Genomic DNA, 60,948 nt, shown 5'->3' with positions numbered 1-60,948 from the left:
ATAGTCCTATTTTGGGTATCCCCTCCTTTATATCCTTATCATGTTCACCCCACCTGACGCACATGCTTCTCCCAGTCTGTCCCACGTATTCCTTCCCCCATTCCCATCCAATCTTATAAACTCCCTTTTGCCCTTCTGGGTTATCATGCCTATCCCCTCCCCCTTTTTTATATCCTGTGAAATGCTTTTTGATGTTCCGAGGCACTTTCATCCCACGTTTTACACCATATCCTCTGTTTCTTTCAATTCTTTCGGCGACACCTTTCCGATAGGGGATTCAGACAAAATGAGTCTCTCTTTTCCTCTTTAATGCTGTGGGAGCGTTCCCTCCTAATTCTTTTCTTAGCTTTCTTGGCCACCTTTACCATATCGAGTATTGTATACCCATTTTTTATACCTACCTTCTTTATCCATGCTTCCTCTTTCTTTTTGTCATTGCATAATCTTTCCGTGGTTTTAGACACCCAGAAGTGTCCATGACTGTACCAAGGCTTTCTTTATGCATGCAATTTTTGTTTCATGTTGTAGCGAGACACTTTGCCGAAGTTCTACATTAGTTGGAAGGCAATATCCAACAAAAATCATATGCATCAAGGGAGCCTAAAATGTTCATTCTATAAATGCTGTACCACGACATTTAACAAGTTGCCGGGTTGCATAGCACCTATATTTGTTTCCCTGTTCCTTCAGAATGTCAGACAAAATGCTGCACCATGATGTCCAACAACCATCGGACGATGCCACCCCCCCACCCTCTCTATCTGTTCAGTTTTGTCCCTTTACTACTTCAATATAGACAAGAAAACATTTTCCATGTAGATGCTTATCAAATTTTTCTGCCCCCTCTGGAAATTTCTCTTTCCCTTCCCTCCTGCCATCACTGGTTTCTGGAACAGTTGTGGTGGTGTGCATAAAAAGAGCCTCCCATGCAGCACTTTATAATGACATCTTTCAGAGCAAACACCTGGCACATTCATTGCACCACCAAAAAAAAAAAAAACAACAGTTTTCCAGGTTTGTCGCCACCCTTTAAAACAGATCCAACTGAAAAAGTCTACAATTTCTGCCAAGTAAAGAGTTGAAACTATAAAATTAAAGCTAATGACAAAAGAAGTACTTTCAGAAATGAGGAGGCAGGTAGAAGGCAATCCCAAATGTTTTTATTTCTTCAACGTTTTTAAAGTTCAATTTTCCTATTATAATTGCCATTGGTTGTATATGAAGCTTTCATCATTTTATCCTCATATCCCAGTTAAAGGCAACCAATATAGAGTAGAACCCAGTTTTAAGTTCCAGAGACCTACATTCATTCGTGATGGTTCCAACATACCAAAATGTTGTAAAATTTCCATAATTTTACATTTTCCTGCATTTTAATTTCTCACCTGGGTTCCCTAAAACAACAAAATTGAAGTTTCACTGAACATTCATTTCTGGTGGTTGAGTTTGAAACCAGGGGTCCCTGATTAGTCAAATGGTTAGTGTTCTTGCTTTTGGTGAGTCAATCCCCAGCAAAAGCTCCCAACATTTTTGGCATTGATCCAGCATCGTGATGACTAGTAGAAGGCTCCTTGGAAAAAAGTGGGCTCTGGTCTCAAAAGACAATAAACAGCAGTGCTGGAACTGTTTTTATGTGCTGACCACACACCACACAAAGAAAAAGCCACTCTCGCAGGACCTGGTCATGTCTTTTTTTATATAGTTTGAAACAAGCCATTCACTATGTCACACATTACATACACTGAAAATGGAAATTGATTATTTTCGCACTGAAAGTCTACAAATATGATCATGATGAAGAAATTTAGGACTGCTTCCTGGTTTTGCCTCTGGTTTTCAATATTAGACTCGGGCTTGGTTGTTTGTGAATGTCCATTCATCAATTTCATCACTCATCCCCATCTTTGCAAATTAGTCAAGAGGCACAAAATGCAAAGTAAAATAAACTAAATCAATTAACACACATATTAAATATTCAAATACCTTTTTATTTCAGGTTTCAATATTCACAAACCCTTTTTCCCAGACATTTCATGTCATTACAGGAAATATGTTCTTGGTCTCTTCATACTGAATGCAGGCCATGTTCTCTTTTGTTGGTTCCTTGCTGGTAAGGGGAAGCGGATCTTCGAATCATGGAACTGCTTCACATATGGTCTTCTGCACTTAGATGCTGAAACTATCTCCACTCGTATGATCTATATGTGTAAAAAAACAAACCCATTATGCAAGTATTCTTTAATACAAAGACAGAAAATAGATTGATTGATTGAGTTGGTGTTTTAAGTCCATTTTATGCACAGTCAGGCTAATCGGGACTGGACCTACAGTTCAAAGTGGGATCCGAACCCCTATGTGCCTCCACCGGGTTTCGAACCTCGGACCCCTTGATTACAAGGTGACGATGCTACCACTGCGCCATCAGGGAGGCGTACAGAAAATAGAGTCCAACTCCATAAGTTTAAACATCCTCATGCAGATGTAGTGCAATAGCAGCTCAGTCACAGTAACTTAGATGGCTTGATCCCAAAGCCATTTCTATTAGTTTTTTCGCATATAATGGCCATATTATGCATTTTGCATTGGATTCATTGAATGCTTCTGAAATTGGTAAACAACACAAAAACAATTTATTTACAATATAGCTTCTAATAACCCTTTTTCTTAATAAACTTAATAATGATCAAAATGTCACATATCATGTTTTACTCCTGAGCCCTTGTGAGCATAAAAGACTAATCCAGGTGCGATCGGATGCCAGAGCAACACGTGACGGATTTGTTTGAACTCAATGTGACGCCACACTAATATAGTCCATTGCGTTATGAACAATGTACAGTAACTCTTCGACAAGGGAGTTTTTGAACATGGCCCACGAGAGAACAACAGCATTATGATTATTTCCTGCAATACAGTTTCTACAAACGCGGTGTGACATTCCAGTATAAACGTCCTCACGGACATTTTTAGAAGGCAACTTTTAATCGGTCAATCCTGGTCTACGAATTGTAAATAAATTCAATCCCTGACTGGAAGAGAAAAATAGTAAATGTAAATGAGTTCTAGACAGTATAAAAAAAGGTAAAAAGATAAAGTGCTCCCCTGTGCTTGGTCACGCCATGAAGGCATATAGGGGGTGTGGGGGTAACGCCCCACACTTTCTTGATCCAGTCGCGAGTGGGGGTGATGTGATCAGCATCACACCCCTGACCACCTTTACCCCCCAGGGTTTCCCCCAGGTACGCATGGCATTTGATGCTGGGTGGGCACTGGGGCCGCTTCCAACATTAGAAAAGTTCACATATTTGAACCGGGTGGGGATCGAACCCGGGACCTTGAGCATGGTAGTCAGACGCATTACCGACTGAGCCACCGCCGCCATTAACATTTTCATTTTTAAAGCATTTCAGTTCCGTCCAGGAACCTTTTTCCGGATCAATTTAAATACAGTTCAGGAACCTTTTTTCAGGAACAATTAAAATACAGTCTACGTACCTTTTTACAATGAAACAATACACAACTCTGACCGAATTTAAATTGTGCGAGAAAAAAGGGTCCGGTCCTGCAGTGGAACCCAATAGAACCCATTACAATTTATGGGTTCCTGGACCTTTAACAAGCCTGCCTAAAAGTGGTCCATATTACAAAAATATATTTTCAGTAACCAACAAAGCATCAACAATGAATTGTTTGATTGCTAATAATCCATATAGACTAATAAAAGTAGGGTTTTTAAAAAATGACTTGACTCAATACAACCATTAATTTTGAAACTCTCTATATAGATGCTCTGCAAAAAAAGGACCACTCTTAATTAGAGTCAATATATAGATTGCTGCAGGTAATGGGTTAACAGCAAATACCTTACCTGAATAGAATGAGCCCTTGCTCTGTGCCTGGCGCCCATGTCTCTGTAGCACTGGGTTACAGCACCAGACACACTCATGTCACGATATTCACGGTACATATTGTGAGTTCCAGATCGTGAGTCGTATCTCAGCCATACACCAAAGTTCTTTATTTTGAGGGGGCTCTTCTCTGCCACCTGGAAAAAAGATGGAAGTGTAGAATAATGCTGTAAAAATATTGCATTATATGAAGTCAAGCATGTTTTTATGCAGGCACATCAAACACTCGGCATGCAGCATACCTTAATGTGGCCCACCTTGGCCCTACATAACCTTACATATGTAATTATCCAGTTATTCCTTTTCTCATGAAACATGTCTAGACTCATCCAAACTTCACCCCATTGACCAATTGCCCTTACACAGGTTCATTCTTGCATTCCATTAAGTGGTAAGTGTGGTGTTGACTAAGTAAGCTGATTGACATGTTACTTCTGAAGTACAAAAATATCTTGCTGGCTGGGGAGAAGGAAACTTTTCGCCACAAATGCATCAGTTTCTTGATTATGAATCAAAGGAAAGCCAGTTTCTGGCAAAATCTCAGACAACCATGTCACTGCCCAAGGCTTGTGGAAGTAACAAAGGACTATAGAAGAAAAATGTGAAATTTTTCAAGTGAAATGGGAGATCCTCTATTTTTGTTGTCAAATGCATGGAGAGAGGAAAAGTTTAATTTGTGGCCAAAAAATATAAGTACCAAAGGAACTGGACCAATCTTTCGAGAAGTAATAATAATTTGCCAATAATATTGTTCTCAGTCTCATGCATAACTAATCCCACTCACCAAGAGTTTAAAAAAAAAGACCACCACCACCACTATGTGAGCTTGTCTAATACATCCTTCCATGCCATCCATTGGCACTTAAGTAACTACAAGCGTTTTGATAATTTTTTGGTGAGCTGATAGGCCTACAAAAACTAACTCACTGTAACACAAAATTTATTGTTATCAACCTGTCTAATCATGAGACAACACTAGTAGGTAATATGTTCTGTTCTGGATCAGGGGGACCCACTAATTCTCATTTGGGTCAATCCATATGAAGTCTTACAACATTGTTGCTTGACCATTTTTTAAAAAAAGTTTATTTTTTGTGTGTGAGAGCCTCATATGTTGACAGTTCAGAACCACTGTTATTTTATTTTTACTATCACCAATTTGAAGATGGCGGGCATTTTTTTTATCATGGTGCGAGTCATTTTCTCCATTCACAAGCATCAGCGGCAACTTTTTTTCTCAGCTCTGGTAAGTCCTACGACAATGAGACATTATAGGCTAATTATATTTCTGTATAATTTTCTAAATATTATTCCTTCATAATAAATTTTAAGGTCAAAATTGTGTATTTTAATCGCTCAAAATGACATTAATGACATTTTTTTTAGGGGGAAGGCAGTTTGTTTGACACGATTTTTTTTTGTGCAAGTACCTGTGTACCAATAGTATATATTTTGAGTAACCATACATTGCACTTATAAGACTTTCCCGCATCTAATGTAATAAAAGCAATTACATTATTTTTAAAAAAACATTGTTAATTTGCTGAGAACATCTGAGAACGGATTTTCAACAATAAATACAAACTCAAACAATTTGTGGGATCATTTGTTGGTGTTTGACTGGTTGTAAAACGTAAAACAGTTGCTTTGTGAGGTACTGCAGAAGCAGGGCATTTTTATTGGAAAACCCCTTGCACGTGAGTGTAAGAATGAGTACTAGAATACTCTTCAACAATGCACACACACTGCTCCAATGAATATGCCATTCTGAATCAATAAAAAAACAGGCACAGTGAGCAAAGAGAATTCAATGTAACCAGGGGTAGCCTAGGATTCTCTCGAGAGTCCTATTTCAGCACAAAATCTTGATTTACGATTTTTCACGTAAATATATAGCCAATACTTACACACATGTTGCATGCAACTGTTGGCAATATTTCAAGCTGCTAGTGTTGCCATATACGGAGATATGTCCCAAAAATGGCACTTTCCACTCAACCGATAACATCACCAGTCAAAAATTCATCAAATGTTGCACATGACCAATATTTGTCGCAAATGACAGACTGACATGGCATCAGTCAACAAATGTCTAATTATGACCCTTCAATCATCTTACATATTTTTCTTACTCAAAAGTTCATTTTTGGGAACAAAAATTGAATGCTGCTATCAGTCTGTTTTTAATTTATAGAATTTTTTGTATGGAGTGAACTGAATTTTTTAAACATTGAAAAATCTCAATGGATGAGGCTTTACAATGCAGAAAACCTGGTTACGGTTTTCATGATATACATTTCCAAAGTTTGTGTTGCGAGACTTTTGACTCTACTGTACAAGATGCTGAGCATCACAGTATTACACATCGTTAAATTATTTGAGATAGCAGGAAATGAGGTGTTGGGGGACAAAGGGGAAGAAATTGTTACTGACACTATTGAATGTTCACAACGTTGATAAAAGAAAAAAATCATTTGCTAACTTACGCTCTACTGCAATTTGAACTTAGAATCATCAAAATTTCGTACATATTACAAGAGATCAGTCGCTAGGTAGAAATTTTTAGTCGCCATGGTGACCGCGATTTTTCGAGCTCTGTTTATCAACATGCCGCAGCAACTTCAGATTTCGAAACGATGAAACCAATATTGCACACACACAGAAGCAATTCAAAATTAAATTGATACTTATTAAGGGGGGAGGGGGGGAAATTATATATGCTTAAAGTGTGGAGCTTCGTTGCTGGTTCAGAGCATCATTCACAACTAAATGAAGAGTGTGCGCAACTTACAGATTGGAGACTATAATCTTTACTTGTCAATTCCATTTCAATATCTTCACGATAGTATGTAGTTCTTGGGAAGTATGAGGACTAGCTACTGTAGTCTTTAGTGTGGTCAAGAAGATTTGATACTTTCTACATCGCTAGCCTCTGATAATGCCAACACTGCTGCTTTTAATTGTGCTAAATCATCTTGGGATGGGACAGATGATTGCAAAGTCTCAAGATCAGGTTGTATATTATCTAAAAATGATGAAAATGAGAGATTTGTTTCCACACTCAAATTTTCTAAATAAACTATCTTTTCTGAACAGTACTTAATGTTTCTTGAATACTCGTCAACAGAGATTGACTGATCTTGGATGATTTCGATCAAAGCGTGAATATTTTCATCATTCGTTGACTCCAAAGCTGATTGAAGTCATTGCTTGGACTAGTCAGAAATCCTCGAACTTCTCCAATCGCAGTTTTACATTTGCAACACACTTACTGATTATTTTCAATTCTTCAGAGGAGGGTAAGTTGGTAATGGTGTCTTCTAAAATTTGTAATTTATTTTTAATTTCTGCGAGAGTACTATGAAAGCTTTTCATTTGAAGTTTTTCCTTGATTATTTTGTAACGTCAGAGTGCTCTTTTGGTAAGATTCAAGTTCCTTTGCAAATTAGCGATAGCATTATTCATCTGTTCGACATTAAAATCATTTTTAATATATTGCATCAAATTTTGGAGTTCTGTCAAGTTAATCTATATGATAGAAGTTTGCTCTTGAAATGAAGTTGCAATTGTTCGATATCTTGAAGTTACTGCAGTTTCAGTACTTTGCTCTGTAGCGAGCCTACACTCAATTGACTATCTTCCATGCTTTCTATAGAAGCTAAATTAACAATTCTGTAATAAAGATTTAAGTTCGGCATCAATTTTCAATATAGGGGCAATCAATTGAAATTGAAGGTTGGTAATCTCATTCTGTATACTCGAATTTAATGTATTCTGCAAAGTTGACAAATCCATGCGAAGTTTCCTCACATGTTCGTCCAATCTGATGAGTTCGCCACTGTTGTCTGACATCTCTTGATGCCATGTATTTCCGAAGATGTCATGAAGCATTGTGATAGTTGGGTATTTCTATGTACTTATGCGAGAATCACAAGAGAATAAACAATTTGCAATTCGATGAAAAGAGGAAGGGGTTTGTTATATTCACCAATCATTTAAGCAAACAAGAATTCACCTTCTTCCACGTTGTATGTGGTGTTAGAATTATGTCAGAATGTTTGTTTCTGTACGAACTTCAGCCCACGTGGATGATCGCTGCATCCGAAGAAGACACACTGATTTGCAGCTTTCCTCAGACAGGAAATTTGTAGTAATTTTCATTGTTATTAAATACATACAATTTCATACCTGTATTGTCACCTACTTGCTGCCAGATGCTGTTCAAATGCACAATGATCAAACCATTCAGTTGACGCATTTCTCCTATCACATCCATGTTCACTGAAGTTTCCACTGGCTGAAGAATGTTATGCTTCTTAAATACGTTCATAGGCATATTGTATATTTTAACAAAAAACAACTTTTTTTAGAAAATTAGTTTTGTCGCTTGCCTCAACTTCGGGATGGTCGCAACAAAAAAGTCACAAAATGCCAAAATAGGAGAGAGGGTCAGGTCACAGCTAGGAAAATGCTTGTTTTCGAACATGATCATGAAAAATGCCTAAAAAACTTACTTTTTTAAAACATGAAATGTTCTTTGCAGCTTTAAAAAATCAGTTTCGAGATGTTAGGGTCTCAAAAACCATGGGAATATCACATTTTCGAAAGGAAAGGAAAAATAGGGGATTCCTCTGATCCAGAACGGAACATATTACCTACTAACACTCAATTAACACTAACACTACTAATACTCAACTAGTAAGAGAAATTCTAAAATTTTCTGAAATTACAGATCTTGCATAAACTTAAGAATCCATTACACATCAGTTTACCCAACCCAAGGAAAAACCACAACCACAAATCTTGGGGTGTAGTACACACAGATAAAGGAAGATCCGATCAGAGTTGTCAATCACCTTTGCCACTGATCCTCTATTAAACCGTACAGAGGGAGGGTGGCTAAGGTGGTGTTCCTTGCCTGAAAGGTGGTGTAAGATTCACACAACTTTCTCCATTGGTCCACCATTATTAAAAAGAATAATTTCACTACATCACAACACTTTTAATATACCAACAATAGTAGTTTGGCAATCTCTACAATAGGCACCCCCCAATTTTCTCTGCAGCAAACTATCTCCAGTATTTGGTTGTGTAAACACTGGCTGCACATGCTAGATCGATACAATTTTATTTTCCCAATTTATGAAATTCTCTGCAAACTTATGCAAAAGTAGTATTACACACAAAACACGGACTATTACAATTTCTCCGTGTGAATTTTGCAAAAAAAGGCAAGCATAATTCAAATGTACCATAACAACATGTACATTACATGAAATATGGCATTGCACAATTAATTTTAATGGTAATGTTACAATACAAGTTACTAAAATATCAGTTTTCAGTTGACTTTATGCATATATTGGTGGGTTTCATGTGACAACAGGATTCACACCGCCGCCATGTTTGCGGCAAAGTTGCTTGTCGTCTGCAAGGAAATACCCACCACGTAGCAGTCGTTACACCTGCACCAACTGTAAATTCATTAGTACTGTGTAAAATGTTGGTAACATTGCATAAAATTAATTAAAATGTAGTGTCATCTGGGAATATTGGTAATTTTTCATATGTTCACCTAAACCTTTGCTGAACTGTAGTTCACATGTGTTTCTTTTAAGGTTTGTTGAAGCACTGTAATTTAAAATGTTGAGGTGCTTGAAAACAGTCACTCCCTGCCTTAACAATTTGGGATATCCCGGCCTCCATGCCAGAGTGACTAACAGCATGCTACGATACCAGAGGTCCCGGGTTTGAATCGAAGCCTGAGCATGGGTGTTCCTTGCGAGTTTCACTTTTATCGTCAAACTTGTCAGAAGTATCAGCAATTTTGGTATAATTTAACAATACAGAAAATTTCACCAATTTGTTTGAAATTTCGGATACTTACTAATTTGGGTCTCCTAATCACGAATCTGCACTTAAAATTTGGCGCTCACTTATAGAAATTCCTGAATTATGGCTAGCCCCACGAACCATTGGCACGTGGTTAGGTTAGGTAACCTAGTTAAATTTTAGGGTCGTAGTAATATTAGGAATATATATATTTCGTTTTTTAAGTATTCGAAACGGAAAATCTTGCAATAAATAATGAGCAATTGTGCATTGTCAGTTGCGATGACGGACTCTCTGACACGTGAGCACCAAATTTTAACTTCCGATTCGTGATTAGGAGCCCTAATTTAGCGAGTATGCCGAATTTCAAACAAAATGGAGAAATTCCCGTTATTGTAAAATTGCTCCGCAATTTTTATATACCAAAAAACAAGGAAACACTATTGCAAGTATGATTAAGCACACCAGTTCGAACCACTTGTACTAAAAGTTACAGACAAAGGTGGCATACAAAATTACCCAAGAGGAAATGTCCACTGCATTTCATTACTCTGTATGTTGGCTTTGTTAATTAATGTTGGCACGATTTATTTTAACCAACAGGCGACACTGTGGTATCTTCTCATCAATAATTATCGAATCCCATGTACTGAAGCGCACTTTCTCGGAATTTTTTTAGGATAAACGTGAGTTTCTGTTAAACCAAAAACTACACAGTACCATCATAACAAGGTTGAAATATCCAGCCGCCCGCTTGAATTCTGTATGTTTACAAGAACCGGCCTCAATCATGGCTGCTTGATCCCACAATGCATCAGTTTGTGACGTAGGTGAAACACACCTATAGGCTAATCGGGAGTCTGCCTACAGTTGAAAGCAGGATCCAAACCACTGGGAAATTTGTCTCCAATGGAGGTTGAACCCAGGACCCTTAGAATTTAAAATACAATCTATGTATTGAACATATGATACATAGCACAAATAAGGTAGAAATAAATGTAAATCTCAACTTACCTGTTTCAGTGCCACAATTTCACCAGTACTTTTCTTGAACTTTTTCAGCTGACGAAGAAAATACCAAAACCTTGACTTGGCAACTATTGAATCATGGGCAAATATAGTCATCTTGTACAGTGGAGTGGTTGGCTCCTTTGGAGTTGGCAACTTGCGGCCAATAACCTCGTATTCTTTCAACTGAAAGGCAGAATGATATATGTAAGGAAGAAATTCATCCACAATAACAAACACATTTCAAAAATCTTATTCATTCAACTTCCATACAAAATACTATGAGCCCCAAACATGACTCACCACGCACATGACCTAGATGGCAGCAGTAGTCCATAACCAAGATGACAGTAAACAAATGGCTGGTTGCAAGAGAAGTATCGGTAAATTTCTTATCTCCGGAAAACAGCTGAAATTTGCTAGTTCATTTAATTTCAATATTCGTACTTACGTACGCATTGCTGAAGGTGGAATTTCACTTAATTCACGGAAATAAGCCCTATTTGCGACATATTGAGTAAGTTTCTTACTTTATTTTTGCCTTTGGTAACTCAAAATGGCGGTCACAGTTTCCCTACCATACTCGGCACCCCACTGCACCCAAAAATACCGATGTAGCCCAACAAACCATTGACGCATAGCCCCACGAACCATTTCCGGTAAGGTTAGATTACGTAGGGTCACATATAGGTTACAATAGTTAAAAATAGGTTTAGAAAAAAAATATGCATAGCCCCACAAACCATTTGCTGAAATGTACCTTCTTCAGTTACAAAAACACGTGTTTGGAAACTGACTAGGATTACGTCATCACACACTTCCCTGCACTTCCACAAGTATAAAGAAACTGCATTCCTGTAAATTTGAAGAAATCAGTTATCCAGAGATAAGAAATTTACCGAAGTATCATATTCGAGTATATAGAAACGCTCAAGCAGTAAGTAATCGCTAAAACTCTCAAGTATGTGTTAACAGACTTAAATCGATCCATGATGAAATTGGAGGCTCAAGTTTCTTTTGTTTGATTTTGATTTCATCATGCTGTGTGCAATTTTTACATGTTTTGATCTCTATTTACGCCTGCTAGCACATACTGCGGACTTTTAGCGATTTCTTACTGCAAGTTTCCTTGACACTGGTCTATTACTTCCTAATGCGTGTTTTCATAGTTAGGTTAGGTGGGTCAGGTTTAGTACCATTAGCATTTTAATAATAACCCTAAATGCTTTTGTGGGTAGGGTAGGCAGGTCAGGTTTAGTTCTCTTAGCATTATAATAAAGTCCCTACTACTGATCATAGACAAAAGTTTGAATTCTACCTTCTATCAATGGAGAATGCCTTGACCATATTATACCGCATTTGTTACAACCTGTCCCGGTCCCGCGCTAGCTGATCGCTGGCTTTTCTCGGTGCTGGGGAAAGTCAAAGCCAGGCAGCCAATTAAAATACGCAACGTCGCAACAGCGTCAATGTAAGCGCCTCTCTTCTGGCTTCCATTTGCTCCTCGCTGCCCAGCAGACGATTTTTTCCTTGTTTCTCATTGGCACCGAAACTGTCGAGCGATCGCTAGCGCGGGAAATGGGACAGGTTCTAACAAATGCGGTATAGGAGCATGCTTGTGTACGGTAACATAAATAACAATTTCTAGAAATCCAAACAGGGCTCATTACTTAAAGGAAGGTTCAAATTGTGTGACACAGATTGCCAAAATTCTACGATAATTAGTTGTTCTGCCAGAAGAATTTGAAAAATATCCTAACAATTGGAACTGTTGCCAAATTGGAAATACACAATTGGAACTTGGGCATGCTAAGTCCCTTCCTCAGCCTCCTATGGCACTTGTAATACTTATCACACTATAGAAGCTTAATTTTCAATAACCTACCCTATTATCATCATCAGTATAATATGATTTTTTACAGACTACAGGAATCCCAATTATTTACATATTGCATAAATATGCTCTGAAATTGTAAAAAGATGTAAATGCAAAAACAAAAAAAAAACAAAAAACTTCTAGTAATAAAGGAAATATGAAACATGTTGAAACCCAGAATGGTTAATTTTATATCTATCTAGGCTACCACTCCAATCTGTAAAGGTTCAGAATGTTTTCAGATTTTTCTTTCAAGTTATCCTAGCAGAATGATAAATTATCGAAGAATTTAGGAAATCAAAGTCACACGAAGTTAGAACCTTCCATAAAGTATTGGGCATTGCTTGGATTTGAAAAACGAAATGTATTTATGTTGGAAAAAAATTTGCCACCATAGCCCTACCTAAAAGCGTCCTTGATGCCGAAATAAAGTTTACAACTGCACGATTTATTCAGATGAAATATATTATTTAGATTGTTTTATATTTAGTTCATCAGATAGTGGATAAACATTTTGATAATGGTTTGAACGTGGTCTAGAAATACATATACTATGCATTTCGTAATAAAAACCAGTCAAAAAAACAGCGTTAACACGTGCACAATGCATTCGAGTATATTAAAATTAGCTTCTCGGCTAGCAAATAATGTACCAGTTCAACACGCATGGGTAAATGTAACAGTGATATTTTCATTGTAATTTCACAGAAGAGTTTTATTTTTCATAATTATATATAGAAAAACACAATCTCGGGACCTCACAGCCACATGGTACCATCAACTACGATTATTCCAACAAGAATATTACAACTTAGTGACCTTTCATTATTTTACGAAATGCATAGTATATATATTTCTTTTACAATAATGAAACAAAATACTGCATTATAAAATGAAATACTTACTGTTCCCTTCGCCTTCATTTTGGCTCTGTTCTAGAAGAAGTAAAAGCAGCGTGGAAAAAGAACAACAGACTACCTCTTGCTCACAACCTTCTTCTTCTTCTTCTAAAAATGTTGCTTCCACCAGTGTTGCCACAATATGAGGGCACAATTTCCGAGCAAGCTGATGGCGCAAAAGAACTTTGCCAGACACCAAAAACACCGCGGCGTGCAAAAGCGAAAGTTTCCCGAACCGAATTCAAGCCAAACACCTGTCCAAAAGAAAATAAAGATTTCAGAACAAGGGGATGACTTGAAACCGAAGAGAACGGCCTTCAGGAAAATGTTGGCAGACTACAGTCTGCAGCAGGGTTGGCAAAATTTGTGTTTTTTTTAAAAAGAACAAAACAAACTGTTTTTTTTTGTTTAAAACATGTTTTTTTTGTTTTAAACATAGTTTTAAACATGAGTTAAAAAAACATGTTTTAAACATGTTTTAAACAAAACAAATTCAACCTTTTCCCAGTAAATTATACTTAAAGTCGTTAAAGAGAAAAAATACTCATTTTTATGAGTACAATGGAGACAAGGACAGTTTATTACCTTTGGAGATAAGGTATATATATAAGGTATAAGGAGATACTGCAGGGTAGGGGTGTGCGGGACAGAATTTTTTGGGTCGGGACGGGAAATTCTTTAAATCCCGACATTAGGGACGGGGAAAATTCTCAATTTCCCGAAAAAGTCGGAAAATTGTCGGGACGGGATGTGTTCGAAATTTCCCAAAGCTCTTGAAATCTCGAATTCTACCCGTAATTTCCATCTTGTGCTTGTTTTTGCACTTCTGGTACAAAACCACAATGCAGAGAACCTCTAGAATTGACGACGATTTAAAATGACCATTCGGAATTTCCAGACTGCTTGGGATCCCAAAAAGTCGGGAAGTCATTTCCGGAAGTCGGGATCGGGACGGAAATTTTCTTTCCCGATCCCGGTCCCGACTTTTTCGGGATCCCGCACACCTCTACTGCAGGCATAGACGCAGACTCCATGGGGCTTGGGGGGCTCGAGCCCTCCAATATTAACAATGTGGGAGCAGATCCTCCCAAATAATTAAGAGGATCTAATGTATTATTTTGCTTCTCTTGTAAAGTTTACTCTGAATTGTGCCACATGAACTTAACTTTTAATACACATTTAAAATTTTCTAGACCATCAACTTTGGGGGACTGAAACCGCTAGACCATCAACATTGGGGAGGCTATGACCAGAGACAGCAAAACGCATGATTTATTACTAGTATATACTAAGTATGTAATTATGAGTATTGTTAAAATTTTTACTAAAAATGGGTTTCAAACAGGGTTGGCAAAATTTGTGTTTTTTTTAAAAAGAACAAAACAAACTGTTTTTTTTGTTTAAAACATGTTTTTTTGTTTTAAACATAGTTTTAAACATGAGTTAAAAAAACATGTTTTAAACATGTTTTAAACAAAACAAAGTCAACCTTTTCCCAGTAAATTATAGTTAAAGTCGTTAAATAAAGAAAATACTCTTTTTTATGAGTACCGTGGCGACAAGGACAGTTTATTTCCCTTTGGAGATAAGGTTTACCATACTAGAGGGTAGGGGTGTGCGGGACAGAATTTTTTGGGTCGGGACGGGAAATTCTTTAAATCCCGACATTCCGGAAATTTTCGGGACGGGATGTGTTCGAAATTTCCCAAAGCTCTTGAAATCTCGAATTCTACACGTAATTTCCATCTTAAGTGCTTGTTTTTTGCACTTCTGGTACAAAACCTAACAATTTCCGATAAGTTCCAGACATTTACAATGCAGACAACTTCTAGAATTGACGGTTTTAATATGACCATTCTGAATTTCCAGACTGCTTGGGATCCCGAAAAGTCGGGAAGTCATTTTCGGAAGTCGGGATCGGGACGGAAATTTTCTTTCCCGATCCCGGTCCCGACTTTTCGGGATCCCGCACACCTCTACTGCATGGACAAAAGTTGTGGGTAATAGCCCCCCTTTTTCCGCCTCTACTGAAGTAGGTTAGGATTTATATTCATCTAAATTTCAAGAAACTAAATATTATAGAATTACTATCCTCGTCCTGGAAAAATCAGGGTGAAATATTTCCTGCTGCCTGAACAGTTTATATAGCAGAAAACAACCTGCAGTGTCATAATAGATTCTCCAGATCAATTTATCTTTCCAAGTACAAAATTATGTTACCAAAAGTAACCATCTGCGCTTCATTCAGTTATATAAACCAATGAATCGTATCGCAATAGAAATAAAAATCACGTCATGATCAAAATCACGCATTGTGTATTCAGATATTAGTTTCCAGCTTCCACCAGTCTGAAACTTACAGAACGGTAGGAAACAAAGAACTGAGAAGTTTCGATTTCTACAGTTTAGCGCGGGTCTTTCTTGTCGCACAACAGTTTTGCTACCTTGTGCATACATAGCTAGCCTGCCTAACCTAACTACATAGGCATTTAGCCTTAATTTAAAAGCTTTCTCCCGTGACGTCAGAACATAAGGTTGCTCAAGTGTTGTGCGATAAGTGATACCGGTAAAGCACTGATTAATTGACACAGATTCAATGAAAAAAAGGGTTGCCAAACAAAAAAATTATCACAGACTATAAAATATCTACCTCCAAAATGTGTTTTAAACACTTGTAAAAAAAACATGTTTAAAACACATTGTTTTAAACGTTTAAAACATTTGTAAAAAAACAAAGCCTTGTGTTTTAAACGTTTAAAACAAAGTGTTTTAAACACTTTTGTTTTAAACATGCCAACCCTGGTCTGCAGAGTCATTCACCCTGTGGCGCAGGGTTGGCAAAATTTGTGTTTTTTTTTTTAAAAAAAGAACAAGACAAACTGTTTTTTTTTGTTTAAAACATGTTTTTTTGTATTAAACATAGTTTTAAACATGAGTAAAAAAACATGTTTTAAACAAAACAAATTCAACCTTTTCCCAGTAAATTATGGTTAAAGTCGTTAAAGAGAAAAAAACAACAACTCATTTTTATGAGTACAGTGGCGACAAAGATAAGGTTTACCATACTGGAGGTTAGGGGTGTGAGGGACAGAATTTTTTGGGTCGGGACGGGAAATTCTTCAAATCCCGACATTCGGGAGGGGAAAAATTCTCAAAAAGTCGGAAACTTTTCGGGACGCTCGTTTGGGAATAAAAGTCTATCGACAAGTACGCTGATAAGTATCGTGTGAGGCGAAAACTAGCAAATTGGTAGCCAGTCCAGCGCCAACTAGGGCATACCTATTTGATATCCAGTTCCGTGTGATGCAGGCTTACCATAGGCATCCTAAAATTAAAAAGCTTTCTCCCGAGACGTCAGAACATAAGGTAGCTCAAGTGGTGTGCGATAAGTGAGACCTGTAGAGCACGGATTAATTGACACAGATTCAATGAATAACATGGTTGCCTAACAAAAAAATTATCACAGACTATAAAATATCTACCAGCAAAATGTGTTTTAAACACTTGTTAGAAAAACATGTTTAAAACACATTGTTTTAAACGTTTAAAATATTTGTAAAAAAACAAAGCCGTGTGTTTTAAACGTTTAAAACAAAGTGTTCTAAACACTTTTGTTTTAAACATGCCAACCCTGCTGTTGCGTTAATATTTTCCTGAAGAATAAAAAGGAAGAAGTGGTTGGAATTTTGAACTCCACTTCGACGGAGGCCTCTTCAAATTCAACCTGGCCCTGGAACCAACTTCTGCTGGAAAGCTAAAGAGAACAATAGAAGAGCACTACCACAAGTTGGTGGATGAGCTCACCAGGAAACAAGAAGAGTTTCAAGAGAAGGGTTCGGGTTGGAGCGTTTGCAACACTGTGCACACCCTCAACATTTACGTCAGCAAATATAATCCGCTATCTGGCTCTACGTACGTCGACCTCCCTGACGAATTTAAGAAGAAAAATGCTGTTCTGAACATACAAAATAACGACACACAGTGTTTTAAATTGTGCATCCTTGCCCATTTACACCCAAAGGAAAACAATGCAAACCGTGTGGCAACCTACGAGCTATACGAAAATGAATTCAACGAGTATTTCCAAGATGTGAAATTCCCCGTGGAACTGTGCGACATCAAAAAATTTGAGAAAGCTTACAACGAGAAGAACGAAATCCAAATTGCTGTTAATGTATACGCATATCATCTTGAGGGAAAATTGACTTCGCATCAGCGACGTTGATGAAAACTTGTTGCTGATCAAAAATGAGAAAGATTATCATTACTGCCTCATTCAAAATGTTTCGAGGCTGATCAGAAGTGAAGTGACGAAACGCGAAGCTCACATTGAAATCTGTCATCGTTCCTTGATATATTTCGGCGAACAAGGTAAAAAACCAGCCAAGGACAGGTTGAAAGAACACCTCAGAGAATGCAGGCATCATAAACCTTCAAGGTATGTGTTCCCGGTAGGTGTCCACAAGTTCAGGAAGCACAAGGCCCTGCTGGAGGCCCCTGTGGTAATCGCAGCCGACTTCGAGGCCTTCCTGAAGCCGATGGCCATCTGCGATCCCGATCCGTCGAAGTCCTCAACTACCGTTAACCAGGAGCACGAACCCTGCAGTTACGCGTACTAGTACATGCATTGGATCGAAGGAGCCGGTAAGCGATTCCTTCCATCGCTGGCGCAAGAGGTAAAAGAATGGGGGACGGTTCTGTTCAGGGAAAAATATATAATCATCACGAAAGAAGAAGAATTTTATTATTGGCGGGCAAATAACTGTCAAAATGGCAACCAAAAATTTGATCATAGATTCGTGAGAAAAGTAAAGCACCACAATCATATAACTGAACATTATATTGGTGTATTTTGCTGAGACTGCAACTTGCAGATAACAACGGTCACGTTCGTGCCGATATTTCTTCACGGCCTTAGCAATTACGATCTTCACTATTTCGGCAAAGAGCTTGGCTACGAAAGAATGCGTATCCAGGTGATTGCTGTGAACGAGAAGAAGTACATAACGATCAGCAAGTGGGCGGATGTTTCGCTGGGTTATCATGTTTCGGACGACAAGAAGAAGGAAAAAATTCCCTGCGGAGATAGTTGTTCCATGCGCGCTGCAGGTAAGGACCTGAATGAAGAGAAGTCGAGATGCGATTCTTTGACTCTTTCCGCTTTCTGCAGCCGAGCGTGGACAAATGCGTTGCCAAGTTGGACCGACTGGAAGTCACCACAGGTCTTTTTCCCGATGTACATACCATTGGACCTCATCCGTAGAAAAGGTGTGTACCCCTACGAGTATGTCGACGGCGCCGCAAAGTTTGATGAAACGCAACTCCCACCAAGAGAAGCTTTCAGTTTAACGTTGACAGATTCGGATTGCTCTACGAAAGATTATGCGCACGCCGAGAGTATGTGGAAAGAATTCGGATGCCGTACTCTGGGCGATTTCCACGATCGATAACTGGATCTCGATGTGTTGCGTCTCTTCAAGGTGCTCCAAGCATTTCGTCAAACAGCAACCAAAGAGCACAAGAGCGGCCCCGCTCACTTTGTGAGCCTACCAGCCATGACGTGGGATGCCATGTTGAAATCCTCTAACGTTCAATTACCTCTCTTCAGTGAAGAACAATGCGACATGCAGCTTTTCATAGAAAATATCATCAGGGGAGGTATAGTTCAATGCTCCTTGCGCCATGCCAAAGCCAACAATAATTATATGACCGACGAGTACAGTTCGAATTTAGAAACAACCTACATCATGTATCTGGATGCTAACAACTTGTACGGTTACGCCATGACACAGAAGCTGCCACGTGGAAATTTTCGGTGCGAAACCGACATGACAAAGGAAGCTCTGGAAAATCGCCTTAAAAATGATGATTTTGAAGGAAGTGAAGGATTCTTCACAGAGGTGCACCTGGACTACCCAACGAAATTACACACATGGCATTCCGATCTTCCATTGGCACCCGAACGAAATGTCCCCCCAACTTCAATCAAGCTAAATTGCTTCTGACATTGGAGCCAAAGGAACGATACGTGGTACACTGCAAACTTCTGAAATTTTATCTCGAGGAGGGTCTTGTGATCATCAAAGTGCACAGAGTTTTGTCATTCCTCCAAATTGAATGTCTAGAGCCATACATTGACAAGAACACCAAAAGGCGACAGGCAGCGACATCCGACCTTGACAAAGATGTATACAAGCTGATGAGCAACGCCATCTATGGAAAGTCCCTGGAAAACGTTAAAAAATACCAATATATCAAGATAGTCTCCGATGCGAAGAAATGCAAGAAGTGGGTTAGGTTTATGTAATTATTAATTAAATATGTTAAAAATCTATATTTGTTTCCCTCATGTACAAGAAGTAGAAATTAAGTATCTGATAATTTCTCTGAAAATCTAACATTGTTACATCTAAACAAACATAACATTACATTTAACAAACCGACTTACGTTGGTGCCGCCATCTTGGAGTTGTCGAAAATGAAGATGTACCAGTTTCATTACAATGTTATGAAACCAAGATATAATGAAAACATCCAGATAGCGTACATGGACATGGACAGCTTTGTCTATGTAATGAAGGAGGATCCTTACAAAGACATGGAAGAGGCATTGAAAGAACATTTCGACACTTCAGGATATCCGCAGCCAAACGTACACGGCATTCAAGCCAGAAACAAGAAAGTGCCCGGGTTGATGAAGGACGAGATGAACGGTGAAGTCATCAGGGAGTTTGTTGGCCTTCGATCGAAGGTGTATTGCATCAGGACAGATGATACCGTCGTCAAGAAATCTAAGGGTGTTGGAAAAAGCACAGTTCAGCGAAAACTGACGATTGACGACTACGTAGCATGCCTCAAGACTAAACGGTCCGTCATGAAGACCGAAAACAGAATACAGAGCAAGGACCATGATGTGAAGACCGTAAAATTGAACAGAGTAGCATTGGATCTGAAATACAACAAGAGAAACATTTTAAATTTACAACAGATTTGGTGGGTTACTAATATATTAAAGGTCCGTTCCAGGATTCGGCCAGGGAAGCTAGGGGAATTTATGAGCCAAGAGCTCGATCTAACGTTACCTGGTCTTGCTTACCCGTTGCAATTACCAATCATCAGATACTTAATTTCGACTTCTTGTACATGAGAGAAACAAATATAGATTTTTAACATATTTAATTAATAAGGACATAAACCTAACATACTTACACAAGAAAAAGGATACACTTGTTACACATGTAAACAGAAACTTCTCTCTAATTGGCATTTATCGCCACACACGCTTGTACAACTTAAAGGTACCTCACTGTCCGGGGTTCGGACTCTCTCGCACACACTCTACCGTATAAGTTACTGGCGCACTCTCGTGTTCTTAACGCATGCTGTCCGTAACAAATCCTGGCGGTTAACGTCCTTTTTCGAACCTCGTCGCACACTGTGCTCTCTTCAAAACTATTTCCCAAAAACTGTAGCTTTTGGTGAATCACGTGTCCCCCTGGCCCAATGAGATTGTCCGGCGTTGTTTTGACCAAACCGTGGGAACAGCATCTCCTGGTCATTCTCTGGATCCTCCAGTTTCTGCCACATGTTACCTAAATTAGTTCAGTGGCGACGGGCCGTGTCCAGTCGAAGTGATACAGGGCTCATTTGTCACTTCTCGCATTCCTGGTCCCTCCCTGGCTGGGAAGGGAAGAAACGTAGCCCACACAGAAATAAACTTAGTTCCCAACTTTCCGAAGGAAAGTATTTTCAACATGCAGCAACATAGAATTGCGATAAATTGCGGGATATACACCGTTCCCTGGGGCTATTCTCCGATCGAAGGGAACTGCAAGACTTATGATATTTGCCCAAAATAATTCACAATCCTACTTTGTACATAGCACCGAAATATGCACGCAAACACTTCTGTATCATATTACTGCATCCTTTTTGCTTCCTACAGTCCTTTTCACCTTCACTTTTTTTGTTTCCTACGTCCTACGTTCAATGTTGACTTTGGGACAGGGGGGGGGGCGCTTGAAGAAAACCTGAAGAAGCCAGTTCATAGATGGATCTACTGAAGAAGGTAGGCAATTCGTAAATAATAATAGTAGATATTATATTAAATAGCTTTACTTCTTAACCATGCAACCAAAAGGCGTCGTGTATCAAGTTCCCTATTCGGAACTAAAAAACATGCCGGGCATAGATATATACTCACGAAGAAACAACGCGATAAGAAAATGAAATGTTTAAAGAAAGGTCACGGGATGAAACTTTTGTTCAGCCGGCCGCAGCTGAGCAAGTTGGAAAAATCGAAGACTCAAAGAAAGCAGGGAGTTTTCATTTTCAGCATTCCCGCGATACTCGCGGCTCTCGGAGCCGTGGGAAGTCTCGCAGGTGGCAGTGCCGCGAATGCCAAAACCATGATCGAACCGAAGAAAAACGTATAAGAGCTCGAAGAGCAAAGAAGACACAACCTTGCCATGGAAAGCTAGACGAACAACAACAACACTATAGGTTCCGGATTGAAGAGAAAATGAACGAAGAACCAAACTGCCTCGGCGTTGAAGAAATTCAACCTTAAAAAAGTGCCCTTTTCAAACCAAGATATTGACTCTCTACCCGAATTGTTCAACGTGCAGAGGCGAAGATATAGTACAAGCAATGCAAGCACTGCTTGCATAATTCGAATATCATTTAATGTACTTAATGTTCTAACCGTATTTAGTTTCCATCGCACTCAATTTCGGGAAAAAATGCGGCCGCAAACTTCCCCAGCAGCTCTGTAGCAAGCACCAGCCTCAATGCTTGCAGCCGTTCTGCGGGAAAATAAGGCCTCCGAAGGAGTCACATGGCGAAGCGTGAAATTCTGGTGGAACCCGTCCACAAAGTTTCTACAAAAAGCTGTGCTTTCCGAGCTTGCGTGATTCCCGAAAATAGCCGAGTTCAACCGAAAGCAGAAGGATTCATCTATGGGTACGTTGCCAGCAAAAACTAGTAACGAATATTTGTCTTCATGAAGACGTAAACAAGATCGCAAATATAATAATAATAATTGTTAGTCATAAAATAACTAAAAGAAGTTATTATCACTGTTCTAAATTCCATATATATCATATTATATTACAAATTATTTTAGATTTCGCGAAATGTAAAACGGGTAAAAAAAAAGTTGACATTGGGAGTTGGGGCAGTGGAATTTCTGCATTTCTGAAGAGTTTTCTCAGGGAGGGAGGGAAGATTGGACGGACCTTGGTCCTGCACCCTGCTTCCTGGTCGGTCCAGCTCAAATTACGCCAGAAGTGTTGACCGCTACCAGTGTATGCAACTGCCAAATTATTTACGCAGTAATTCAAGTGAGCTCTTTCACAAATTTTACAATCAATAAATTGACTGCTTTTGAATAAAACTTGGGGTGAAAATAAAGCTATCTGAGAAAGAACTATCTACTGATATTTGTACATGGCATAGAAGTAAATCGTATACATTCTGCATATTATGAGCACAAGAATATGTTTTAATGATTGATTGATTGATTTGTTGTTTTAAGTCCACTTTATGCACAGTAAGGCTAATCGGGACTGGACCTACAGTTTAAAATGGGATCTGAAACACTTGTGCCTCCACCGGGTATCGAACCCGGAACCCCTTGATTACAAGGCGATGACACTACCACTGCGCCATCGGGGAGGCCAGAATATGTTTTAAGTTCTATTATTATGACGCAAGTGGTGTTCCCAGGGTCTTTTTACGGTCCCCATTTTGTCATCTTTTCCTTCCTTTGACGTTTTTTCTTAGATATACTGGGCCAAAAGGGGGTTATGTCTACCATCCAACCCCCTTCGCCCCGGGCACGCCATTGAATGACACTTTATTACTTAAATATTAATGTACATACTCGTTCTGCTGAAATGATTCTGATTCCTCCGCGTAATTTTTATCTCCAAACTGATATATCTTTCCTTTGTGACGGATAAAATTAAGGAAATAGGTTGGTATCACTTTCTGTTGTTTCAGAGATTTTCAAAGTGATCTTGTGTGGATGCTTGAATTTGCAGTTGTGGAAAGCGCGTGGGATAGTGTGAGTGTTTGTTGCTTCGTGTTTTGTGCTGTGAATTTATCGGAATGAACGCGTATTTAGGAACGGTTGATGTGAAGTGCGGGTGTATTATTGAGCAATTGAAAATTGCTTCGTTTAGCTCGAGAGAGATAAGTGTTAAAATGAAAATCGTGGAAGGGGGTCGACCAACACCAAGAGTTTGAAATTTATTGTGGTGAGTACATCGTCTATGCATGTGTTTCTTTGCTTTGAAATGAATTTTTTATTGTTTGTGTTTAACTTTTTATTTAGTGTTTGAATTACTCCAATGCGGTTTTTAGGGTGCCCAAAAATACTAAATTACATCATGCAGCGTAAAATAAACAAATGATTCCCATTTTTTTTTTATCTAAATCGGTTTGGTCACCGTTCGACCATATTAAATAATAATGAACAAATAAAGGTACTAATAAGTAAGTAAGAAATTCCGTCTCCCTTTAGTCGTATGCGGAAAGTTCGCATATGCAAAACGTTTAATATCATATGAATAACGTTACCTGGATTTTTTTAAAAAAGTAAATGTGACGTTTGCGGATCATATGGTTTATTTTTAGTACAGTCACTTTTTTACGATATTTTGACAAATCCAGCGACTGGGTAAATGAGGCTATAAACCTTGAATCTTTCCCCTCGGCATGTCGTTGTACTACATGTTTTGTTGTACTGAAACATTGCTTGCCTCCTTCGTAAGACTACGCTTCGCTACTGTCAACGTGATAAACTTTAGAGGCGCGTTCATATCCGATACATTGCTGAAAGACGGACCTCGGAGCGGCGGCGAAAGCGGAGTGCTCAACTTGGATAATTCTCTCAACCCGGGAACCCACTGGGTATGTTATTTTATTGGAGAGGACGGAAACGCTTTCGTCTTTGATTTCTTTGGTGGCGTTCCGCCTCTCGCTCTTGCGGGCTACCTGACGACCGAAATATTTTACAACGACGAAATGATGCAGGGCTTCGACGAAGTGGTCTGTGGTCGTATCTGCGTCGTCATGCTGGTCATTCTCTCGCAACTAACCGACAGCGGCGGCAACTCGACATCGTTGGAAATGTTTCAGAGAGCCACGGATTTGATAAAACAATAGCGATAGAAAAATAAAATGTTAGTCCTGCACTTATCCAGCGAGACTTCCATCCTCAAACTGAAACTGCATTACGATGTAATCAGGAGCACTCTGCAACAAGAGTCCTTGGGGATCGTGGCTTTCTACAACATGTACCTGATTCGCAAAGTTACCGAATGCAACAACACCCTCCACGCGGGAAGCAGGAAAGTAGTTATATCCCACCTAGTCAACATTTTTGTCGACACCGGGGGAAAATAATGAGCTTTCTCCCCACGCTATGACGTCATCGAATATTTTCCCACGCTCCCGAGTACTCGGTGGGACAATAATGAGGTTATTCCCCACGCTATGACGTCATCGATTGATGAAATGTTGTTGGTTGATGTATTAATTGTTAAGAAAGGGAGTGGTCAGGTAATGTTTATTTATTTGTTTATGTGTCGGTTTGGGGCTGATACAGGTAAACAATGTAGTTTCCAACTAGGGTTATTGATCGATTGCTATGAAAGGGAGTAGTCAGGTGTTTCTTCCCATGGGGTACGAAGATCGCATCCGGTTGCCACATGCAGGTGTTCGAAAGGGTGGAATCGCTGACGTGTTAACTTTGCACCTGCAGCTAGGGTCGAAAAGTCGTGGGAATGCGTACGTAGTTTATTTCCCACGCTAAGGCACGTACGACTTGATATTTTTCCCACGGATTCCGTGAACCATATCAAATTCCGAGAACTGTAGGTGTCGGTTGCGCAAGAAGGTAGAGATGAGATACGTTCCACATTCGTTGGTTCCCACGGAAATACGACTCAGCATTTTTGATCTAGATGTTGTGCAATGTCAGAGTGTATGTTTTGAGTTGAGTCACGTTCTTCCCACGGGGTCCGAATATCGCATCTGGTTGCCACATGCAGGTGTTCTAAAAGTGTGAGATCGATGATGTGTCAATTTTGCACCTGCAGCTAGGGTCGAAGAGTCGTGGGAATGCTTACGTAGTTGATATCCCACGCTAAAGCACGGATTCCGAGAATGGTCTGGTTGGTTGGAGAGTATGCCAATAAAATGCGCGAGCGCATGCGCACGTCCGGAATAGAATATAAGGGAGTGTCGATCGCTGTGAGCGGTTGTGTGTCTGTTGCTGCTGTTGGGAAGACTACAAGTGCTAACACTACGGTATTTTTTACATCGAGTGCGACATACTCGTATGGAGCGCCTGCGATACTGCTGGAGCAATATGAAAGGGGAGAAGGTGGAGTAGCGGAGAGGAAGAGAATGATCCTGAATGAGATTATCCGAATGATGGGTCGAGGTGAACCATGTCGACGCCATGATTTGTTGGAACGTTTGAGGTCGGAAGTGTGTATTTTGGATGGAAATAAGGAGGGAGCCGGAACATCGTCTAGCAGAGATGACATGTTTCAAGAAGATCGTCGGGTAGAAGACGAGGAAATGGTGCGTGGTCCGGGAGAGATTCCCCACACGAAATATGTGGACATCAAAGAAATGGACGTTCGTCGATTTGATTTTTGATTTGATTTGATTTAGTTTATTTTACTTCGCGTTTTGTGCCTCTTGGCTAATTTGCGAAGATGTGGATGAGTGATGAAATGATGAAATTGATGAATGGACATTCACAAACAACCAAGCCCGACCTTGATTCGAACCCGGGACCCTTGGCGTCGCATCGCGATGTGCTAACCACTCGGCCACAGGGTCGGGCTGGACGTTCGTCGAGTGAAAAAGTATAACGCTACGTGCACTACGATGACGTTTACATTTAGACCACCGGATGAGAAGACAGACGCTATGACGTGGGTGCACGAGGGTTTGGACGCCGTACTGAATGATATTGTGAATCGACACAAGCCATCGGACAAAGTTGGTGTGGTGTTGGAGAACAGATCTGACGAGTCGGTTCGACCGATCGGCTTGTCCCTACGGAGGATCGACCAATTGAGGTCGGACTTGCTGTGGACTGTGGTGGCCCGGGTGCTACAATCGAACACCACATTATTGTGGACGGACCTGCTGCAGCTGCGTGTGTCCGTGATTGCTATGCCTGTTGGGTATGGAACGCGGAAACTGAACTCTCGCGAACAACACGAACGATATGCAAAGGTGAAAAAAAGTGTGGTGACTGTGAAGAGCGAGTCCAGGGGTGAGAAGATATGTCTGGCCAAAGCTCTAGTGATCGGACGGTTGTATGTCGACAAAGAGACAGACCCTGAGTATTTACGGAAATACTACAGAGCATTGAACAAGGGCAGTAGAGTGTTGACATCGGAGGAGTGGCATTTATGTACCACCCATGATGATCTTCCCTAGGAAGAACATGAATTCTCAACTATTGAGAGGTGTCCTCCCAGGAACCATTGCTGCATGTCACCCATCTGGGGGGATTCAGGCACATATTTTCACGGATTGGTTCAGGCATATACTCCAATACACGAAGCCCTCTGCTCAATCTCCTGTACTGTTAATATTAGATGGCCATTACAGCCATTCTAGAAATCTTGAGGTGAGGTGTTGCTATTGGCAAGAGAGAATCATGTTTGCATTGTATGCCTTCCTCCACATGCGTCGCATAAACTTCAACCTTTAGATAGGAGTTTTATGAGTCCACTGAAAACAAGATATAGTGAAGAAATCCGCCTCTGGATGAGAATCAATTCACGCCCCTAAACAACTTTGATATTGCAGAACTATTTGGGAATGCGTACTTAAAAGTTCAAACAGGGGTAATTGCTGTGAATGGATTTAAGGTAACAGGGATTTATCCTCTCAACCCCAACATTTTTGCCGATGAAGAATTCATAAATGCCGAGATGGAGGCTTCTGCTGAAGATTTGACTACAGACATCAACGTTTAATCCCAGAAAGAAACGGATGAGGTAGGACCTTCAACTACGAGGGTAACACCATGGAACATCTCTCGCATTCCCAAAATTGTGAAAAGTGCTGGACGTCGTGGAAGGAAGGCTGGTTCCTCAGCTGTTCTTACATCTTCCCCATACAAAAACACATTGGAAATTTCACTAAATAAGGAACCTGCTAAGTCAACAAAGAAGAAACTTCAATTGGGGCAAATGATTAGTCCTACGGAAGTAGAGAAATCTGTGCAGACTTCTCTTGCGGCAGCAAAAAAACAAGAAAAAGAAAATGAAGTACGTCGATCAGCAATCAACAGATTCCGAGGAGGAAGATGACGTTATGAGCATTAGGGATGATTGATTCATATAGCTCTAATTTCAGCAGTAATGGCGATCACGAACTACAGGACTCTGATGCCATCTGTATGTTCTGTGATGGGAAATTTTCAAACGATGTTCATGGTGAACAGTGGATTATGTGTATGTTGTGTCGTTTATGGGCCCACGTGGAGTGTGCTGGATCAGAGAAAGAATGCTATGTGTGTGGATTTTGTCAATAGACTAGTAATGAGTTCTATTAGGTTTATGGCAGAGACTATCACAACTTCTAAACACTGACATAGACCGTACTGTTTTCTAATATTATGTAACGCAGTGTGGTTATGTTTATCAGGTTCTAAAACTGATTTGTTCACAGAAGTTACAGGTATGCCATATATTGTGCAGTGTTTGTATTTTTCGTATATCATGCCTAATTGTGTTGTCCGATGTGACTACTACAGGGTGTCCCACGAACGGCGCAACTAGGAATTAAGAGTGGCGTTACTTTGTAACCGAAACCTGTACATACATAAGTCATACACCAAATGTTAGCCCTGTCCAAGTAGATATCTTTAAACATAGAAACAACAAACGGGGTGCAGTGTTGTTCATGCAGTGTTGCCAAATGTAAGTGAAAGTGTAAATTTATTTTTCCACAAAGCATGGAAAATTGCATGTCAAACATTCGTACTGAAATTTGGACGTCAATTTCCACCTTGGGTAGGTGGACTATTTCGCCATCTATAGTTCAGAGAAGAAAACCGATCGTTTTCGCGTATAGCCAATCCTGAAATGCCTCGTAAAGGCGTACCGGTCCAAATGGGTGATTTAAAAAAAAATATGAGGTACAGTGGCAACACTGTTGATGTTTGAAGGCAACAAAAGGTGTGTTTAGTGATGGTCTATGACATGGAAATACTGGAAACAGGAAAAAAGAAAATGAAAATGAAATCTTAAATTCGCTGTTGTTTGTGCTCCTTTTGTATTTGTTTAAAGTGCGTACTACTAGAGTAAATCTGTTGGAGGTTTGTTCATTTTTACGTGTCAGCGCTGTGTTGCTGCTAGCTACGTCAGGTCGTGTATGTGATTATTTGTTAAAGTATTTGCCTGGTAATATGAATTGCTCGTCGCGGCGAAGTGTTGAAGTCCCGCCTGCTAGAGAGCATATGTTTGCGTCGCTCAACGGAGGTTATTGTTATGATTAGAACCACGTGAGGTCAAGTAAAAGGAAAACGTCCGCCCACATGAGCGTAATTGCTGTTGAGACGTCTTTTGTTTATGCTGGACAAATAATGTACTGTCACCGCACCGACCTAATTGTTTTTAAAGGTGAACTTAAGTAAGGGCTGGCTAGTGAGATGAAGTAGCACTGGAGCAAAATTCACAAATGACCTGATTAGACAAAAGTCAAGGTAGATGTAAATGCGAATGCAATAATTAGGGCTTGTGGTCAAAAACCTGTGCATTTTTGTATCATTTTTGTTGATGACCCCGTAGAGAGAGTCTGTGAGAGAATGTGTGTTGAATGCAAGAGTGGGGACCTGTACTAAATTGATTTTGTTGGTTATGAATAGAATATACTTTTTATTTTTCATGTTAATTTTGGGCTATATCATTTCGTACGCATGTCGCTAACCGTGATTTTCAGGTGTGCAGCTAGCCGCTTCTCGGCTACAGGTAAAGAGGTGGTAATTGAAAGTATATGTTTTTTTTTTTGTTCGATATGGCTAATCGCCATGCACTGTTGGTCACCGGTCCCTATACACGAACTCAACCTGGACCGTTACGCTATTTCACTTGCCCGAGGGAGATTTTGCCGCCTCTATCTAGGTAGTGGTAGCTTTTATTTCCCCGGGCAAGGGAGGGCGTTTCGCATTTGTGGGGCCTCGAACACAGGGACCGGTAGGTAAATTGAAAGCACCCTCAGTGCAGGTGTATATGTCATTTTTTGTAAGGGCTACGTCAGGCGTATTTTGGTGTCATGTAACTGTTTCATTGTGAGATTTTTTTTGTTTTATTTTTTACGTGAAGTGGTATATTATTGGACCGCGTTAGTCGATATTAGGCGTTTATTTTGTTAAGGCAGTAGGGCAGCTACTTAAGGCGTTAGGCATTTAAAATTTTTGTTTGGCATATGGCATTAGGCGTTGAGTCGAGTACTGGCAAAGGGGGAACCGACCGCCCTTTTCCTCTTTTCGTTTGTGAATTGTTTATATATATATTGGTATATATTGTGAGCGCTTACGTTTACGCTTGTCAGCGAGCATTGAGAATCGACCGAGAGAACAGTGCCGAGGGTTGAATATTTGATTTCATGAGATTGCGCAACCGCCACATCGAGAACCTAAACATGAGTGACGTAAGGGTGATTTGTGATGTCTGCGGCGAGGAGTTCCAGGAAAATGAAAACATCGGCACAGTTGGCAAGTTTGTCCCCGATGCGATGTCCCGTTAGGTCCACGTGAAGGAAAAAGTTCGCCGAACAGCGGGGAGCAGGCCAGTGAGATCAGCGCGCCACAGGGATCCCTGGGAGGAGCAGGACAGACCAGTGAAACAGCTAGCCTCAGTGATACCAACTCCCAGCAGATCATCGAGATGCTACTACGAATGGAAGCCAAGATGGAAGCCACGCGAAGCGGAATTGAAGTCTTGCTGGAAGCCAAGATGGAAGCCACGCGAAGCGGAATTGAAGCCTCGCTGGAAGCCAAGATGGAAGCCACGCGAAGCGGAATTGAAGCCACACGAAGCAAGATAGAGGCCATCAGCACCGAGATGCAAGTGACGGAAGACCGCCTCCGGGAGACCATCCGTACTTCCGGTGAGGTGATCACGCAGGAACTGGTCAAGCGGATATCTATCTATCTAGGTAGTGGTAGCTTTTGTTTTCCCGGGCAAGGGAGGGCGTTTCGCAACGTGTGAAAGGTTGTGTAAATACAGAGAACCTGTAAGTACTGCAGAAAATTTTAACCTGAGTTCTTTAGAGGATTTACAAAAAAATCTATGAGAAACCAATCCCCTATCTGTCCTATAGGAGATAGACTGGGGGACCTGAAAGCCTGGGCTTTCAACCATTTCAGCGGGGGGCAAGGGAGGTAGAGGTAGAAATCTTCCTTTTTCCTTCGGGCGGCCGTTTCTACCTGGAAACTGGTCAGGCGGAAGAAGAGCGAGCTAGGGTATCCAGCCAGCTTTGCCCGCAGATCGCACCGATGGACGAGAAGCTCGTGGAAAAGAAAGTGTTGCATATGAACTGTGGTTTTAACAAGACAATAAATATTGTGATTTGAATATAAATCGAAATGTGAGATTGATTGATCTATCTCTGCTAGACCGTCACTGAACAGATGGGCCTGGCACGCCTTCCTAGCGAACGGGGGTGCTGGGAATCAGTTAAACCAGATGGCGCCACTCTTGCAGGTTTGCACCAAGTTGGAGCAGCGAAGTGTCATTCGATTTCTGTTAGCTGAAGGGTTGAAACCAATCGAAATTCACCGTCGGATGGCAGTGCAATATGATGAAAGCTGTTTGAGTCGAACACAAGTGTACGAGTGGGCAGAGAAGTTCAAACAGGGTGTAACAAGTGTTCAAGATTCGCCACGTCCAGGACGCTCTGTCTCTGCAGTCACGGAGAACAACATTGCGAGAGTTGACGAGTTGATACGGGAAAACAGGCGTATCACGGTGAGTGAGATTGCATCAAAGATGAACGTCAGTGTCGGATCAGCCCACCATATTGTTCATGACGTACTGTTGTTGAAGAAAGTGTGTGCGAGGTGGGTTCCAAAACATTTGACACAAGAAATGAAAGACAGGCGAATGGATGTGTGCGGGGATCTCTTGCGACAGTACGAGGCTGACGGGGAGGCATTTCTTCACCGTATTGTCACGGGAGATGAAAGTTGGGTACATTTTTACGAACCTGAACGAAATCAGGCTACAATGGAGTGGCGACATTCTTCATCTCCAAGACCCAAGAAGGTGCGAGCTGAAAGAAGTGCTGGTAAGGTCATGTTGACTTTGTTTTGGGATCATAAGAGAACAATTCTTGAACATTACATGCCTAGAGGTCAAAATGTAAACAGTGTGACATACGCATGCGTGAAAATTTGAAACCAGCAATTTTGAAGAAGCGACGTGGTCTGGTGTCCAGTGGCGTCCTGTTACTGCATGACAACGCGAGACCACACACTGCTAGAGTCACATTAGCTACCATCAATGACCTAAAGTTCATCTGCTTACCCCATCCCCCGTATTCCCCGGATCTGGCACCTTCAGATTATCACATATTTGGCCCACTTAAAGACGCTCTTAGTGGCTCAAGGTTCGAGGATGATGAGGAAGTGCAGACAACAGTGCATGACTGGTTACGCACATGTCCAAAATAATTCTTTGCACGTGGAATTGGGAGGCTTGTGGAGCGCTGGCGCAGGTGCATTGAAATTGAGGGGGACTACGTTGAATAATTATCATGTGTTGTATTCCATTCGAATAATAGATTCTGTAAAAAAATATATTTCCGGCTATTTATTGTATAACTCAAATAATCTTAGTTCAAAATGCTACTCATTTTGAAACCATATTGCTTTCCATAGGCGTGCGCAGACCCTCTGATTAGGGGGGGGGGCAAAGCCTTGAAAGTTCAGTCGGGGGGGGGGAAACCCTCATATTATCTCACTGTTTCAGTTTTATTGGATTGATGAGTTTTATTGCATTGATGAGTATATGTGCGTGTGCGGGTGTGTGTGTATATATACACAAATATAACATATTATTTAAACACATAAAAATAATCAATTCATCCTCCCCATAACAAACCAACAGCAAAAATGATATAAATTGTCTCTGAAATGTGCGCGCTCCTTTTCCTCCAAACGAAAGTGTTACATCAGCAACTCTCTGAAGTACTTAATTGTTCTTACTTCTCTCTGGTAAGGCAATTCACAATGCATTACAGAAAACAAATTGCGAGCGAAGCGAGCAAGAACATTTTTCGATCCAAATTTTTGCAAATTGAAAACAGTATTGATTTAATATGGCGCAAAAATATCACGGGACGCCATGGCATTCTCTTTTACAATTTTTGTCATTCACATTGTTCGGCGTCCAGGGACAACTCTCGCCGCCCCTTAGCTATGGCTATGAACTTGACAAGACTGTAAGTAAAGCATATAATGCGAGCGAAGCGAGGAAGGAAATTTTACGAAATGTATTTTTGTTTGTATAAAATTCGAAGTCGAGGGGTCAATTGCTCTCCTGCAGGTGCTCCTGGCCGTCTGGAAGAAATGATGCAAGAAAGACGTGAAAACTAATTCCATTTTGAGTATCCTTTTGTTCTGCTTGCTTTCTTTTACTTCAATGTCGGACCCTGTGGCCGAGTGGTTAGCACATCGCGCTGCGACGCTAAGAGTCCCGGGTTCGAATCACGCTCGGGCTTGGTTGTTTGTGAATGTTCATTCATCAATTTCATCACTCATCCCCATCTTCGCAAATTAGCCAAGAGGCACAAACGCGAAGTAAAATAAACTAAATCAAAATCAAATCTTACTTCAATGTTTGCCCCTCTAGAATTAATTTCCGTCCAAGGTTCGGATATGACAATTCTCCTCTGCCCCCTTGTGGTTGTGCCACTGCACCCTCTTTCACCTTAGTTGCTTTAAATTTTCATCGGCTTGAAATACTTCATTTTCTCCAATCAAATAATTTAATAACAGTCAGAAGATTCCTCTACACTAAGTTTCTAGGTGAAAGTATAATAATGTAGGGGCATGGAACGTCTTGTAGGGGGGCGGGGGCAAGGATGACCACACCTCCCTCTTCGAAAACGAATATCAACCTAAAAGTATATATTTCACACGTATAATTTGATTTCAGTCGTAGTAATTTACATTTATTATTATGTAATGGGGGGCGCAAGTTGCGATAATTTCAAATTCAAGTGGTGTTTTCGAGGGGCAGCACTATTATCAGGGTAATATACCCTATGGAAAAATATCTTGCTTGCCCCCCTATCCCCCCCGTGCGCACGCCTATGTTGCTTTCTTTATTAACTTCCTTTACATGCATAAGTTCAATTTCGTGCCATATTCATGTATGAAATGCATGTGGTAAAGGAAAGACTCAGTGATTTCTTCAAACATCGCCAACACTTTTCGGAGGGCGACCCTCCTGAGTGCAGACCTCACCCTCCGAAGACTGGTGAGGGTCAGGGCGTGTGAGGGCAAGCCGTGAGGGTGAGGGCGAAGTCCATCCGTCAGGGTGAGGGTGTGTGAGGGTGAGTGCGAAGTCGATCAGTGAGGGTGAGGGCGAAAGTCGAGACGTGAGGATGTGTATACCTCACTGATCGAAATTGTACAATTTCCGCCGATACCACTTTGTGCATGGAAACAAATATTTCTGTAGTTCCCTTATCTCTCACCAGATGGCTGCACATGTCACATGCTACAGCCACCACATGCTTGTCCACGTTTGAACTGAATTTCGCTGTTCTACGTTCAAGCATAAACACCGGGCACGCAAAATGACAGGCAGACGTTTATACTGTATACAAAGCGCCTATTCTAAGTACAAAGTGTTCTTGTGCGATGCTAACTAGGACAGCCCTTGTTGAATGACCATCTTAATTAGCACCGCCAAAGAACACTACGCCGAAACCCTTTCTTAATTAATTTATTGGACTATATTATGTAATCCCGTGTGGCCGCGGTGGCTCAGTCTGCCGGACCCTGTGGCCGAGTGGTTCCGGGTTCGAGTCCCGGGTAAGGCATGGGTATTTGTGTTTGTCCAGATAAGAAACTGAGAAACTGTAACAAATGAAAAGTGTAAAAATGAGAAAAAAATGTAAATGGTGGGAGATACCTCCGTGCAGGGGGTATTTCCTTAAAAAAAAGAAAGAGTGGTTAGCTCATCGCGCTGCAATGCTAGGGGTCCCGGGTTCGAATCCCGCCCGGGCTTGGATGTTTGTATTTGTCCGAATAATGAGAACCAATGTGAATACAGTGAAATATGATATGTGTGAAAGATTGTGAAAAATGTATGAATGACGGGGATACTGCCGAATAGGGGTATTACTTTTTTTTTAAAAAAAAAGTCGGTAACGCGTCTGACTACCATGCTAAAGGTCCCGGGTTCGATCCCCGGCCGGTTCAAATCCGGGAACTTTTCTAAGGTTGGAAGCGGCCCCGGCGCCCACCCAGCGTCGAATAGCATGGGTACCTGGGGGAAACCCTGGGGGGTAAAGGCGGTCAGGGGCGTGATGCTGATCACATCACCCCCACTCACGACCGGATCAAGAAAGTGTGGGGCGTTACCCCTACACCCAATATACGCTTTCATGGCGTGGTGCTAAGCACAGGGGAGCACTTTACCTTTTTTTATTATGTAATCCCTGGGAACACATACCTGGCTGGTGTAACGGCCTGCGGTGGTGTCCTGCCTAGGGCTGTTGGCGCTCACTCACCCCCCCCCCCCACACACACACACCAACACACACACACTCAGGGACGGCGACAAGGGTCATCGCAGGTGGGCAGCCACCTACCCAATACTTCTCCTGCCTACCCGTCTGACCATCCAAACAAATTCAATAAATATTTGCGCTCTTGTAAAATGCAATTGATTTATTGAGTTGGTGTTTTAAGTCCACTTTATAACACACAAAGGCTAATTGGGACTGGACCTACAGTTTAAAGCGGGATCCGAACCACTATGTGCGTCCACCAGGTATCGTGATTACAAGGTAACGACGCTACCACTGCGCCATAGGGGAGGCCCCTGGTAAAATGTGAATATTTCAATAAATAAGTCTGGTCCTCACTTCATCTATATATATTTTTTTACTTTTGAATATTATCGATACTAGAAATGTTCACAAATTATCATGTAACAAATGTTGCTGTCCTATGACGGAGCTTTTGCTTCAACTTCCTTCACTCTGTTTGCAAAAAGGAATGACAAGTGTTCTTGAAACAAAAGTTGTGGTGTAATGAACAATTTTGTGATTGGGAGCAAACAATAGTTTTAGTAAGCTGTAACGCAGGTGTTTGTTTTGATAAGGCCCACATAATGCAAGAAAAGGTATACTTGGAATGTAGTACACATACATAAAATAGTATAATTAACAATCTGACATAACTTGGCCTAAAGTAATAACAGAAACTGTGCATAACGGGCCCCTCACGACTCAGGTTCTCACATACATGAATCCGGACATGGGCAGTGCTCGAAGTGAGGGGAGATACGGAGAGTGCCCCCCCCCCCATAGCAAAATTTTTGCATCCCAAAAGCTGCCTGATCGTCCCCATATTAAACAATAGGAGCATCCCGCTAAACACCCCTCCCCCTCAACTAACATTTTTTATCTTAAGGACTGGGCATGGTTACGATTAAAATAATCTACTAAAAACCAAATAAAAATATCTTCTTCGCATTTTCGACCTTATTGTATTATATTGTAAACCGGAATACTGGGAAAGACATGAGTAATTTTACGTGTTCTTTTCTCACAATTTTTAGAGAACTGCTATCTTCACATAACATATCGTGTGGTAAGCAAAGTAATTTTAATATTTAATTAATAAGAAGCAATCATAATAATCACTGCAATACCGGGTACCTCCTCGATAGCGTAGTGGTAACGTCATCGCTTTGTAATCAAGGTGTTCCGCATTCAATATCCGGCGGAGGCATATTGATTGGGAGCCCACTTTAAATTGAAGGTCCAAAATTTAATGAGAGAGCTTAAAACTGATAAATAAATTTACAGTTTATCACCTATAACTTCAGTCATCTCATTCTTGCAACGATGATTATTTTCTACTAACCATAAAGATATTGGTACAATATATTTAATTTTCGGAGTATGATCAGGAATAGTTGGAACATCATTAAGTATCTTAATCCGTATAGAATTAGGCCAACCAGGAAGTTTAATTGGAGATGATCAAATCTACAATGTAATTGTAACTGCACACGCATTTATTATAATTTTTTTCATAGTAATACCTATTATAATTGGTGGATTTGGAAATTGATTAGTCCCTCTAATAATTGGAGCCCCAGACATAGCCTTCCCACGATTAAATAATATAAGATTTTGATTACTACCCCCGTCATTAACTCTACTATTATCAGGAAGAATTGTAGAAAGTGGTGCAGGAACTGGTTGAACGGTATATCCTCCCCTATCTGCAGGAATTGCACATGCTGGAGCCTCTGTAGATTTATCAATTTTTTCATTACACTTAGCAGGAGTATCCTCTATTCTAGGGGCAGTAAATTTTATTACAACAGTAATTAATATACGAACTATAGGCATATCTATAGAACGAGTACCATTATTCGTATGATCAGTAGTAATTACCGCAGTTCTACTATTATTATCACTACCAGTTCTAGCAGGAGCAATTACAATACTATTAACAGATCGAAATTTAAATACCTCATTTTTTGATCCATCCGGTGGTGGAGACCCAATCTTATATCAACACCTATTCTGATTCTTTGGACACCCAGAAGTATATATTCTAATTCTACCGGGATTTGGAATAATTTCACATATTGTAACTCAAGAAAGAGGTAAAAAAGAAACATTTGGAGTTCTTGGAATAATTTATGCAATAATAGCAATTGGGTTCCTAGGATTTATTGTATGAGCACATCATATATTTACTGTAGGAATAGATGTTGATACTCGAGCATACTTTACTGCAGCTACAATAATTATCGCCGTGCCAACAGGAATTAAGGTATTCAGATGAATTGCAACACTACATGGAACACAAATTAATTACTCCCCGTCAATATTATGAGCATTAGGATTTATTTTCTTATTTACAATAGGGGGATTAACAGGGGTAGTATTAGCAAATTCATCACTAGACATTGTACTGCATGATACATACTATGTTGTAGCACATTTTCATTATGTATTATCTATAGGAGCAGTATTTGCTATTATAGCAGGACTAGTACATTGATTTCCACTATTTACAGGAATAATAATAAATCCAGATTGATTAAAAATCCAATTCATCTCAATGTTTATCGGAGTAAACTTAACATTTTTCCCACAACATTTTCTAGGATTAAGAGGGATACCACGACGATATTCGGATTATCCAGATGCATATACAATATGAAATATTGTTTCAAGATTAGGATCAATCCTATCATTTACAGCAGTAATTATTATAATTTTTATTACCTGAGAAGGTATGACAAGTGCCCGACCAACATTATTTAATCTACAACAAGCATCATCAATTGAATGATATCAAATATCACCTCCTTCTGAACATACATATTCAGAACTTCCAATACTACTTACTAACAACTAATTTTTAAGGTGGCAGAGAAGTGCATTGAATTTAAGCTTCAAATATAAGGGATACCTCTTACTTAAAAGTGGCAACCTGAAATCAAGTAGGATTACAAGATAGATCCTCCCCGCTAATAGAACAAATAATATTTTTCCATGACCACACAATATTAATTTTAATTATAATTACAGTATTAGTAGGATACTTAATAGCGTCATTATTTAATAACAAATTAACAAATCGAATACTTTTAGAAGGACAAACATTAGAAACAATATGAACAATTATACCAGCAATTACACTAGTTTTTATTGCCCTACCCTCTCTACGTTTATTATATTTACTAGATGAAATTAATCAACCTTCATTAACCCTTAAAACTATTGGGCATCAATGATACTGAAGTTATGAATACTCCGATTTTATAAAGGCAGAATTTGATTCATACATATCCCCAACAAATGAAATATTTATAGACTCGTTTCGATTATTAGATGTAGATAATCGAACAGTACTACCAATTAACATAGATATCCGAGTACTAACTACATCTGCAGATGTATTACACTCATGAGCTATACCATCTATAGGAATTAAAATAGATGCCACCCCAGGACGACTTAACCAAGCAGGAGTAAATATTAGTCGAATCGGCCTATTTTTCGGACAATGTTCAGAAATTTGTGGTTCTAATCATAGATTCATACCAATTATTGTTGAAACTACAACTCACAAATCTTTTATTAATTGATTAATAAAAATTATACAAGAATCATTAGATGACTGAAAAGTAAGTAATGGTCTCTTAAACCACAAAATAGTAATATAACAACTACTTCTAATGAAAAGAGTTAGTTAATATATAACATAGGAATGTCAAACCTAAATTATCTTTATAGATACTTTTTTATTCCACAAATATACCCATTAAATTGAATTATTCTATTTATAATATTTATACTAATTTATTTTCTATTTATAATCGTCAACTATTATAATTATAATAAACTATTAAATAATAACAATTTTAAAATAGAAAATAAACCAAAAACTAAATACTGAAAATGATAACAAGACTATTCTCATCATTTGACCCAACATCATCAATTATAAATATATCACTAAATTGAGTAAGAACATTCCTGGGACTACTAGTAGTCCCAGCCCCATTTTGATTAATACAATCACGAACCTCTATATTATATAACATAATAATAGTAAAGCTACACGAAGAATTTAAAACATTCTTAGGAATAATTAATCACCAGGGAAGAACCCTAATATTTATTAGTATATTTTCAATAATCTTATTTAATAATTCAATAGGATTACTACCCTATGTATTTACTAGATCAAGCCACTTAGTATTTACCCTAACCCTAGCCCTACCAATATGACTATCATTTATGCTATTTGGGTGAATTAATAACACAAAACATATACTAGCACACCTAGTACCAGAAGGTGTGCCAGCACTATTAATGCCAATTATAGTAGGTATTGAAATAATTAGAAATCTAATTCGTCCAATAACCTTATCAGTGCGACTAGCAGCAAACATAATAGTCGGACATTTAATAATATCAATAATTGGAAATACAGGAACAATATTAGAAATTATTGGACTTTCAATATTAATTTTAGCACAAATTATATTAATTATTATAGAAACAGCCGTAGCATTTATCCAATCTTATGTATTTGCCTTATTAATTGCTATTTATTCTAGAGAATCAAAATAACTAATGTCAGCAAGATAACTAATGTCATCTTTTCAGATGACGGGGGATGAGGTATATTTAAAGGTATATTAGGTCTATTATTTTTATCTATTGTAGGTGGTTCTGGGTTAATATGAATAGTTTTTCCTTCTGTTTTTGTTATTATTATTCCACTTAGTTTGAAGATAGGGGCAATTATGTGTATTTTATTGGGGGGGTGAATTGGGTATAATATTACATCTTTCTTGTTCGAAATTTATCCATTTTTTAATAATAAAATAATATATTATTTATTAGGAGGAATATGATTTTTACCTTATTTATCCTCTGGTGGATTAATTGGTAGTTCATTTATTACTGGGGGTTTATATATTAAGGCTATTGATTATGGATGAAGAGAACTTATGGGGGGACAGGGAGTATATAAATATATAAGGAGTGGTTCTTTAAATGTTCAATTAATACATTCTAACTATTTTAATATTTATTTTATATTTTCATTTTTAATAGTAATTTTATTAATAATTTATGTGTGTTTATATAGCTTATAAGATAAAGCATAATATTGAAGCTATTAGGAAGAATAAAATAATTCTGTAGGCACTTCTTGAACTTATTTAAAGTCCAACTTTATCATGAAAAGATAATGTAATTTTATACTAAAGAAATAATGTGAGAGTATTAATGGAATTTCACCACTAAAGATGGAAGTTAGCAGCCCCCACTTAATAATATACCCCTTAACTGAGGAGATAATCCTAATTTTATTATTAACATTAATATGCCGCCTTCCTTTGGCTTCAGTCAAGTAAGCAAGGGTAATATACACCAATTTATTCAGGTCGAAGCTGATTGCTTTTGCTTCTTGCTCAATAAAGTAAATTGAATATTCAATACCTTTTGAATGCAACTCAAATATTATTATTAACTATTACTCTAGCATGCTCATTCTAGTGATCCTTGGGTTCATTCATGATATAAACCTAAAAGTAAAATTAATAGGAATAAGAGTCTAACACATATTCAATATATTAGTTTTGAATTAGTAATAATAACTGTTATCGGTAATAGTAATACAATTTCTACATCAAAAATTAGAAAAATTACTGCAATTAGGAAGAATTTTATAGAGAATGGAATTCGTGCTGAGGATTTTGGATCAAATCCACACTCAAATGGTGATCTTTTTTCTCGGTCTATAATTATTTTTTTTTGATAGTAATGTGGATAATATTATTACAATTGAGGTGATTATTATAATTAATAATGAGGTACTTATGATTATATTAATTATTTACTTTATTTTATTATAATCTCTTTAATTGGAAGTTAAGCGTACTTTAAATATACTAAGTAAATTATCTACCTCATCAGTAAATTGAAATATAAAGGAATAATCATACTACATCTACAAAATGTCAATATCATGCTGCTGCTTCAAATCCGAAGTGATGTGTTGGTGAAAAATGGCATAAGATGTGTCGAGCTAAGCATACCCCTAAGAATGTTGATCCAATAATAACATGTAGCCCGTGAAATCCTGTTGCTATAAAGAATGTGGATCCATACACTGCATCAGCGATAGTGAACGGAGATTCATAGTATTCATATGCTTGAAGAATAGTAAAATATATTCCTAATATTAATGTTAATATAAGGGCTTGTGTTGTATGTGAGTGGTTTTTTTCTAATAGCCCATGGTGGGCTCATGTTACTGTTACTCCTGAAGCTAGTAAAATTGCTGTATTTAATAAAGGTACTTGTATTGGGTTAAATGGAGTAATTCCCCTTGGTGGTCATAATATTCCTAGTTCAATTGTTGGGGATAATCTTCTATGGAAAAATGCTCAAAAGAATGAAACAAAAAATAATACCTCTGAAATAATAAATAGAATTATACCTCAGCGTAGTCCCATTATAACTTGATTTGTATGTAATCCTTGATATGTTCCTTCTCGTGAAATATCTCGTCATCATTGAATTATTGTAAGAAGTATAGTTGTTATTCCTATTGAAAATAAAATTATATTTTGTTGGTGAAATCATCTAATTATCCCTGTTGTTAATATTATTGCTCTAATAGCCCCTGTTGCTGGTCATGGGCTTTGATCTACTAGGTGATATGGGTGGTTTTGATTTGCTGACATTAGTTATTTTGATTCTCTAGAATAAATAGCAATTAATAAGGCAAATACATAAGATTGGATAAATGCTACGGCTGTTTCTATAATAATTAATATAATTTGTGCTAAAATTAATATTGAAAGTCCAATAATTTCTAATATTGTTCCTGTATTTCCAATTATTGATATTATTAAATGTCCGACTATTATGTTTGCTGCTAGTCGCACTGATAAGGTTATTGGACGAATTAGATTTCTAATTATTTCAATACCTACTATAATTGGCATTAATAGTGCTGGCACACCTTCTGGTACTAGGTGTGCTAGTATATGTTTTGTGTTATTAATTCACCCAAATAGCATAAATGATAGTCATATTGGTAGGGCTAGGGTTAGGGTAAATACTAAGTGGCTTGATCTAGTAAATACATAGGGTAGTAATCCTATTGAATTATTAAATAAGATTATTGAAAATATACTAATAAATATTAGGGTTCTTCCCTGGTGATTAATTATTCCTAAGAATGTTTTAAATTCTTCGTGTAGCTTTACTATTATTATGTTATATAATATAGAGGTTCGTGATTGTATTAATCAAAATGGGGCTGGGACTACTAGTAGTCCCAGGAATGTTCTTACTCAATTTAGTGATATATTTATAATTGATGATGTTGGGTCAAATGATGAGAATAGTCTTGTTATCATTTTCAGTATTTAGTTTTTGGTTTATTTTCTATTTTAAAATTGTTATTATTTAATAGTTTATTATAATTATAATAGTTGACGATTATAAATAGAAAATAAATTAGTATAAATATTATAAATAGAATAATTCAATTTAATGGGTATATTTGTGGAATAAAAAAGTATCTATAAAGATAATTTAGGTTTGACATTCCTATGTTATATATTAACTAACTCTTTTCATTAGAAGTAGTTGTTATATTACTATTTTGTGGTTTAAGAGACCATTACTTACTTTTCAGTCATCTAATGATTCTTGTATAATTTTTATTAATCAATTAATAAAAGATTTGTGAGTTGTAGTTTCAACAATAATTGGTATGAATCTATGATTAGAACCACAAATTTCTGAACATTGTCCGAAAAATAGGCCGATTCGACTAATATTTACTCCTGCTTGGTTAAGTCGTCCTGGGGTGGCATCTATTTTAATTCCTATAGATGGTATAGCTCATGAGTGTAATACATCTGCAGATGTAGTTAGTACTCGGATATCTATGTTAATTGGTAGTACTGTTCGATTATCTACATCTAATAATCGAAACGAGTCTATAAATATTTCATTTGTTGGGGATATGTATGAATCAAATTCTGCCTTTATAAAATCGGAGTATTCATAACTTCAGTATCATTGATGCCCAATAGTTTTAAGGGTTAATGAAGGTTGATTAATTTCATCTAGTAAATATAATAAACGTAGAGAGGGTAGGGCAATAAAAACTAGTGTAATTGCTGGTATAATTGTTCATATTGTTTCTAATGTTTGTCCTTCTAAAAGTATTCGATTTGTTAATTTGTTATTAAATAATGACGCTATTAAGTATCCTACTAATACTGTAATTATAATTAAAATTAATATTGTGTGGTCATGGAAAAATATTATTTGTTCTATTAGCGGGGAGGATCTATCTTGTAATCCTACTTGATTTCAGGTTGCCACTTTTAAGTAAGAGGTATCCCTTATATTTGAAGCTTAAATTCAATGCACTTCTCTGCCACCTTAAAAATTAGTTGTTAGTAAGTAGTATTGGAAGTTCTGAATATGTATGTTCAGAAGGAGGTGATATTTGATATCATTCAATTGATGATGCTTGTTGTAGATTAAATAATGTTGGTCGGGCACTTGTCATACCTTCTCAGGTAATAAAAATTATAATAATTACTGCTGTAAATGATAGGATTGATCCTAATCTTGAAACAATATTTCATATTGTATATGCATCTGGATAATCCGAATATCGTCGTGGTATCCCTCTTAATCCTAGAAAATGTTGTGGGAAAAATGTTAAGTTTACTCCGATAAACATTGAGATGAATTGGATTTTTAATCAATCTGGATTTATTATTATTCCTGTAAATAGTGGAAATCAATGTACTAGTCCTGCTATAATAGCAAATACTGCTCCTATAGATAATACATAATGAAAATGTGCTACAACATAGTATGTATCATGCAGTACAATGTCTAGTGATGAATTTGCTAATACTACCCCTGTTAATCCCCCTATTGTAAATAAGAAAATAAATCCTAATGCTCATAATATTGACGGGGAGTAATTAATTTGTGTTCCATGTAGTGTTGCAATTCATCTGAATACCTTAATTCCTGTTGGCACGGCGATAATTATTGTAGCTGCAGTAAAGTATGCTCGAGTATCAACATCTATTCCTACAGTAAATATATGATGTGCTCATACAATAAATCCTAGGAACCCAATTGCTATTATTGCATAAATTATTCCAAGAACTCCAAATGTTTCTTTTTTACCTCTTTCTTGAGTTACAATATGTGAAATTATTCCAAATCCCGGTAGAATTAGAATATATACTTCTGGGTGTCCAAAGAATCAGAATAGGTGTTGATATAAGATTGGGTCTCTACCACCGGATGGATCAAAAAATGAGGTATTTAAATTTCGATCTGTTAATAGTATTGTAATTGCTCCTGCTAGAACTGGTAGTGATAATAATAGTAGAACTGCGGTAATTACTACTGATCATACGAATAATGGTACTCGTTCTATAGATATGCCTATAGTTCGTATATTAATTACTGTTGTAATAAAATTTACTGCCCCTAGAATAGAGGATACTCCTGCTAAGTGTAATGAAAAAATTGATAAATCTACAGAGGCTCCAGCATGTGCAATTCCTGCAGATAGGGGAGGATATACCGTTCAACCAGTTCCTGCACCACTTTCTACAATTCTTCCTGATAATAGTAGAGTTAATGACGGGGGTAGTAATCAAAATCTTATATTATTTAATCGTGGGAAGGCTATGTCTGGGGCTCCAATTATTAGAGGGACTAATCAATTTCCAAATCCACCAATTATAATAGGTATTACTATGAAAAAAATTATAATAAATGCGTGTGCAGTTACAATTACATTGTAGATTTGATCATCTCCAATTAAACTTCCTGGTTGGCCTAATTCTATACGGATTAAGATACTTAACCTTTTACACGCCGAATTCTCTTTGGATTTGAAATTAATGAGTTTTTCATTAATTTTTGTCTCTTTGGTGTACATTAAAGAGAATTATTAAAAAATATTGTTATTTTTTATTTTCTCTATATGTAAACTGGAGTGTTCCCAATTGGGAACATTGGCGTTTCATGTGAAGTATTATTACAGAGTTTCTAATTATAATTCAACTGGACCAGCATCTTTTCCGATTAGATAGTAGCATAGTAAATGTACAGAAATATTACATATAAGCTTACAGAGAATGAGACAACATTACAACCTTCTAAATACAAAATACTAATACAAATACATAATAGTATAACATAATTGTATAAAAATGAGAAAACATCATTGTGCAATTTTACTCAAGGAGAAAAGGATTTGTTTTATTGAAAATGTAGCAATACCAAATTTTAAATATATGTAGTTTACACATTTGAAAATGAAAAGAAAATTCCAGGCTGCAACAACTGCCACAATCAAAGCATTGGAAAATAAATTCCGCCACCATTTTTTCCCTCGCAGCTGAGGTCTGTAGCTGGACAGTATATGGTCGAAGACATCGACGCCCCCCATTCCTTTATTGTACTTTCGTACTAAGTGAGGTTCAGGGACATCAATCCTTTTCTTTGATTGGCGAGAGTACCGCTTTGCTGTTCCTAATGGCAAGTGTGTCTGGTAGTTGGATGCCAAGGTGACTACGGAATTATCATTCCATCTACACATGTAAATATCACCATCACATCGAAAGTAAAACTCTCCTCTTTTCTTTTTCTTCATTTCATTTGTGTGACCCAAGGGACATCTACCAGTCCTTCCTTCTCATACTGTACCTATTGCTTTGAACCCCTTTATTTTCAGCTCTTTCAGCAATGTGTATGAGGTAAAGAAATTATCAAAGAAAACTTCAACTTGCAGAGGATTAGGGACATCATTCAATAAGGCTGTCACCACTCTAGTCCAAAGTGAAGAGTTAGATTCATCTTCTTCCTTTCCTTGATAGATGTTCATAACATAAGGTTATCCATCACTTGAACTAAGAGTCCAGATTTTGAATCCGAAACGAATCGGTTTTCCCTTTATGAACATCTTGCAAGAATGATGCCCATAATAGGGAACCATTGATTCGTCGATGCTGAGTTGTTTATGAAATTTCCATATTGCTAAAGATTGTTGTTTAGCTCATCATATAATGGTGAAATTTTTCCAAGTTTATCCCCTTGTTACAATTGAGTATTGTCCATAACGTGGAAATATTTCTTTATATCCTGAAACTTCTGCCTGGGTATCGCACTTGGGACAATTGGTACAGTCACATCTGCTGTTGACCAGTACATATCTTCTCTTGGAACATTGTGATAACCGCTGATTAGAAGCAAACCAAAGAACTGAGCTATCTCATGTTTGGTGAACAGGGGCGGCGCCAGAAATTTTTGACCGGGTGGGCAAATCTGTATATTGATAGATTAGGGTGGGCAGGTATAAATGTAAGGCCATGTAAGTGTAAGTGAGTGTAAGACACGTACGACATACAGACATATGTATCCCCTTTTCTCTTACACTCCCGATTTTCCACTTTTTTCCCTTTCCATCTTTTTCATTTTCTCTAGTTCCATTCTTCAAATGTTTCTCTTAACTGCCATGCACACACACATCACATGTATGTGTGTTTGGTGTCTTCCCTCGTTCTTTTCTAACCTATTCTCACATCTTGTTCCCCTTCTTTGTCTCCGATGGACACAATTATGTATTTCAAGGAAGTGTCTGTGTGTGTGCAGCCATACATTCTAATCACATTCATTCCTTCATGTCAATGTAGTGAAATTAATGTGAATTGGTTAAATCACATTTTGTCCTTCAAGTGCAAAAATACAAGGCTTATACCTACTCCACTTTATATATTAGGCGACAGTGATAGAAATTGTGATGGTAGACAAAGGTAAAGGATTAAATTACTTTTTCGTAATTTATATGCATGTTCCTGATCATATTATTTTCGTCATATGAGTTTTTGACTGAAACTTGGGGGTTAATGGTCACTTTTCTTGGCTTACATTTGTCAGTTGTAAAAACCTTGTATCTGAATGTTTGCAGTAACTGCTATCGGGTGCCAAAACTTGGGGGCAAGGAAAGTTTACTTTTTTGGTAGAAAAGTCTTAGCATTAAGAGGCCATAGTGCGGGTATAACAAGTGGGAAAATGTGGCGGGGGACTCCCCCCCTCGCTCCTCCAAATCGCCGCTACTGACTGTATATTTGGATTAAAATTAATGTCTTATTGGGAATGTAAAAACACACACACACACACACACACACACACGGGAAAAAACAATTCTTTGTTCATTCTGCATAAAGTATCCCCAGGCTTATGAAAGGCTATTTTGACAAAATATCGCCCAAAAGTAATAATCAAGTAACATTGAAAAATCTGTTAGCTAAGTTGTAATTCGTTTTCTGAAGTAAGTGTTCGTTACTCATGCGGGAGAAGTAACACACGTATGGTTAGATGAACACATGCACTGAGGTAACAAATAGATTACATTTTGTAGAATGTGATTTTGCTCACAAGGAATTAATCGAATTTGATCCCCATACCCGATAATTCATCTCTTTTTCACAGACGACTTTGGTTGTATGGCGTGATCTTTCCGAAAGCACTCAAATGTCAACCTCTATCCTGCATACCCTGGAAACTTTAATCTTGCAGGCGAACGAGTCTCTGGCGCCTGGAACCAAAGTCAAAACAATAATTTGTGGGGGGTTGTATTTTCAGTGTTTGCATGTATTTGTCCCCCCCCCCCCCGGCCTTCGTCACTTTCATCTAATCACCATTGAACTTCATCGTCGCCATTAGCCAAAATAGCAGAAAAGTGACTTCACGTAGAACAAACTGTCGAATCAGCAACTACTTACTCTTCCAAAAGTGGAGTTTCATTATAGTTCATACCCCTTCAAAGTTGAGGTGGTAGTTTCAATTTCACATTGTTTCATTGTTGGATCAAGGCAGCTAAATCCGTGAACAATAACGTTGTTTTCCGAAAGTCTCAAATATTTGTTTCTGGCAATACACCCTCTTAAATGAACGCATCTTTTATGGTGATAATATAACACGTTCCCTGTGAGTTCTTTCTGTATATTTTTTCTCGAATGGCATAACGTTGTCGCCTTATAATGAAGAGGTTCTGGTTTCTACTGCCCCCTCCCCTGGTGGAAGCACAATGCACACTGGTTCGGACTCCACTTTAAACTGTATGTTCAGTCCCGATAAGCCTATCTGAGCATAAAAGTGGATTTAAAAAACAAACAAAATTTTCTAATGGTTACTTCGTGACACCTTTTTTCTTTACTTCATCTGCATCTACAGATTCTGTTGACTTTTTCGGCTGAACATCTGATGCTTCTAAAGTTTAACCCATTCTCATCGTGATTGATTAGTTCACTGACGCCCTCAAAACAAAGCTTTCCTTCCAACACCTTCTTCTTTTAATTCTACGTAAGTTAATCAGAAGAAAATCGCATGATTACGTAACTGATAGGCAAAATTATGTGTGGAAGTAAGATTTCTAAATAGAATTAGCCTCCCATTATCAATTCAATAATTCTGTTGCTTTTTCCAAACCCACATAACTGTTACATCAAAATTAATATACCTCGTAATTGTAGTGGTTATTGTGATTGCTTCTTATTAGTATTTTTTTAGTAGAACGCATACAAAGTTGTTATTTTGAATGCCATGTAGATATTTGAAAATGACAGATATGTCAAATATAAATATAAATATAAAAATTGTAATGAAAAAAAAGAAAGAGACACTTCTGGAATTTCAATGTAGACCTAATTAAAAAGTCGAAATAATTTATTGTGTTGCTGGAGGAAGCAACGCTGAGGTTTTTATTTGTTTATTTAGAGATTAATTTAATCATACGCAGGCCGGGATTTATATATGTGAAGAGCCGGAGCTTCCAACACCAAGACCCCACCCCAATCCCCTCCACAGTTTCAGTTATAACTTTTCGCCAAGCTACATGAGGTGGTTAGTTATACGTATTTCTACATTTTTCATCACATCCGAAGTACCTAATTTTTTCTTTATGTGGTACTTTTCAAAGCAGTTTTTTCCCCAGTGAAGGCCCGGAGCTGCAGCCCTCAAGTTCACCCTAAACCCTGATCTCATTTTGACCATATCCTACATAATTTTGCGCCTCCTAAGCCCACTAGCTGCTTCTAATCATAGAAGTATTCAATTGGTCACAGTTTTCTTGTTTCAAGATCTCTAGTAATTCCTTTTGCTTTCTAATGACAAAGTTAAGACAGCTTTTTATGGGATGATGATATGTGAACATTTCTAGTATAGATAATATTCATGAGTAAAATATACATGTAATGAACACCAGAATACACTTATTTATTGCAACATTCACATATCTCTAAGTATATGTACTTAGTGAATTTGATTGGGTGGGCAATCGGGTGGGCACAGGAATTTTTGGGTGGGCGCTTGCCCACCCGTGCCCACCCCTGTCGCCGTCCCTGTTGGTGAACGACACAATTTTGCGCTTTTGAGCTGCATATAGGCATGTCATTGAAGATAGATGTTCGAAGTATGTCTGTGGTAAAATTTTATGAAAAAACTCAATAGGTTCCAGTGGCAGTAATTCTGGGTGTTTTTCGGATAAGCACTGAAATGAATCATCGCAATGGAGCGAATTGTTTTCTATAACCATAGATTTCTTCCACGAAGGATGTCCTACCTGTTTACTTGATGTCCCTTTAGCCTTTCTTGATGTGGTTGGCTGAAGAGACTCCGGAGTAGATTGTTCCACGTTAGTTGTGACAACCAATTCACCACACACATCTGAAGGAACCACTTCTTCCAAAACGTTGTCATCAATTTTTTCGTCATCGCTAAGATCTGCAGTTTCTTCTGGAGGCAACTGACAAATATCCACTACATCTCCAATGTCTTCAGTATCGTCATCTAAAATTTCATTCAAATGCTGAAAAGCTGCTTCCAATGGTAGGAAACAATTCGATGCCATGTTGTTCGTACAAATGTTGTTGAAAGACTGAATTTTATAACAACGAGACGGCATGAATCAACAGAAGCAGCTAACAGAAGGTGGCACAAAACACGCCGGGATCTTTGTTATACAAATAATGTAAAACAATTATTTCAAATGTACTTGTAGCCAACAATAATCATGATTTTTGTTCCAATGTTGACCAAGGTACAAAACAATCTAACCTCACAACTGTGAGAAAATAAAATTTCTCTTCAGTTTTTTGTGCGAGTTATTTGTTGTCTGTAACCATTGTTCATGCAAAACGCCAATGTTCCCATTTGGGAACATGATAATAAACTTAGGTCCAGACTAATAGAAATAAATGAAAAACCCATTCTAATGCATTTCGTGTAATACTTGCATTATGTTCTGCCCGATTATGTACGAAGAAGGAAAAAGTAATTGATTTGGGTGTAAATAAAATATATATAATATTATGAATGCAATTTTAGCAATTTTGGTGTAATTTCATAGTATAATATCCAGACGATAATAATGAAAATATTAATTAAATTTTGTTAATAGTAAATATACACCCTAAATTAATAGATAAAACAAGAAAATTATAAAAAAAATTGTTTCAGTATGGTTGAAATTGAAAATTAGTTGATGTTCCCAATTGGGAACATTGGCAGGTAAAGGGTTAATGATGTTCCAACTATTCCTGATCATACTCCGAAAATTAAATATATTGTACCAATATCTTTATGGTTAGTAGAAAATAATCATCGTTGCAAGAATGAGATGACTGAAGTTATAGGTGATAAACTGTAAATTTATTTATGAGTTTTAAGCTCTCTCATTAAATTTTGGCTTTATAGTTAAGAATAATAATTTTGAACTGCAATTTCAGGGTGATACGTTGTATGTATTAAGGCCTAAAGAGTACCCCTTATTTATGACTTTGAAGGTCATTAGTTTAAAATTAACTTAAGACCTTATAAAGATTTTATAGAGATATGTAAATTGGTTGAATTATAGGTAGCCCACATACTGAGAGAAAAATTGTAACTACTGATAATACTTGTTCTTTTAAATTTAATGGCTTGTTGTTAATAATATTTCATATATTAGTTTTATAATTTATTAAAATTGATGTAAGTGAGGTTCGTAAGTAATAATATAGGGTTAATAATGATATACTAATTAGGATTATAACTATAATTAATTGCTTAAGGTTGGTTGTTTGGATAATAACTATTCATTTTGGTAAAAACCCTAGTAGAGGTGGTAGTCCACCAAGAGATAATATTGATATAAATAAGGATATTTTTTTAATGGGGGGAAGTTTTAGTATAAACAGTTGATGGACGTAGTATGTTTTGTTTATTGAAAATAACATAATGGTAGATGTGGTTATAAGGACGTATAGTAGTAAGTACATTAATCAGGTATTATCTTCTGATGTTATTCTTAGAATAATTCATGATATGTGGTTAATTGATGAAAAGGCTATAATTTTTCGTAACGAGGTTTGATTTAACCCTCCAATTGCTCCAATAATTGCTGATGTTCTAATTGTTAAAATTAGAATTATATTTAAATTGTCAATTACGTAACTAAGCAATATTGATGGAGCAATTTTTTGAATAGTTGTTATTACTAAGCAGTTAATTCATGTTATTCCTTCTATAACTTCTGGTATTCAAATGTGAAATGGAGCAGCTCCTATTTTTATTAATAAAGCTATAGTTAAGAGTTGGATCTGTATGTTGAAATTTACAGCATTAATTATAATTAATGCTGCGGCCAAAATTATTGATGATGCTAATGCTTGAATTAGGAAGTATTTAAGTGATGCTTCTGTATTTCGTTGATTATTTGGTGTAGAAATTAATGGAATAAAAGATATTAAATTAATTTCTAAGCCTATTCAGGCTTCTGCTTGTGGCCACGGGTTCCCTGATAAGAACTGGACGTTTCAATACTGGCCTTCTAGCATGAGACCTGCGTGTGGATTTTCATTCTATAACAACAGAAACAGCTTTTTTTACTTGAAAACAGATCATGGTCACATGTAAAACATCCACACTCATACGTAATATTTATGCCAAAATACCAAATCTCGTCATTTTTTAACATTATACAGTACGGCTTATCACAATTTATATGTAATAATTATATATAAAACGGTACTTGAAATAGAGCATTCATGCATACGAACAGCATACCTTGGTATTAAATGTCTCCTTCAACACCCCCAACCAGAATGCACGTTTATTGCCATTCACATTCCTTTTTTTAAATCTGGTAACATCATTGTAAATTATGCACAATACTTTTCACGAAAACTATTGGTTTCCTTCACCCCTCCCCATTCAAAGTTACAACATCAGTTTAGTGCGATTTCTTTGTTTCTGGCGGTGCAAATGTTTCAAACCAGAATAATAGAGCTTTTGGGTGTACGCGGTCTTTCTGGCTGTGAGTGACGAGCGGTGGATTTCTTTCCAACGAAATCAAGGGCGCGAGTTCGAGTCCTGCGTCGTGCATATATATATATTTTTAAATGTCAAATCACATGCTTGCGGGTTTCGTTGGCACGTAATATGCGTAGGATTCAAGATGGGGTGCGTGCATGTGTGTTTCCATTCTGGTTGTGCTTTCAATTCTAGGTTTGATAATTTATCAACCTATTTGTAAAATATGTTGGAAAGGATCTTGATTTCGCATTTTGTTTACTCATTTTGTGCATTCACTATATACATGCGCACTTGCAAGGAAATGATCTGAAATTCATTAGAAATCAGTCCTTCGTGCAGTGCGTATTTCGTTTGAATTTCTAAGCCATGTCTATTGGCTGTCAGAAGACATAATACGTGTATTTGTAGTCCCATTATGTGATTGTAATTATATTGCTACGGAATGAACTTTTGAAAAAAGTAATAACCTAGCTTTCAAAGTGGATCGGAAGAACAGACTAATATTATTAACTGATATTACAATAATTATGTTGCACTAGAACGGTCACAAAATTCAGATCTAAAGTGTAATATGGTGCTCCTTCAGTTTAAGAAAATAATTTTTTGAAATATTGTAAATCACTTATTTACAAATTTCATCCAAACAAAATCTTTTTTCAATGCGTTAATATTTCTTCATATTTTTTAGCAACAAAGGAAAAAGTAAGATGAAATGTGTGTTTTGAGATTATTTTCAACTTCTAATGATCTCAGTGAAAACGATATAGCCTAAATAATTGAACCACAGTCTAGTATTTCTTACAGCTGTGGTATAAAATGAAGGATATTTTCAATTTTAAAAGATACTTAAAAACCTTAAAAAACAAATAATAAAATGTAACCTTTTCAATGCAGTATCATAAAATAAATTGACTCTTTCTCACTCCTTTCATTACTACTTCGATATTGAAAATATATGTATGTTTCTTTGACGAAGATGCATACACGTGATATTTTGATTTTATATACTTCAGTAGTGTGTCCACCATCCTTCATTTTCAATGACCTCTTGGAGACGTCTTGACATGGATTGAACAAGGTTTGCACACATTCGTGGTCTGTTTCTAATACCTTCCCACACTTCGAACACGTGCTGCAACGGTGCGGGCTTTGAACGTTCGTTTCGCACATCCAATTCGCGCACCATCGTTGCCCATAAAGTTTCGATGGGATTCAGATCTGGCGATTTTGCAGGCCACTCTACAACAGATATTTCGGGATGGTCCTCCAGCCACATTGTCGTTCTTCGTGATTTATGCACACTGTTGTTGTCTTGCACTAGAGTTATTCTTGGCATCTCATTCGCAGGGTAGAGTGTTTTCACCGATGGTAGTAAGCAATCTTCCAAAATAGATATGTATTCTTCTGAATTCATCCTCGGAGAAACTTCCACCAACTCGCCAACTCCTGTCCTGGACATCCATCCCCAAACGCACACATTCAGACGTCCTTGCTGTCGATTTTGAGCCACATACGGTTCATTGTATCTTGCGTTGGGTGGTCGCCATACATACACGTTATTCGATGAAAAAAACTTTTTCGTTGGTGAAGATAGTGACGTCCCAGAATTCCTGGTGTTGGTTGACATATTGCCTGGCAAAGGTCAATCTTTGAACCATATGCTGCTCCGTCATGGCGTCCTGTAAAACAAAGATTTCAATTATTCAAACGACAAAACACTTAAATAATTGTTAACTTCTACAGTTATAGCTTTACGTTCTTACAATATAATACAGATAGAAATTCTATGAGTATTCCGAAATTTTGTGGAGAAATGATGTGAAACACCAAAGTCTACTAACTTACATAGGGGAGATGAATTCTATATTCTTAGATCATGAGTCTCAAGCGTGCTTAATGCTTGCTGTTATGTTTTTGAAGAAGCTGGTAATATAATTTACTATGATACATGTTTTCAATTAAACCTAGTGCATAATTCTGATGAAGCGCACTGCAAATAAATTGTCTTTTTTTTTAGTAGAAATTTGTTAGCTTATTCTCAGACTGTGGGACGGCATGGGTTCGAGTTCCTCCTCGGTTCTGGGTTCTCGGCCTGTGTATAGGGCCGCGGTGGCAACTCAAATTGTGGAGCTACGAGTGAGTAGCGTAACTTGGTCTCGAAAACCTCCTATAACGGCTGGGGATTCGACGTGCTGACCCCACGTCACCCCATTACCTGTTGAAGATCTCCACACCTCTAGGTAGGATCGTGGGAGGGAGACTGGCAGTCGGGAGATAGACCCAGGCCCTTTCGAGGGCTGTCGAGCCATGGGTTATTATTATTATTATTATTATTATTAATTCTCTTATTACTTATGTCGAAGAAATTGAATTGATCAGAATATTAAAAGGGTAAAAATAAACAAAACAACAATGCATACTTCACTCACGAGTGTAAGTGTGATTCTTATGTGCACGAAAAAGCTACTGTCCCATCGCAGCCTGCAAGAGGTTCTTTAAAGAATGTGTGTTACACTCTCAACGTGGTAGACGGTTGTGGTTATAGGAAATAATTGGATAGAATATTACCTTTCAAAATTATGGGTACTATTCTGAACCAATTTGCCACGTTTGCTTCCGTTCAAGTACAAATTAGCAGTATTATTAAAATACAAGAAAACTGCTCCAAAACATCTTAGAGTGCAGTTGATTTTGTAGTATCTATTGCCACTAATATAATGCTCGTAACGTCAAGCCGTTAATACATCTCTACATACCTTATTTGCGGCTCTTCTGAAGTGCCTGCCACCTCTGCGCAAACGTCTGCGGACGGTGTTCGTCGAACACTCTAATTGAAGGGTTCTCTGGATGGAAGCAGCCGACTGAAAGGGGTTTCGTTCGGTTGCTTGTAATATTTGATCGTTCTCCTCTGCGGAAGTGCATTGAGGTCTTCCAGATCTAGGCCTCGTCAGTAAACCTTCCTCGCCTTCCTCTTAAAATCGACGAATCCATATGTTGACTGTATTTCTGGACATTCCAAGATAGTCAGCAATTGCTGTAGGCGACATTCCAGCATGCCACATACCAATTATTCTTCCACGACGCAAGATGTTGATGCTCATAACGTATATGTATATCAACTCATCTGCAAATACACCTAACAGTATGACCTCATGCATACAACAACCCATGAAACAACGCTAGTCAGTAGATTTTCCACAGAATGAATCAAGTCCAAATATAATTTTGTTAGATAAGTGATCCAGATAATATAATGGAACCGACGTGAGGTATTTACGTCTAAAATGTTGCTGATAAAGTCCTTCATAAGTTAGTTAGTATTTTGTATTAAAACTTCTGTTTCAACACATGATTAAAGTACCAGTTCCTCACCTTTCCTGTCGTGTAGTGGTTACGGTAACAATTATTCAAACGAAATTCCTGTCAGCCTCCTTGGTGCGGTGCTTAGAACAGCGCGCTTTGACAACATCAGTCCCGTGTTCGAACGTTTCTTGTTTTTTTTTTTAGAAAATTGAAGACAAGACATTTTAGATAATACAAAGAAAATGAATGTAAAGTAGACAAACTTTTTTTTTGTAAACTTTCCACGTTCGATTCAAGTACAGTTTTTTTTCTTAATCACATCTGCTAAGACACATATGCCTATGTAGCTTTCTCGATAATTACATAAAGTCCCAATAGACGTTGATCAAAATTCCCTAATTATGCACAGATTCTAACCAAGAAAAAATATTTCGAGATTGTCCACACGATTTAAATTATAAAGGATCCTTTGTTCCTTATGGGTAACATTCTAAATGTGAGAGATACACATACTCAGATGAAAACAATACACACGTATATGTTGATCTGTAACAATCAGAGCAAGTTTCCTGAGAATGAGAATTTCAGAAGGTGAAATGCTCTTACATAAGAAATGGAATAATGTACTTTCGAGAATTTAGTAGCTCAAAATGGAAAACATGCGAAATATGATTTACTACATATGTTCATTACTTGGAGACTACGTGACCACATAGAGTAAGTAGCCCTTTCAAAATAACAAACAACATGTTGATGCAAAGAGAGAGACCAAAATGAAACATCCCATAATTCGAGTATAACTTCTGAATAAAACATTCATTTCAGTTAAGTGAAAATGTTGGAACGTTTTTGCGTGGTGACAGAAAATATCATGATACTCGAGTGAACTGCAAGACTACTTGCACAAATATCAAAGATTTGTTTTCACCATGTGCAAATTTACATTAAATGTTTACGTCGATTAGTACTACAAGTACCTTTGTTTTCTTCATGATAATCAAGTATGTGTACGTTCTTTACATAATACATGCAGGAGGTGAGTTGCATCTACACTTCACATTGGTCAGTTCCTTCTATGCCTTTTAAGCATGACCGACAGTACCGATAGTTTGTAGGGTATTGGTTAGCGTTCAGGATTGTCAACCTGATAGTCGTAGGTTCAAACCCCTACGGTGGCAGAAAATTTTCGTAAGTTTTAGACATATCCCATTGTGTTCATTGTCCACGCCATGTGAAACGGATTGATTGTGTTTGGAGTTAACGATGAAACATTAAAGGAACAAAATCTCCATTCCAACGAACTGAGAAGTGGAGAAAAAATGGATAATTCTTTGATTTCCGACTTCACTGCACTCTTCTCCTCCTCTCTTCATTATTCTCTTTTTCTCTCTTTTACTCTATTCTCCACTCCCCCTTCTCGTCTCCTCCCATCCTCTCATCTTGTTTTCCTCCTCTCTTCTCTTCTTTGCTCCATTTTCCTCATTTCGCCTCGAATCTCTTTCCTTTCTTCTCATTACTTCTCCTCCTCTCGTCTATTCTTTCTTCTCTTCTCTACTTTTCCTCTTCTCCTTTCGCTTTCTCTTTCCCCTCTCCTCGTCCATTTTCTCTTTCTTCTCTCCTCTAATCCTCCTCTTCTCCTTTCGCTTTCTCCTTTCCTCGTCTAACCTCTCATTCTTCTCTCCTCTATTTTTCCTGTTCTCCTTTCGCTTTCTCTTTCTCATTTCCGCGTATATCCTCTCTTTCTTCTCTCCTTCTCTCGCTTTTCTCTTTCTCCCCTTCTCGTCTATCCTTTCTTCTCCTCTCAATTTTTTCTCTTCACCTTTCACTTCCTTTTTCTCCTCTCCTCGCCTATCCTCTCTTTCTTCTCTCCTCTATTTTCCTCTAATCCTTGCGCTTTCTCTTTCTCCTCTCCTTGGCTATCTTTTCTTCTCTTCTCTCCTCTACTTTTCCTCTTCTCCTTTCGCTTCCTCTTTCTCCTCTCCTCGTCTATCCTATCTTCTCTTCTATACTCTTCCTCTTCTCCTTTCGCTTTCTCTTTCTCCTTTCCTCGTCTATCCTTTCTTCTCTTCTCTACTTTTCCTCTTTTCGTTTCACTTTCTCTTTCTCGTCTTCTCGTCTATCCTCTATTTCCTATCCTCTATTTTTCCTCTTCTTTTTTCGTTTTCTCTTTCCCCTCTCCTCGTCTATCCTATCTTTCTTCTCTCCTCTATTTCTTCTCCTTACGCTTTCTCTTTCTCCTCTCCTCGTCTATCCTTTCTTCTCTTCTCTCCTCTACTTTTCCTCTTCTCCTTTCACTTTCTCTTTCTCCTCTCCTCGTCTATCCTATTTTTCCTATCCTCTACTTTTCCTCTTCTTCTTTCGCTTTCTCTTTCTCCTCTCCTCGTCTATCCTTTCTTCTCTTCTCTACTTTTCCTCTTCTCCTTTCACTTTCTCTTTCTCCTTTTCTCGTCTATCCTCTATTTATTATCCTCTACTTTTCCTCTTCTCCTTTCGTTTTCTCTTTCCCCTCTCCTCGTCTATCCTCTCTTTCTTCTCTCCTCTATTTCTTGTCCTTTCGCTTTCTCTTTCTCCTCTCCTCGTCTATCCTCTTTTTCCTATCCTTTACTTTTCCTCTTCTCCTTTCACTTTCTCTTTCTCGTCTCCTCGTCTATTCTTTCTTCTCATCTCTACTTTTCCTCTTCTCCTTTCACTTTCTCTTTCTCGTCTCCTCGTCTATCCTTTCTTCTCATCTCTGCTATATTTTTCCTCTTCTCCTTTTTCTTTCTATTTTTCCTCTCCTCGTCTATCCTTTCTTCTCTTCTCTACTTTTCCTCTTCTCCTTTCGCTTTCTCTTTTTCTTCTCCTCGTCTATCGTCTATTTATTCTCTCCTGTACTTTTCCTCTTCTCCTTTCGTTTTCTGTTTCTCCTCTCCTCGTCTATTCTCTCTTTCATCTCTTCTCTATTTTTCTATTCTCCTTTCGCTTTCTCTTTCTCCTCTCCTCGTCTATCCTTTCTTCTCTTCTCTACTTTTCCTCTTCTCCTTTCGCTTTCTCTCTCTCTCCTCTCCTTTGTCACCTTTGGTTTCCTCTCTCCTCTTTTCCTCTCTGTAAACTCATCAGCGATGACATACTAGAAAACCTACTTTTTTATTTCAGAAAGAATTTTGTCATTTGCGATATAATAGTTATATTTTTAATAATTTTATACAATAATACTTGTTATTTATTTCTTTCGCGTATTTCATAAATATCTATTGTGCATGTGGCAACCATGAAATAGGGCCTAACTCTACACGCAACCCACCAACGCCTTGTGTAAATTGGGTTGCCTAGTTTAAAATGTCGGTGTCCTAAAACTTTTGAGAGACACTGTACAAGACCAACAACTTGCACAGTGTGTAGAGGACATCAAAGTGAACAAATTCGATGCTACGAGCCGTTGAAACTGGTATTTTTTATCCTATATGCATCCAGCCCCGTTTAATAGCTTCTTGGTTGCCACTGCCATTTATTTACTGTCGAATAAGTTTCTAGAAGCAAAAATATACCATGAAAATAACATTATGCCAGCAGAGACACTGTCAGGGTGGAGTCATTTATTTTAATCGTTCCCTTTAGAGAAATCACTTATAGGGGTCCCACCGACCTGAAAATCCTGGAGTACCTGGAGAAGTCAGGAAAACTAGGCTACTACTGAGAAGGCAACTGAAAACAAAGTTTTTCTTTTTTAAATAGTATTCAAAACCTGGAAAAGTCAGGGGAATTAAATTACTTTTGCCTACCAGGATTGCAACCGAATTTCGCTTTCTCTTCCCAACAATATTCCTTTGGAGATAATATTAAATATAAAAACGTTATTTTATTTTATCTTTCATTTGTTTCAAAAAATGCTCAACAAACTTGATTCAACTGATTAACTTGCAAACTTGAAATATAACTCTTACTTATTAACATGTTATATCATTATACAGTAGTCTTGAAATTTATTAAAAAATACCTGGAGAAGTCAAAAACTTTGATTTTGCGAAATGGGTGCTATCCGTCATCTATTATCCCACACACATATGTGAAACTATTTGATTTGCTTGCATTAAAAAATCAATTCTTAAGTTTGTAAGGGATATTTACAATCCACAGTATTCCTGTAGTCTATCCTTATCATGCAACATTTTTTTTCGCCCTCTGACAGAAATAAATGTCAGTGTCAACTGCGAATATTTGTCACGTGGTTGTATACATAGAGGTTACAAAATTTCGTTCTTAAAGAATACGTAGCATCGAAATGAGCAAAACACTATAGCGTGGATGAAAAGTGTCTCCAAAGATGCAGAAGTCAACAAAATATTATATTGCATCAATGACTTGAAAGAAATATGTCTCCAGTAATTTCTCTACACTCTCTCCCCGTATGTGTATACTGTGTATATAAGTATGTGTGTGTGTGTGATGTGTGTGTGTGCGGGGGGGGGGGGTTACAGATCTACCCCCCTCAAAAATCCCGGGTACGGGCCTGATAGAAACAATGATTTCACCCAACTGAAATCTTTCTCGTTGTTCCTAAAATCATCCAATCTGCTGCAGAGTACAATATTTCTTAGATTAGGAAGTAACCGGAGAGAAGGGAAAGGAGACAGAAGAGAAATAAAGGGGAAGGAATGTGAGTGAGTGTATACAAGAGAAAGAGAGAGGAGGGAGTAGAAGTGTATGAGAGGAAGAGAGGGAAGAAGTGTGTGTTTCTGAAAGAATAGAAAGGGTTGTATTCTGAGGGAATAAAAATTAATCATTCTCCGCTCGACATTTTGAATAATTACAAATAAACTTCTATGTCTAATTATTTTTTTCTTAAGAGTATAGGAAATTGAAATTTATGTAGTCACTCCTATATTCAGGTAATACAGCATAGCATCAACTAAATAGGAACTTCAATAGGCAGTAGTATAATGGGACAACCCAATAC

The 60,948-nt window shown here is 38.0% G+C and overlaps 1 protein-coding gene and 3 pseudogenes across 1 annotated transcript; 1 reads left to right on the top strand and 3 right to left on the bottom strand.

Annotated features, from left to right (window-relative positions):
- Positions 1–1,967: 1,967 nt before the first annotated feature.
- LOC145984387 (large ribosomal subunit protein eL20-like) lies at positions 1,968–13,642 on the bottom strand. Its single transcript, XM_083118048.1, has 4 exons — positions 13,530–13,642; positions 10,755–10,934; positions 3,869–4,045; positions 1,968–2,198 (listed from the first exon to the last, which is right to left on the bottom strand). The coding sequence occupies exons 1-4, from the start codon at positions 13,545–13,547 to the stop codon at positions 2,040–2,042; spliced, it is 534 nt and encodes a 177-aa protein (XP_082974174.1). The 5' UTR covers positions 13,548–13,642; the 3' UTR covers positions 1,968–2,039.
- Positions 13,643–39,233: 25,591 nt separating this feature from the next.
- On the top strand, positions 39,234–39,911 carry LOC145981572 (ATP synthase subunit a pseudogene; annotated as a pseudogene).
- A 1,349-nt stretch (positions 39,912–41,260) lies between these two features.
- Positions 41,261–42,037, bottom strand: LOC145981567 (cytochrome c oxidase subunit 3 pseudogene; annotated as a pseudogene).
- A 3-nt stretch (positions 42,038–42,040) lies between these two features.
- Positions 42,041–42,718, bottom strand: LOC145984386 (ATP synthase subunit a pseudogene; annotated as a pseudogene).
- Positions 42,719–60,948: the final 18,230 nt, after the last annotated feature.

This window comes from Lepisma saccharinum, chromosome 2 (assembly GCF_977018435.1).
Source record: "Lepisma saccharinum chromosome 2, izLepSacc3.1, whole genome shotgun sequence".
Classification (NCBI taxonomy): Eukaryota; Metazoa; Arthropoda; class Insecta; order Zygentoma; family Lepismatidae; genus Lepisma; species Lepisma saccharinum.
Note: the sequence above shows the minus strand (reverse complement) of the source record. Positions and strands in the feature narration are given on the sequence as shown.

Excerpts from the sequence above, each read along its gene's own strand:
- LOC145984387 (XM_083118048.1), bottom strand. Across the intron at positions 4,046-10,754 it reads AAATTGTGGCACTGAAACAG|GTGGCAGAGAAGAGCCCCCT; the intron begins GTAAGTTGAGAT and ends TCTTTTTTCCAG. Across the intron at positions 2,199-3,868 it reads CAAGGGCTCATTCTATTCAG|ATCATACGAGTGGAGATAGT; the intron begins GTAAGGTATTTG and ends TTACACATATAG.